Genomic DNA, 72089 nt, shown 5'->3' on the forward strand with positions numbered 1-72089 from the left:
TTGATCAATTTCCATCAATTTATAGAAAAGAAAACTTCACTGAAAAGTTAAGTAAGTTTGCTAAGTACCTAAACAGTACCTTAGAAAACTCAAATTCAAACACTACTTCTTAAACTTCCAATAAATATGCTAAATGAGAACATTGCCCATCAATTGTCAATTACAATTGTGTCTATTTCCATAACATCTCATTTTATCCCATTATCTCCACCCACGGGGCTTCCACCCTTGTTCAGGACTTCATCACTTCTCACCTAAATTATTGCATTAGCCTCTTAATTGAACTCCTTAACTCATTTCTTTCTTCTTTTCAACACATCCTCCACACAGCTGCCAAGATAATTTTCTTTTTTGAAATGCATTTTTTTCCAATTAGCAAGTATTTATTTTATTTGCTTTCCATTCTTCTTCCCCATGGAACATTAAAAAAAACCCACACAGCAAAAATGTATAATCAAATAAAACAAAATTCTTCTAGTTCTGCTCACTTTAATTCACATGCATTCATAGAGGTATTCCTATTTTCCCAGGAATTTCATAATTTCTTATGGCACAATCATATTCTATAACATTAATATGCTATAATGTTTTAGTCATTTTTTTATCATGAAAAGAATTGCCATAAATATCTTCATCCATATGAGTTTTTCTCCCCTCTTTATTTGATTTCTTTGAATACATACTTACTAGTGGTATCATCACATCCAAGACTATGCAGTCTAATGAATTTTGGGACTTAGGTCAATATTACTTTCTAGAATGGATAATTCACAGCTTTGCCAGTACTGCATTAGGATACCTCCAGCATTGTTATTTTCCTTTTTGTTGTTCTTTCGAATTTAATGGATGTGAAGTAAATTCTCAGAATTACTTTAATTATTAATTTAATTATTAGTGATTTGGAAAATTTTTTTCATAGCAGGTTGTGGATAACTTAGGTTTCTAGTTTTGAAAACTTCCTATTAACATTTTAAAAATTATTAATTGGAAGAAGGCTCTTACTCTTACACATTTTAAGAAATGAGATTTTTATCAATTAACTAACTTGCTGCAAATATTTCACACATTTGATTGTTTCTTTTATGATTTTAACTACATAGAATTTGTTTGTGCAGAACCTTTTAAACTTTATATAATGAAACTTCTCCATTATTTTTTTCTGAGATACTCTGTTCACTGTTTGGTTATGAATTCTTGCCCTATCCATAAGTCTGAAAGGTAATTTCTTCCTTTCTTTTCTAATTATGTAGTATATCACCATTTATGTCTAAGTTATACATACATATATATATATATACACACACACACACAAATGAGAGAGTACTTAGTATAGTATACTTAGTATTATGAGATATTGGTCTATATCTATACCTAATTTCTGTTGGGTTGATTCCAGTTTTCTCAGTAAGTCTTGATGAATTTCCCCCCAAGTAACTGGGGTTTGGGGTTTATCAGAGTATGCTATTGTGTTTGTTTTGTTTTTGTTTTGCTTCTGCATATTCTGTTCTACTGAATAACTTCTTTTTTTAGCCAGTATGAAATAATTTTGATGATTACTGCAGCATAATGTGGAGATCTGATATGACTAGACCTCTCCTTTCCCACTTTTTTTATGTCACTTTCTTTTTGTTTCTCAACCTTTTGTCCTTTCAGATGAATTTTATTATTATTTTTTCTAGTTTTTAAAAATATTTATTTAGTAGTTTGATTAGTATGGTATTGTTAATTTAAGTGGGATTCTAATATTTATCAAACTGGCAAACCCTACTCATGAGCAATGAATATTTCTCCACTTATTTAAGTCTGCCTTTTTATTATAAAGCATGTTTTGTGATTATATTAATATAGTTTCTCTGTGTTAATAGACTCACAAATATTTTTTATGTTCTGTAGTAATTCTGAATGGGATTTCTCTTTTTATGTCTTCCTCAGCTTTGGTTAATACACAAAAATACTGATAATCTACTTGCATTCATTTTATATTCTGAATCTATGGTAAATTCATTGTAATTGCTTTACTTGATTTCTTAAGGAATTCCAAGTAAATCATCATACCATCTGCAAAAAGAGGTGATTTTTACTTCCTCTTCATCTAGGCTTCTAAAGAAATTTTCCTAAATCAAAAATCTGGCCATATTATCAACCTTTCCCTGCTTTTGCTCAGTAAGCAATGGGGATTCCCATTACTTCTAGGACAGAATTAGAACACTTCTATTTTCATTTAAAGCCATTCACAATCAGATTCTTGCTTACATTTCTAAGATGATTATAGGTCCCTGCCCACCATCTACCATATTGTCCAATAAAATCAGTCGCCTTTCCATCCCTCACATACTTTCTTCTATTTTATACCTTTTCTAAAGTACAGATCCTTCATACCTGGAATGCTCTCCTTCTTCACCTTTACCTCTTAGAATTTCTAGTTTCCTTCTAGGGTTAACATTATAACCTAGAGAAGGTTATTCTTAAATCTCACCAGCTTGTGCCCCTCTCTCAACAATTATGCCATATATATTCTGTATTTATGTCTATGTTTCCCTCTCTGAGAGAATATGAGCTCCATGAAATTTAGAGCTATTTGAATTTTGTCTTTGTATTCTAAGTACTTAGCAGAGTGCTTTTATGCCAGTTTTCCCATGTGAGTCATTTTTAGTAATATACAACAACATATTATAGGATAGGACACAGAAACATTTCCTGGTAACAATCGAGTGGGGCAGACCTTCCTATATATGATGGCTGGAAGAAAATGCAAGAGACTATAAAGATAATTTCTCTTAGAGTCATAAGCCAAAGGTCCCTGAATAAAGGAGATAGAGAGAGGGCATTCAAAGAAGAGAAATCACAAGGAAGATGAGTGGAGTTTTCAGTGTGGGTATCAATAAAAACCTTGAACCTATAGTAGGAATTGGAATCAGTGGCTTCCAGGAAAATGGGTAAGATGTTCTTGAGTCAAGCCTGGAGTTGTATCAGCCAAGCTTATCCAGTGGTCTTGGAGAGAGAACTGAAGAGATATAGGACCAGAAGCTGAAGCAAAAGGCAGATTACTTGGATTGATGTTGAAGTGAGAGAGGAAGGGAGGCAAGACCCCATAGGGAAGCACATAAGCAGAGAAATTCCTCAAATGAGCCCCAAGATGCCTTCTTCATACTTCAATACTTCAACAAGATGCCCAGCACAGCTCATGAAACTAAAGACTTTACCTATTAATAGAAAGAATTTTTCAGAAATTGTGACTGATGTATTTAAAAACTTCTGATTAAGAGAGCGACATGAATAGTCCTAGATCCTAGCCCAGGTCCACTGACAAACATGCTAGTAAATATTGACAAGAACATCAGAGGACACAATGACTGATAAAAACAAACAGAAATATTAGGAAGCTATTCCATCCTATATAAGGATTATATAAGAAAACAACCAGACATCTGCTTGCATCACATAAGCAGATGGTCCAGCAGGATCTGACATCAATTAGATCTTCAGTAAATATGGTCAGACATCTAATAAACACAAGAGGGCTGCTAAATGGTATGGTGGGTAGAATGTTTGGTCTGGAATCTGAAAGACTCACTTTCATGAATTCAAATCTGGCTTCACATATTTACTAGCTCTGATTCTGGGCATGTAACTCTCAGTTCCTTATCTATAAAATGAACTAGAGAAGGAAGTGGAAAACCACATCCAGTATTTTTGCTAAGAAAACCCCAAATGAGGGCACAAAGAGTCAGACACAACTGAATAACTGGGTAGAAGATGAAAGGGTGTCTAACAGTATCAAATTCAGCAAAAATGTCAAAAAAGATAAGAAGAAAAAAGACTATTGGATTTGGCAGTTTGTCCAGGATGTTTGTCAAATGGGATTTCCAAATGGAATCAAGAAGAATTGGACAAAACTGAAAAATGACTCAACAACATCAACTAACAAGGCTTCCAGTGGAATCTGAGTCCTATAGTCTCAGAGCTACAATGAGTGGGGAAGGTAGGCTCTGGTAGATGGGAGAAGTGAAGGGGGAGTGAGCCTACTTTGAGTCCCTCCAAGAACCTAAAGCACTTGCTCCTCTTTGTAGTCACAGGAGGAGACAAATTCAGAGAATTACCCTAGAATAAGTAGAAGTAAAACCTCTGAAAAAAAGTTTAGTCCAGACTACAAAGGCAGATGAAAGAAATGAAACAAGAGAAAAATATACTTGGTGCTCTTGAGAACCAGGAAAACAAATATTTTAGAGTAACCTGTACCCAAGTTACATTTCTAAAAAGACTTCTATCCTAGAGAATAAATGGTGTCATTTGAAAGAGCATGTGGGTCAAAGAATAAAAAATAGAAACAATAAATGATTTAATGAAAAATAAAAACAATGAGACACACCACAACCTGTAGGATGTAGCCATAGCAGTCATTGGGGAAAAATGTGTACCTTTAAATACTTCCATTAACAAAAGAGAGATGCAGGTGATTGATTGGCCACGTGGCCAAATAATCTAGAAAGCAACAAAGAAAAGAAAAGAAAAAGAAAGAAGATGGGAAAATGGATTAAAGAAAAGAAACACAACAATTTGCTGCATGCAGTGCAACAAATCTTGACTAAGTACCTAACATGTGCCTGACATTGAAATTAATGTTGGGAGCACAAAGAAAGTAGAAGATTATGAAGAGATTTAAAACCCAAATATAATTTTTTATTAGATCTGAGAGTCACCAGAGTCTGACATGACAGAGGAGAATGAGAAGAAGGAGGGAGAGAAGCAGAAGAAGCACAAAAACCCAGAGAATAGACAATTTCAATCAATCAACAAAGTTTTATTAAGTGCTCAATATTTGTCAGACACCATGCTAAGTGCTGGGGATAAAATGAAGTCCAGAAATAATTCCTGCGGTCATGGAGTGTACATTCTACTGTGGGAGATATCATGTAAATAAGCAGGTATATATACAAGATACATGCAAAGGAGAAAGAAGGAACTTTAGATGGGGAAGGTTAGAAGCTAAGTTTCCTAGGAAAGGCTTCCTAAAAAAAATAACATTTGAGCTGAGACTTGAAGGAAGCCAAGAGTTCCTGAGATGGGAAGGATAAGCATTCCAAGCATGGAAAACATGGAGTGTTTTGTGTGAGAAAAAGGAACAGTAGTATGGCTGAATAGTCGAGAACATGGAGGAGAGTAGAATAGAAGACATCTGGGAAGGCAGAAAGGAGACAGGTTGTGAAGCATTTTAAATGGCAACCAAATATATTTATATTTTATGCTGATGGTAACAGCAATCACTGAATTTTACTTAGTAGAATTGACAGTGACATAGTTTGACAGACTTCAGAAAAATTACTTTAGTAACTGGGTGGATGGAAGGGACAATTAGGTGATGTCAGAAGGTAGGAAGACTTATCTTAACCATCATTTAACTTTGTTTGCCTCAATTTCCTCATTTGTAAAATGATCTGGAGAAGGAAATGGCAAACCATTCCAGTATCTTAGCCAAGAAAATCTCAAATGGGGTCACATAGAGTTAAACCCCACTGAAGTGACTGAAAAGCAATAGTAACTTGATGGAAGATGAAAGGTATCAAACAGCATCAAATACAACAAAAACATCCCCCCAAAATGAGAAAAGACCCTCAGATTTGGCAATAAGAGGTTACTGATACCTTTGGAGGATCCAGTTTTAGTTGTGTGATGAGAAAGGAAGCTAAATTGCCAAGACTTGAAGAGAGAAGAAAAAATTGAAAGCAATTAGTTCTAGTAGCTTTTCTTAGGCGTTTCACTGAGAAAGACAGAAGAGATGTAGAATCATAGTGTGAATGTATATTAGGGTCTGGTGAAAAGTTCTAAAGAAGAGTTGGATATGTTTAAAAGCAGCAGAGAAAGAATCAGTAGATGGCAGAAGCTAAAATCTAAAGAGGGAGAAAGGATGATTAAGGGGACAATCCTCTGGATACGTTAGATAGAGATGGGATCAAAAATCCATGTGGAGGACTTGATTTCAGCAAAGAAAAGGGTGACTTTATTATCAGATACTAGAGATTAAGAAGAAAAGAATGGGGTTAACATTTAGAGGTTTTGGATTAAAGAGAAAAGGAGGAAAGGGAACTCAATTGCTTAGATTTATACATATTTTTGTCTCGATTTGTACGTGAACTCCAAGATATGCATCTTTGTTATTTTGAATGTAATGTCTCCTTATTTCTTCCTGGTTTTTATTAGTATTATATAAAATAGTTTTGATTTTGTAGATTTATTTTGAATGATTTTATTTTCTGAAATTGTTAAGGGGCTTAATTAATTTTGTTGCTTATTCTCTGGAGTTTTATAATCATGCCATAATGTTGTCTGTATGAGAGAGAGGATTATCTTCTCTAGCTCAGATGATAGTCATGAAAGGCCCAAAATGTAATTAGAAAGTATTGATGTTAAACTAACTGTAAATAGCTCAGGGTTGGATGAATTTAAACAGTTCTAGTTCTAGATTTGAAGATATTGCTAGCCATAAATTGCTTATGTAAAATCTTGGGAGGGAAGATAGAGAAAATTCTCTTTTATTCACTTTCCTACCTCCATCAGTCATATAACTTTGAAGGGGAGCTACTGGACCAGTAGGAGATGCTCAATTCAACCAGGAGCAGAAAGATGCTCTCTCTTTCTTTTCTTTGTTGGCAAAAGAATTGGGATTAAGTGACTTGTCTAGGGTCACACAGCACAGTTAAATATCTGAGACTGGATTTAAATATCTGAGAGCTAGTGCTCTATCCATTATACCTGCTGCCCCAGAGAGATGCATTCTTAGGATGGACATGGATACAGAGAGTAAGTCACCTGAGGGAAGGAATGAGATCCCTAGTAATTGAGAATCAAGATGAGGAGAGATCTTGGAAATTCACTCTTTTAATGCTCTGTTGTATTAGGAATTATGAGTTGCTTTTGCCATAAGTTTATCCTATATATGTGTATCATTACAATTTTCTGCTAAATTTGAGCTCATTCTTCCCATGGATATTGTGACTACTCATAGGAGAATGTGCCCCAAGCTAATGGGAGAGGTATTTTGTAACTACTGTTCCTGATATGCCTTTTGAGTAAACACTTTTGATAAAAGCTAATTGTCTTGTTCTCCTTAGTAGGAACCCCACTAGTGGGGGCTTGTGAACTATGGTGCTAGGACTAGACACCCAAAAATCACCTTTCCCTTGAAATAAAGTAGTCATTCCCTTGGGCACATAATCTGACAATCCGTGAGTGAAAATTGGGAATGTGGCTATTATTCATACTGTTACTTTTGTTGTTTTGTTCTCTTATCACTATAGCAAACATTTATAGAATTATGTAAAATAATTGTAGGGAACTGAGTGTAGTTCTGTTATGATATAATCATAGAAATATGAATAGAAAAAGAAGACAGGTGCTCCTCTCAAGAAGTTCATATAACTAAGTGAGAACACAAGTAGGAGGATTAGTAGCCAATAGAAAATACCAAATAGTATTTAGGACATAACTTTGACCCTTCTGGTTTCCATTGTGATCTGAGAGTGAAAAGTCCCATATATAACTCAGACTGAGGGAAGGGATCTTTTCAGGGGAGCAGGGAAGTCTCCCCACTGACCTGATCAGTTCTGTGCCCTCTGAGAATCTGTAGAATTTGCCTAACCACTATACTACAGAACCTCATAAATCTGCTGTCATCCTTTCTCCTTTTCAAACTAAATAATGACTGTACCACCTACAGACTTCCTTCCTGCCCTCTTCCCAGCCCAACATGTTCCTTTGCTGCCCAGTCATTCTCAAACTCCAACCAGATGGCAATATTCTCTTGGAATTCTCACCTGCTTTTTCCTATCCTGGCCACAGCCTCCTGAGCCTCATCATGTTTATACAAGACACAACGGGCACATTGCCCGGTGCTGGGCCCTGCTGAAATCATTCAGGAGAAGGCTTAATGAGTACTTTTATAGGAGAGAAGTTTCCTTTGATCTCTATTTGTCTATGACTTCAAGGTGATAAACTCAGTGCCCTTTCCTTCAGCAAAGGCACACCTATCCTTGGCACGGTGAGGGCAATAAATGAGGAATTCCTCTCAAGTTCCATCAGTTGAAGGCATGTTGCCCACTTGAAGAATCTGTCAACATCTCAATGGGAATCATTGAAGATACATACATACTATACACACATATATATGTATATATACATTAATATATATGCACACACACACAAATACACACATACACACATGAGCTGTCAATGTGCCCAGAATTTAGGAAGCATGAATTACATAGTCAAGCCTGTAAAGAGACGGACTTTTTTGATGTTTAGGAATGTATTTCCTCCTGACATCAGTTCCCAGAATTTATGGAAATACCTTGAATTATGGGTCAGACTAGCAGTTGGGATGCTTGGGTGGATATTCCCAATGTCAGCAGCAGAGATGTTAAGGGAAGAAGCGTTCTTTGTTCCTTTCATGATTCACTCAGACCCGAGAAGGTGGAAAGACTGCTTGGGTGTTGAGTGTTTGCAGCCACAATACATCCTATGAGGAAGTGGTGGGTAGGGATGGGGAACAAGACCATAAGAATATCTTTGAATCTGTTTTTGTAATACCATAGTACTTTCGTTGAAGATGTAACTTCTTCTTCCTCCTCTTCCTTCTCCTCCTACTCCCCCTCCTCCTCCTTCTTCCTTTTCCACCTTTTCTTTCTCCTTTTCCTTTTCCTCCTTTTCTTCTTCTTCCTCCTCATCTTCATTATTTTGCCCAAAGTTAATGAGTTCAATGGCATTCATAAAACTTTAGAGTTTAAAGGGAATTTAGAGATAAAAGTTCTGCCCACTTTATTTTACAAATGGGGAAACTAAGGCCCAGTAGGTACAGTGATTTTCCTCAGAGCACAAAAAGTAATAAATGGTCCATCCAGGAGATATGAGAGAACACAGCAAGAGGACACAGAAAATGCCTCCAAAGATATATAAGTCTATCCTGGGTTTCATGTTTCTGAACTGACACATCATATACCAAGAAAATTACCTAGATATAAAAGATCTCATTATTAAAGGATTAAGGTAGTCTCATTTCCACCTGTCTCTTGGACATTTTAAATTATGAGTTTCATAGAAATATCAAACTCAATAGTGTCCAAAATTGAATTCATTATCTCCTTCCCCAGCACCCCAAACCCTTCCCTTTTCCTAACTTCTCTGTTTTTAAAATATAAACACCATCATCCCAGTCATTTAACCTTATAATTTAAGTGACATCCATGATTCTCATTCTCTTCCATCCCCTATCCTCCACATCTGCTGCCAACTGCTGTCCATTCTAACTCTAGAACATATCTTGTATATGTCCTTTATCTCCTTTGAAATGGTTATCAGTCTGGTGTAGATTTTTGTCACCTCATACCTGGGCTATTGCAATAGCTCTCTGATTAGGTTCTTTGCCTCGAGTCTCTTATTACTACAATCCATGCCTGACTGAAAGTAATCTTCCCAAAGTCCAAAACTGACCACGTCACCTCCCTCCTCAAAAGACTTAAGTAGTTCCCTATTCCTCCCACCCAGGTATCAAATATAAAATTCTCTGTTTTGCTTTCAAAAAATCATTATAATTAGCTTCATTTAACTTTATATACAGTAGCATGAGCCTCCTTGTTCCTCAGAAAAGAAATAATCCCTTGACTCTGGGTATTTTCTTTGTTCTGTTTTTCCCCCTTTGGCTGGAATTTTTCCCCTCTTTGTCTCTGTTTCTTTGCTTATATGGCTGTCTTCAGATCCTACTTAAAATACAACCTTCCACATGAAGTCTGATTCCTTCATGACACTTGTGTCTTCCCCATTTGATATTCTCTTCAATTTATCCTGTACACATCTTGTCTTCTACATAACTGTTTTCATGTCATCTTGACTTGAGTTTGTTAAGAATAGGGATTATATATATGTGTGTAAGTATGTGTGTGTGTTATGTATTTGTCTTCCTTTATATTCCCAGTGCCTAGTGAAAGTGTCATGAATATGGAAGTTGCTTAATAAATGCTTGTTGACTTGACTGTCAAGAATGGAAGCATTCATAACCAAACCAGGAATGGAGAGAAGCACAGAAGATAAAATGTAGAATTTGGATTCCATAAAATAGAAAGTTTTTGCAGGGGGTTCAGTTAAAATTAATAGGAAAACATAATTAAGAAAAAATTTCTTTGCAGCAAAAAAAGATAAAGATTTTATATCCAATATATAAAGAACGAGTTCAAATTTATAAGATAAATAACCATTTCCCAATAGGTAAATGGCCAAAGATATGAAGACAGTTTTTAAAGAAAGAAATCTAAGCTATCAACTGTCATATGGGAAAAAAAATCAGTACATTAAAGTCAATCTTGAAGTCCTACATCAAATTGTCAGAATATGATAAAAGACAAAATAAATGTGGGCAACAGGAAAAGAGGTACATTAATGAATTGGTCTAGTCATTTGTAAAAGCAATTTGTGATTGTACCCAAATTATCACTTAACTGGTTATTTATACCTTTTTAGGTCTAACCTCTAAAGAGATCAAAGAAAACTGAAAAGGACCAATGGTTATAAAAAATATTTATTGCAACTCTTTTTGTAATAGCCTCAAACTAGGAACTAAGAGGGTGTCCATCTGTTGAGGGATGCCTAAACAAATTTTGTATTAAATAGTAGTGTAATGTATTAAATATATTAAAATGTACTGAAATATGGTTGAATCATAAGAAATAACAAATGGATAGTTTCAGAGGAAACTGAGAGGACTTCTTATGTACTGATCCAAATTGAAGTGAATTGCTCTAAAAAAACAATTTACCTAATGATAACAATAGCAACCATATACCCACACACACACATAGATAGCTATAGATATATCTTGAACAATTTTATTTCTTGATTCAATTTTATTTCATTTTCAAATCCATATTCTCTAACACCTCTAATCCCTACTCCTACCTCATTTACAAAGCAAGAAAAACAAAACCTGTTGCAAAGCCATATAGTTAAGCAAAACAAATTCCCATATTGGTTATATGCAATATGTATGTGTGCATATACAAATATACATATACATATAATATGTATGTATATATATATATGTAATATATATATATATGCATATATACATATATGTCTCAATCTGAACTCTGAATCATTGACCTCTCCATCTTAAGGTGGGTACCATGTTAAACCAGGAATCCTCTGAAACTGCATTTGGTCACCGAATTCCTAAGTCTAACTTAGAGTTCTTTAGAACTAGCTGACTCTAGCACACTCTTTGTGGTGAAACAAAGTCTAATCTTCATACCTCACTCTTGACCTTGACCAAGGAACTTCCCTTCCTTGGGACTCAGATGCTTCATTTGTGATTTAAAGATCTGATAAGGGGAGGAGTTATAAATTAAATAGCCTATATTCTTTTTTTTTTAATTTAATTTTATTTAATAATAACTTTGTATTGACAGAATCCATGCCAGGATAATTTTTACACAGCATTATCCCTTGCAATCACTTATGTTTCGTTTTTTCCCCTCCCTCCCTCTCCCCCCCCCCAAGATGGCAAGCAGTCCCATATATGTTAAATATGTTGCAGTATATCCTAGATACAATACACATTTGCAGAACCGAACAGTTCTCCCGCTGCACAGGGAGAATTGGATTCAGAAGGTAAAAATAACTCGGGAAGAAAATCAAAAATCAAATAGTTCACATTCATTTCCCAGTATTCCTTCTTTGGGTGTAGCTGTTTCTGTCCATCATTTATCCAATGAAACTCAGTTAAGTCTCTTTGTCAGAGAAATCCACTTCCATCAGAATACATCCTCATACAATATCGTTGTCGAAGTGTATAATGATCTCCTGGTTCTGCTCCTCTCACTTAGCATCAGTCCATGTAGGTCTCTCCAAGCCTCTCTGTATTCATCCTGCTGGTCATTCCTTACAGAGCAATAATATTCCATAACATTCATATACCACAATTTACCCAGCCATTCTCCAATTGATGGGCATCCATTCATTTTCCAGTTTCTAGCCACTACAAACAGGGCTGAAATAGCCTATATTCTAATCCTTCCTTCTCTACTTTAGATAAATAGAGATTCACCTTCTTGTGGTAGTCTTCATCCTCAAGAAGCCTTGGAAAATACTGTCCTAAGTTATCAATGACCTTTGAGGTTCCAGCTACTTCAGTTTTTCTGTCTTATTTTTTGACCCCAAACTGATTTCATGATGTAAGGAATTCTAAGCAAAGAAACTTTCTCTTTCAATGTTTAGTACTTGGTCTATAATATAGAAGACTTCTTGGATACTAAAAGATTAAATCTGAGAAAAACAAAAACTGGAGATAGTGTCTGACCCAGAGTGAGCACTATGTAAAAGTTAATATTTTATTATTAAATAACGAGAGCAAGGTCACATAGATTATTTATACAAATCTTCCTGAATCCAAGGCCATACAATGTCACTCTCTGCTGCCTTTCTTCCCTAGATCAACCTATATTTGTTCTCAATGAAATATTAACCCAAACAGGAAGACATTCCATTTTAAATAAATAACATTTTATTTAATATATCAATATCACATTATTAGAGAATTTGTGTAGTGTTTTGGAGTTTGTAAAAATACTTAACAAATAACATTTCATTTGATTTTCAATCCTTCCCTTACTCAAATTCAAATCCTTCTTCCAATCCTGGGAAGTAGGAGCTATTATTATTCCAATTTTGTAGATGAGGAAACTGAGGCAAACAGAGGTCAAATGATTTGATCAGGATTACCACACTAGTTAAGAGTTTGAGGCTGGATTGGCTTTCCAGACTCTAGGACACATATTATATTTATTGGACCAACTAGCTATCTATATTTTCATTCCTATATTGGTACTCCTTTTACAACATTAAAAAGACCAAAGAAAAGCCTTCAGTGATAATTGTCTTCTGGGATTGTATTCATGGGAATCTTCCCTTTCCATGTGCCTACTTATGCTTGCATGAATCTGATCCAAGTTTTCCTGTAAGTCCTCCAAAAAGGAAATAAGTTAAGCATTTGCAATAAGCAAATTTGAAGGACTTCTCCAATTTCCAAGGAAAAGTCAAGGCTGAGAAACCTAACCCAGACCAGTTCTGCAAAACATCCATCTTATATGGTCTCCTATGTTTCACTTCTTGGACAGTTACTCCTGTAACAGAAACCCTGATTTGAGAACTCCATGTTAAATTATATCCTGAAGGCAGAGCATCCTAAGATTGGACCAGTGCTACCTGAAGATACCAAGAGTCTTCTCTGAGGTCTCTTGTTGCTCTAGGCAGAGACATCTATAGAAAAACTAAAGGGCAGGTCATCTTTTTCTTATGCTTCATTTAGGAAGTCAGTGATGGGGACAGGATGGTCAAGACTTAACCAAGTGAATGACTCAGAAAAAGATATTGTTTATCTGGAGAGTTTTATCTTTCTCATTTGAAAACAAGGCAATTGTATTGAGTGTTTTTTAAAATTGTAACAAGTTTATTTTTAAGACACATTGCTTTATGAATCACTTTTGGAGAGAAAAATCAGGACAAAAGGGAAAAACCATGGGAGAGATTAAAAAAAAAATTAAAAAGGAGTGAACATAGCATGTGTTGATTTACATTCAGTCTTCTTAGATCTTTTTCTGAATGCAGATGGCATTTTCTGTCCAAGGAATGTGTTTCTTGTTTCTTGTTCCTTGAATAAGAGAATAGAAGCTCTAGATTTGAATGAAGTGAGTTCATGATCCTCAGATGAGAGGAGATGGGGTTCCAAAAAACAAGACATTTTGGGGATTCTTAGAAAAGGATCTTAAGAATGTACTTGTTTTATTTTAAGAAAATCTTCATTCAATATAGTTTGATCCAGAACTGAGAAACTGGAGATAATTCATGATTTTAATCCCTTCAAGGAAGTTATCCCTTCCATATCACAACTGTCTCCTTCATGGTTTTGATATATCATGGGTCACCATAAGAAATTAAAGGGGAATTTTTAGGAAGTTTTGTGGAAGCCACAACAACATGAGAAGGCCAACAAAGGACACAGAAAAAAGTTTAGAAACTCAGAAATGCATAAAATATACATGTACTCTTGTAAATTATGAAGACTTTTTATCTTTTAATACCATAATAATTCAGTCTGCTTATCTAATATGAAAGGAAAGCTAAAAAATTTTGCACAGATTTTCCAGATCACAGAGAAGCCACAATCCTAACCTGATATGGAAAGGATAACTGTATTAAGGGCAGAGATAAAAGAGGAGATCAGTGGAAGACTCAAGATCATTAAATTTGGGAGATTCTGCTCTGGGAAACCTAGGAGACAAATAGTCAGAGACAAGACAAGTCTACTTTTAGAGCCCAGAAGACCCTGGATACTTGATGAGCCCTATGGCCATGAGAAGAATTGTTTAGACCAAAATCAGATGGTCTAAGCTGGTACCCCACATAGTAGAACTCTACTTTTTCAGGAATCCAAGAGGCTAAAAGATACTAGTCAGCCTAAGCCTGAGAAGTAAATTAAACAAGCAAGGGCATGTCCCCAGGGGGTTGGGGCTAGAGGAGGGGCCCACTGACTGGAAAGGGAGTGAAACAAGGAGTTGCCTGGAAAGAGAGTGTTTAATGCTTTAAAACCGTGCCAAACTAATTGAGTAACATGAGACTGTATGCTCAGAGCTTACTTGGACTCTGAAGATTTTACCACAAGATTCCAGCAGTCTTGATGGGACTCTGTATGTGGAGGGGACCGCAGAAGGCAGAAGGGACTGATTTATTTTGGGGGTGCTTTGTTTAGGAAGAACTGGGGATAATAACAAGTGCCAGGTGTTTGTGACAGCTCTGTGCCATGGGAAGGCAGAAAGTTCCCCTAATCTGACCTGCTTGGACTTCATATGTGTCATTATAAATGTAGGCTCGCCAGAGGTTTGAGAATATTTGCACCAATATATGAAGGATTAAGGCAAGAACATCACACCTTGGAAACTGAAAAGTACTTTTTCCGTTTCTGCTACACTGGCTACATTTCCAATACATCTATGTTTTCATACAATGTAAAATTCTCACTTTTATTTACAAAGAAAACACATCGCAAATCCCAACTCAAATATTAAATTTTCATTGCTCTTAGATTTCTTCTTCCCTAGGTTCAAAGGCCAATTCAAACAAAAATTCATCAAACAGATATTAAATACCTACTACATACAATATATCGCCAAATCTGAGTACACTTTCAGGCTGTTAAAGCTGAAAACTGGATACCCTAAATTGAGCATCTCTCAATAGTAGATAGAATATTTCATCCTCAGTTCTCTAGAATCATGAGGGATCATTATATTAATCATAATCTTTTTCTCCAAGGATGATTATATATAAACATATAACAGAAAACTTGCCTCAGGCTAATTATGCCAGCCTGACTACATACTGAATCTCAGAATTGAAAAGAACTTGAAGGGCCATTTTTTTCCAATTTAGGCCCCAATCTTTTTTTAGTCTTTTCAGTTATGTCTGCTTCTTCATGACCCCCATTTGTATTTTCTTGGGAAAGATAATGCAATGGTTTGCCATTTCCTTCTTCAGCTCATTTTACAGAAGAGGAAACCGAGTGATTTATTCAGGGTTACACAGCTAGTAATTGTTTGAAACTAGATTTAAACTCATGAAGATGAGTCTCCTTTTTTTCCAGACCTAGTGTTCTATCCGTTGCACCTAGCTGTCCCTTGAATATAGATGGATAGTTGAATAAATTAATTCACAAATGGTTTTTTTAGCCTTTCCTTAAAGACTTCAAGTGAAAAGCATCCCACAAAATCCTCAGATGGACATTGGCAATTTTTGAATAAACGCAATTGTTAGGAAGTTTCCTTATAGCAAATCTAATCTGCCTTTTTACAACTTGCACCCATTATTATTATTTCTGATTACAGAATAAATTTAATCCTTTTTCTGAAAGAAAGCCATTTATATATTTGAAGGCAATTATCAAGACAGTCTTAGGTCTTATCTCAATTAATATTTCTTGAGTATTCAACAAATTGAGTAGCGGATAGAATGCTGAACACTTACATATGTGTGACTATGATCAAGACACGTATACTCTGAGCCTGAGAATAATGATATTCATGATTTTTAATCTCACAGGATTATTGTGAGGATCAAATGGGATACAACAATGTACAGAAAGTGTTTCACAAATATATTAGTTGATATTAGTATTGCTATTATAAATTATTGTTCTGAAATGTTGCACCATTCTGGTTGTCCTCTGGAAACTTTAAAATACATGTGTATCTCTCTGTGTGTATATATGTGTACATATATGTATACATATATGCACATATCTATATGCCTTTTTTAATATACACATTATACATGTATATGTGTATATGTCGTTTCAGTCTTGTCCAACTCTCTGTGACCCCATTTGAGATTTTCTTGACAAAGATACTGGGATGCTTTCCCATTTCTTTCTCCAGCTCATTTTATAGATGAGGAAATGGAGATTTATCTTAGTTAAAAGATGTTCCAATTTTATTAATTAGTGATGAAATACACAAGTATATTGCTAGATAACTCAGTATGATAAGATTACATAAAGGAAGGAACTGAGACTTGAGTAGAAATGGTCACTTTACATTAAGAAGCAGTACTCCAAATGGTACAATCCTTAAGATATAATTTGACTGGTCAAAATAGATGAGGACTATCACCTCCTTAATCCCAGACACAGTCTCTCTTAGAGCAGCCTAAATTTTCATTAGCTCTCTAGTGCTGGTCTACCATCCCACCCTGGATTCATCTTGAACTTGTAGTCCACTAACCCTTCCCTCCTCAGAGATTTTTCATGTAAAGTGTTTCTGAATCATACCTTTCCCTATCCTTTACTTATGAAGCTAGTTTTTAAAATTCAAAGATAAGGCTTTACATTTATTTCGTTACATTTTGTCCATATATTCAATCCAATGTCTCTTTCTTCTTCTCCTTTTTTCTCTTTCTTTTCCTTCTTTCTCTTCTTCTCCTTCTTCTTCTTGTCCTTTCTCCTTCTTCTCTTTCTTTCACTTTCTTCTTCTCCTTCTTCTTATATTTTTTTTTCTCTTTCTATGTGTCTCTCTGTTTCCATCTCCATCTCCCTCCCCGTCTCTGTCTGTCTGTCTGTCTCAAAATCATGACATTTGCTCTTTTCCATAAAAATCCCACTAACAATTTTTCAGCAATCCTATATACCTCTTCTTCTTGTTCTCTAGCCCAGATATTCTCAAACCTTTTTGTCAAACCCTTTATACTCTTTTTTTTGGCGAGTGAGGCAATGGGGTTAAGTGATTTGCCCAGGGTCAGACAGATAGTAAGCTTAATTGTCTGAGGCTGAATTTAAAGGCAAGTCTTCCTGATTTCAGGGTCTATCTGCTGCAATATCTAGCTGTCTCCTTTTACACTCCTTAAAACTGTTGAGGGTCACCTCACTTCCAAAGAGATTGTGTTTATATAAATCTCATCAGTCTATATCTATCAATAGGTGCTGCACACTTATAGCGATTATAAGTGTCCTTAAGGGTCTGTTTAGATGTGGCTCACAAAGAGACAAGAATAGACATTTCTAAACTATTCTGCTCCCTTCCTTCTGTGATGAGGGAGGCAGGAGTTTGAGATCAGATGCTGGCCACTCTTCCCTACTCAAAGAGAGGGGATACCTAACTAGAATTGTAATCTTCTGCTCCCTTAAATAGTGCTAATCTAGAGGGATCATTATTCCTTAATAGTGAAACAGTGTCTCATGGTATATATTTAAGACTGCTTTCCCACCAAATGCCAATTCCACAATGAATATACACAAAGTACACAGTATGAAAGACAAATAAACTCATTTATTCAAAATGACAGAGAAAGTATACATGTGGGAATATACACCAGACAATATAGATGGGAGTGAGATAACTCAGCCCAAACAATAAAGAGAATCTCAAATCTGACCCTAAGAGAAATTCCTTGAAATATCTAGTGAGGGAAGTTGGGGAAAGGGATATAATAGAGGTTATTGGCTCTCTATATGTCTACTGTTTCTAAAATGTTTCTCTCCCTTATGAAGGAGAAGCTTGAATGGTCTCTCAAAGGTGGAAGAAGTCTCTTACCTACTGCTTTTACCAACTGTTTCTCACACAGGCAAGAAACATTGAGTAGCCAATCTCCACCAAGAAAGATAATGCCATGCAAATGGCTCTATGTGAGCCAAGGGTTACCAATATTTTCTGTATTTAGAATGAAAATATCTTAATATTATTATGGGTATAATTTTGATCTTATAGACCCTGTGAGAGTATCTTGGGACTTCATGATCTATCCTGGCTTTTATCTTTCATATGTATCTTTTAACAATCTAGGTTGGTTGGTGAATTTTCTATAGATATAGTCTATTTAGATAATAATCCCCTTCCCCAAATCAAATGGCATACACCCTTCTCTACCCATCAGGTACCTCTCTCACACTCCAGTTCCACTGCTAAGACAATTAAATCAATGTTAAAAATCACATTAGATTTTTGTTTTTATTAAGTGAATGGATTTATTAACCAACTCAAATGACAATTGGGTGTGCAGACACAGCCTTAGTGTAACTGTTGGAGAGAAGAATCATCCCAATTTCTCCACCGACTACTCTACCTTCACCCACTCCCAGGCCAAGCCCACTTCCGGAGACTTAAAGGATAATAAACAACCTCATTTCTGTTGTGAGTGAAAGAGAACATTGTTCCAGCTGGGCAGACACTAGGACTCTTGCTACAGGTACAAAAGCCACTGTGCTGGTTCTAGCCTCCATTTTCAGCTCTCCTCCAAATCCATCCTTTGTGACTCCAGACTTCAAACTGGCAAAGTTTTCAACATAATTAGTCTTGACCTTAGCTTTGGGATGTGCTCATAAAACAAGGAGCTTTCAGGAGGGAGGTGGGGGTAATACACACAATGTCCTTTTAAGTTTAACTTGCATAAATAACATTTTGTCTATCATTTTCTTGTCTAGCCAATCAAGACAATAAATCACACCCTGATTTGTAGTGTCTGCCAATTTCCAAGGTGTAAATGTTCACATTTAAAATTTAACAGTTGGCTCTTAGGAACCATTGTCAGCCAGTGGAAGGAAGTTCACCCTTTTCCTAGTGACATCAAGGTGCTGATCTCTGGTTATATTCATGCCATATGGCCATTACTGAATTTTTCCCACTCCTTCTACCTCTATCTCTGGGAGCAATAATCAAATCTATTCTTGAAAAGTAAACATTAGTAGGATTGTCCCATAACTCCACTCATTATCCCTATAATATTCCTGAATGTAACATTTCTCCAGAGCTACCCTTCTTTGTGTTGCCTTTTTCTATTAGACATTAAGATCCTTAAAGGAAGGAGTTGCCTTAAGGTTTGTATTGGTATCGCTAGAGTTTAGGGGGCTTGGTGGTGCAGTAGATCCAGAGTCAGGAAGACTCCTCCTCTCCCTAAGTTTAAATCTCACCTCAGACAATTAATTCCTAGTTATGTAACTCTGGGCAAATCATTTAAACCTATTTGCTTCAGCTCCTCATCTATAAAATGAACTGGAAAAAGAAATGACCAACTTTTGGCAAAAAAACCCCCAAAACAAAAACAAAGGGGTAACAAAAAGAATAAACAGAACCTCTCCAGAAGTTAGAATAGTGTCACATAGTAAATGCTTAATAAATATTTTTCATCCATTAAGTTATGGAACATATAATGTTAGAAATAATCTGATAGTTCATTTAGTCCAATCCCTTCATTTTTTGAATGAATAAATTGAGAATTAAAGAGGCTTGGTGGTTTGTCTACAGCATGTTACCAGCAAAGTTATTGAATAGAAAGGAGGCTCCTGATGGTGAGTTTAGTACTTTTTCTTCTATTCCTTGATCCTCAGTTGAAATATATATATATAATATATATATATGTTATATATAATATATATATAGAGGACCACATAGAATTTTGATGCTAATTGAAAAATCACTATTACTGAACTCTTGGTCCAAGTTGCGACCCAGGATGTGTCTTATTCATGTAGTTTTTTGGAGCCTCTTATAAACAAAGTCCTGTAAGAAACTGGAAGCATAGAGAGAAGCACTCTCTCCACACCCACAGCACACACTCAAATAAAAGTCCTTCAGTACAGTTGAGGTGTTCTAAGGCCTTAAGATAGTGTCTTCTCTCTGAGTGGGTGAACCAGTGGGAGTGGCAGAGCTGGTAAGGTGCCAAGAAAGTTTCAGGGATGAAGATTCTAAACCATGTCTGCTATTAACAGAAAAAGAGTAGAATAGAAAAGTCACCCTTAATCTTCAAGGGACATAATCACATCAATGGAAAGGTGAGTTATTAAGGAGAGCAAATTCCAAGCTTGGGCAATGAGTCAAAGGTGCTGCCAAGGAGCATACCAGGAGTATGACGGCATTTCACAGAAGACGAAACCTGAAAATAACAATTAAAAGAGAAGCAAAAGACTGAACTTCACACACCATCCAAAGGTGATAACTGAAAGGATAAGGCAAGTCCCTAGAATGGTTCCTCCTTTTCTGGGCTTGACACATTTTGGAAATCTTTTTAGAATGACTAAAGTGATCTCTTGCCAAAAAAAGGGGTAGCCTGTCATCACTTTAGAGATTTTTCATGTTCCTGAAGACTCAGAGGAAATGTAAAAGCTCCCATAGATTCAGGTCTTATCTTTATACTGATCATTTTCATGTTTATTTGTCCAAGCCTAACCTCTCTTCTGACCTCCAATCTCAAATTTCTAAGAATCTACTGTACATCTTGAACCAGTTTCCTGCAGATAACAAACTTAACATGTCCAAAATTGAACTCATTATCTTTCCCTCCAAACCTTCCCATTTTTCTATCTTCCCTATTATTTCATTATCTTCTCCTCCAAACTTCCCAGTTTTCTGTCTTCCCTATTATTTCATTATCTTCCCTTCCAAACCTTCCCAGTTTTCTATCTTCCTTAACCTTTCGTCTGACCTCCAATCTAAAATTTCCGAGAATCTACTGTACATCTTGAACTGGGTATCTTGCAGATAACTTAAATTTCACATGTCCAAAAGTGAACTCATTATCTTTCCCTCTAAACCTTCCCATTTTTATGTCTTTCCTTATTATTGGGAGTGTGGGAGTCCTACCACATTCCTAGTCACTCAGGCTCACAATTTATGTAACATCCTCCACTCTTATCCCCAGTATCCAATCAGTTGTCAAGTTCTATCATTTCTACCTTCATAATATCTCTCATATATGTTTATTTTCTCTCTGACTCTGTCCTGGTGCAGAGACCCATCAGCTCATGTCTGAACTATTGCAATAATCTCCTGGTTGATCTTATATTTCAGTTTACTATCCAGTCAACTATCATATTGAACCTGCTAAAACACAGGTCTGAAATTATATCACTCTCCTATTGAGTTAACTCAGCAACTCCATATTGTTTCAGTATAAAATTTAAAATATTATCTTTGACTTTTAAAGTTCTTTTTTATCCTTTCCTACCTTTCTAGTCTGCTTTTTATACTGTGCACTCTACCATGTTCTTTGATATTTAGTAGTGTTGATCTGCTTGCTATTCTTTGAACATAATACTCTATCTCCCAACTTTAGGCATTTTCTCTATTTGTCCTGTATCCCTGTGATTCTCTCCCTTCTTATTATGTCTCCTAGCTTTCTTATGAGATTTTTAGTGTAAAATATAGTATTTTGCATTTCATCATGGAAGTGATAGGGAGTCACTGAAGTTTCCTTAGTAAGGGAGATAACATGGTCAGATTTGTGCTTCAGAAAAATCACTTTGATATCTGAATGGAGGATGGAGTGAAATGGAGTGAAAAGTTGAAAAACTAGAGTCAGCCAAACCTCTCAGCAGGCTATTGCAGTAATCCATGTGGGATATGTTAAGGAACTGACACAGAGAAGTGTCAGTGTCCGAGGAGAAAAGAGGAAATATTTGAGAGATATTGTAAAAATGACACTGACAGACCTTGGAAAAAGATTGGATATGGGATGGGAGCAGGGTTGAGATAGTGAGAAGTCAAAAGTGACAGCTAGGTTATAAGTCTGAGAGACAGGGAGGATGCTGTTTCTGCCTTTAACAGCAATAGAGAAAGTAGTGCATAGGGAGAGTTTAAGTGATGAGTTCTGAGCATGTTGATTTTAAGATATCTACTGACATCCAGTTGGAGATGTCTGAAAGGCAGTTGGGGATGCAAGACTGGAGGTCAATGGAAAGGTAGATTTGAAAATTATCAACATAAAGATGGCAACTAATTAAAAAAAGAGTTTATGAGATCACTAAGTGAAGCAATATAAAGAAAGAAGAGAAAAGGGTTCAGGACAGAACCTTCTGAGATAGTTATGATTAGAATTCAGCATAAAGATGGTAACTAATTATATAAAAGAGCTGATGAGATCACTAAGTGAAGCAATATAGAGAGAGAAGAAAAAAAGGGTCCAGGACAGAACCTTCTGAGAGACATGATTAGAACTCAGCATAAAGATGGTAACTAATTCCATAAAAGAGCTGATGAGATCACTAAGTGAAGCAATATATAGAGAAAAGAAAAAAGGGTTCAGGACAGAACCTTCTGAGATACTTGTGATTAGAATTCAGCATAAAGATGGCAACTAATTCCATAAAAGAGCCGATGAGATCACTAAGTGAAGCAATATATAGAGAAAAGAGAAAAGGGTTCAGGACAGAACCTTCTGAGATACATATGATTAGAATTCAGCATAAAGATGGTAACAAATTCCATAAAAGAGCTAATGAGATCACTAAGTGAAGCAATATAGAGAGAGAAGAGAAAAGGATTCAGGACAGAACCTTATGAGACACATGATTAGAATTTATGATTTACATGAGGATCTAATAAAAGGAAGCTAAGATACAATTAGGTAAGTAGGGAGAGAACCAGAAAAGTGTAATTTCCTGAAAATCTAGAGGAAATAGAGTATAAAGCAGGAAAGGGTGATTAACAGTGTCAAAGGTTGCAGAGAAGTAGAGAATTAGAAAGGAGAAAAGGCCACTGGACCTGGCAATTAGTAACTTTAAAGAGAATAGTTTTAGTGAAATGAACTCATAAGCTGGATTGTAAGAGAGAAGAATTGAGCTACTTACATGTCCAAAGGAAAGCTAGAAGTTTATTGAATATTTTGGATTTTGGAGAATGCAGATTCCCCACCTGAGTATCCTTATGGCCCCCATATCCTGAGTCATCCACAAGCGTTCCCTTTTTTTAAGGGAGTAAATCCAGAATAAGTCAGTGTCTTGGAAGACGTATAATTCAATTCAATTCGGTCAACATTTATTAAGTACTCAGTACATTGCCAGCACTGGGCTAAGTGGGAAGAGATATAAGCAAGAAAAAGAAAGCCAGTCTCTGATGTCATGGAGTTTACAATCTAAAGTGAACCATCTACTTGGCTCTGCTTTTAGGGCCCCTGCTTTATGAGCTCTCTTTCCATAAAGACAAGACTTAGTTGAACCTTGCGTGGTAGTCAGGCCAGGAGATTGTTAGGTATCTGGAACCTCAATCTCCCCTTTACTGGACTACAGGGCTACTAAAGAGATGACACAAGGGATATAATTAGTCTTCATTCAGAATCGCCTATTATGGATAGAGATAGAGGCTTCTATTGCTAAATGAAAATGATATACTCCATGTCATGTTCACTTACAGAATTTGAATATTAGTGTTCTTCACAAAGGGGTTGTGCCTTGAGAGAGATTGCCTAAGCTCTGAAGATAATCAGTTTTTAATTTTTTAACTCATGTCTTCATATATATAGGTAACTATATTTCCCAAATTATAATCTATACATTGAAGCGTTAGAAATTATTTTGAAAATTATTCAACAATTTTATATCAGTAGTTGTAAGTAGCACCATTTCTCTTCGAGTTTAACTTTTGGCCCTTATTAATAATGACACTTGTGTAATAAATTTGTTAAATACCATATTAAATAATCACTCTGTTGCATCCAGCATCATTTAAAGTTTGTTCAGCTTCTTGGTCTTGCATTTGTTTGATTTATAATTTGTTTTCACTGAAATCATAGATGTGGTTATGATATCCAAGATATCCAATAATTTCAGCCATTACTTTGGATAGCCCATAATTTAGAGACTCTTATTACTATCCCAGTGTGGGGTCAAAGTCTGAATCAGAGGTCCATGGCTGTGGTGACATTGGTCAGGGATGCTGCACAGAGTGCTAAGCTGAGAATCGGAGGTCCATGGCTGTGGTGACATTGGTCAGGGATGCTGCACAGAGTCCTAAGCTGAGAATCGGAGGTCCATGGTCAGGGATGCTGCACAGAGTGCTAAGCTGAGAATCGGAGGTCCATGGCTGTGGTGACATTGGTCAGGGATGCTGCACAGAGTGCTAAGCTGAGAATCGGAGGTCCATGGCTGTGGTGACATGGGTCAGGGATGCTGCACAGAGTCCTAAGCTGAGAATCGGAGGTCCATGGTCAGGGATGCTGCACAGAGTGCTAAGCTGAGAATCGGAGGTCCATGGCTGTGGTGACATTGGTCAGGGATGCTGCACAGAGTACTAAGCTGAGAATGGGAAGTTCATGGCTGTGGTGACATGGGTCAGGGATGCTGCACAGAATGCTAAGCTGAGAATCGGAGGTCCATGGCTGTGGTGACATTGGTCAGGGATGCTGCACAGAGTGCTAAGCTGAGAATGGGAAGTTCATGGCTGTGGTGACATGGGTCAGGGATGCTGCACAGAGTCCTAAGCTGAGAATCGGAGGTCCATGGTCAGGGATGCTGCACAGAGTGCTAAGTTGAGAATCGGAGGTCCATGGCTGTGGTGACATTGTCAGGGATGCTGCACAGAGTACTAAGCTGAGAATGGGAAGTTCATGGCTGTGGTGACATGGGTCAGGGATGCTGCACAGAGTGCTAAGCTGAGAATCGGAGGTCCATGGCTGTGGTGACATTGGTCAGGGATGCTGCACAGAGTCCTAAACTGAGAATCGGAGGTCCATGGCTATGGTGACATTGATCAGGGATGCTGCACAGAGTGCTAAGCTGAGAATGGGAAGTTCATGGCTGTGGTGACATGGGTCAGGGATGCTGCACAGAGTCCTAAGCTGAGAATCGGAGGTCCATGGTCAGGGATGCTGCACAGAGTCCTAAGCTGAGAATCGGAGGTCCATGGTCAGGGATGCTGCACAGAGTGCTAAGCTGAGAATCGGAGGTCCATGGCTGTGGTGACATTGGTCAGGGATGCTGCACAGAGTACTAAGCTGAGAATGGGAAGTTCATGGCTGTGGTGACATGGGTCAGGGATGCTGCACAGAGTGCTAAGCTGAGAATCGGAGGTCCATGGCTGTGGTGACATTGGTCAGGGATGCTGCACAGAGTGCTAAGCTGAGAATCGGAGGTCCATGGCTGTGGTGACATTGGTCAGGGATGCTGCACAGAGTCCTAAGCTGAGAATCGGAAGTTCATGGCTGTGGTGACATGGGTCAGGGATGCTGCACAGAGTGCTAAGCTGAGAATGGGAAGTTCATGGCTGTGGTGACATTGGTCAGGGATGCTGCACAGAGTGCTAAGCTGAGAATCGGAGGTCCATGGCTATGGTGACATTGGTCAAGGATGCTGCACAGAGTGCTAAGCTGAGAATCGGAGGTCCATGGCTATGGTGACATTGGTCAAGGATGCTGCACAGAGTGCTAAGCTGAGAATCGGAGGTCCATGGCTGTGGTGACATTGGTCAGGGATGCTGCACAGAGTCCTAAACTGAGAATCGGAGGTCCATGGCTGTGGTGACATTGGTCAGGGATGCTGCACAGAGTACTAAGCTGAATATTTGGTCAGTGCCCACTTGACATTACTACCAGGGAGCCATTGCAATGGACATCCTCGTCATGGTTGTTCCAACCCCAGTCATGACGAAGTATTTTGCTCAATCCCTCCTTCAGGCTAAATAGCTAGGAACGATCAGTCCAAAAGGCAGACTCAGAAGTAAATATTAGAGAATAGAGCCTGATCCAAAACACTGGAGCAGTGCACCCCATATTTCAGCAGTTTCCCAAGGGATTTTGGGATCACATTATTTGGATTCAATTCTGGGAAACCTAACACCAGAAGAAACAGAATATGCTGTTTATTTTTATATTCTTCTTCTGAAATAAAGCTCAAAAGAAATCTTTTTAAAAATGTAGATGGGTCTCATATTTAATTTCCTTAGATGTTAGTGTGAAACCAGCTTTGGTAGAACTTTCTACAGCATATAGATATCATTATTGCATCTTAAGATGCAATGGAATTCTGCAATGAAAATTTGAGGAGAGTTTGACATTCTGGATAGACTATCATTTGCGACATTTGAAGAGAGGATAAAGAAAAAGGATTAAGAGAGCTTATGTTTCGAGGCAACTGAATCTGACACCTTTCTTATGAAAAAGTGTGAGAAGAGACTTTAATTGGTATCCCAAAGGAATTGAATGAGATTATTGCCAGAATTTAATAGCCAGAATTGCTATAGCAGTTTTGGCTATGATCTTTTTCAAAGGTGATTCATTGAAAATAATTTTTTTTCTATTATTTGTTGCACTATTGATAAGTAGTATTAGCTAGAAATCTTAATTATTTAATATACTGAGATTAGAGATTTGATAGAGAGATGAGCAAAAACATAGGAAAAGAGTTTTCTAAAGTTTATTAAATACTACTTAATAAAATTGAGCAGAAACATATATATAATCCATTAATTAATGAGAACAATGTTGTCATTTTAAAAATTAATGTGGAAATATAAGAAAATATTGAGTTAGTGAAACATGGGAAACAGAGAGGGAAGAAGAGAGAGACAGAGAGACAGAGAAGAACAATGTTGTAATTTTAAAAATTAATGTGGAAATGTAAAGAACATAACCCTTGAGTGAGCGAAAGATGGAGAGACAGGGAAGGAGAGAGAGGCAGAAAGAAAGGCAGAGATAGAGACAGAAAGATGATCCCTTATATTGGCTACACAATCCCTTCTTCACTGGTAATTTGTTCTCTCCTGATAAAGATACTTAATATATTATACAGGTCCCTAAAGGATTAAATAAGACACAAAGGTCAGAAGAATGAAGGAAAATAATTTTTTAAAGTGCATTCCACTTATTCACTTTTCAAAAGAGGGTGTCATAAAAGTCCCTCTTCCTATTGCTCATGCCATTCCTGCTACAGTACTTTTTCTGCCAAGATCTCCATCTCATGGAAAATAGATTAGGCAAGGACACATTAAGCAGAAAGTTTCAGCCATTGTTGTGATAACTACCTGTCCTCAGATATAACTGTTGATTGTGGAAGCACTGCCATAGGAGGCTCAGTTCCTGTTTGAGGTAGTCTTGATGGCTGGATACTATAAGGTTCAGGTTGGATATTGATATTAAATGACTTATTAAGTTATAGTTAATAAAGATTTATGTTGCTCTAATATAGTAAAGATATGAAGGGTGTACAGTGACACAGCTTCTAAAGCCGAATCCCCTTCATCTCCATTTGGAAATGTCAGCTCAGTAAGGCAGGGTGTAGTGACTTAAACCTGATCTTCAGACATCCACTTAGTTGGAAAAGCCACATTTTCAGAGGTGGGATCTTTTATACAACCTTCATGATCAGGAAGCCACATCAACACAATAAGAGGCCACCAGGATGGTGCATCAAGAGAGGCACAGCTTGGAACTTGCTTCATTCCTAGTCTGATTCAAGTCCTAGTTTTATCCTTTCCTAACTCATGTGGAGAGAGGGGGGACACTAGATATTGGATAGTTTGTTCAAAAATGGGAGATGGGAAAATATTGTTTTTGGGGAGGAACAAAAAGAATACCAGTTTGACTAGAAGATGGTATGTGTACTAAATCTAGAAAGATAGTTGTGAAGAAATTTAAATTTCTTGTGAAGAAATTTTCAAACTGAGTTGTTCATCTGCTATCCTAGAGGTAAGAGGCAGTCTTTTGTTGAGCAGGGGAAATAGTGTATATTGACCCATATTTTTGTATTTCTCAACATCCCTTCATATATCTTAGGCATTTAATAAACAGCTATTGAATAGTGTTTCCCATGTCAAAGTGAATTAAGGAAATAGGAAATTACTTATGAATAGGATCATTCACGTGAAATACATATTGGCATCCAAATAAAACTATATATCCTCTTAAAAAAGAAAAGTATCTCCTTTAGTGGGGAATCTTTTTGTAGCTCTGTTCATAATATTAAGAGGATTATCATTAATGAAGCAATTGCTAAGTGGTTGAACAATTCTTTTGAGACTCTAAAAACTTGCCATAATGGTAGAAACTCTGGGTAGAAACAAGGTGAAATGAGTGAATAATTTTCCATAAACCTTCATAGAAGAACTCATTTCACTGTTATCCCCCACCACTTCACTTACCTACTCTTCTCATTCTTCCTCCATGTTGTAACAAAGGATCTTCCTTCAAATATAATAGTTATGCATCTCTTTTCAAGGGTTCTATTCCTAGTTTCTGTGGGAACTCTGACCATCTTCAATGGATTTGCTCTCTTTCTATTCCCAACTTTTGGTGAAGAGTCCAAATATGTTAGGTATCAATCTATTCAGCATTAGTACAGAGCATGGGTTCAATGACCAGCTCTACCACTTACTAGGTGTGATTTGGGAAATGCTCTTCATTGCAAATTAAAGAGAGTGCCCATCAAATGGTAGTATGAGTATGTTGGAATCTTATTGTGCTATAAGAAGTGATGAGATGATTTCAGAGAATCTTGAGAAGCAAGATGTAAAGTGAAGAGTGTAATGTAGATGAAGTGAATTTTTGTAAACAACATATTGTAGAATTCTGGCTTTTAATCCAGTCTTCTGCTTCTGTTTTATGGGAGAGTTCATCCCATTCACACTCACAGTTAAAATGACCATCTTAATTCTCACCATCTTAATTTCTCCAAGTTATACTTTTCTTCTTCCTTTACCCCCAGTTATACTTTTCTTTTTCCTTTCCCCATATATTCTCCCCTTATATTGTTTTATATGCAATCTTCTTTCCTAGTTCTTTGTCTATGAAAATGATCTTTTTGGCTTAAGTTTGGAATTTTAAAAAATATTTCAAGAAAATAAAATTAATGTTAACTTAAGGAACAAGGTACCCTGAGGGAGAGTAGATGAAATGTGCCAGGTAACTCAAACTGCTGCCATTTTAACCAACACTTCCCTTCAAATTCCAGTGGAGACAGACTGGAAACTTTGAAGCTAGGAGCCCTGAAAATAGAAGACTCTCTATTTGCCTGTCTGTCTGTTTATCTCTTTCTCCTGCCTCAACCCATCTCCAGAACATTGACTCTGCTTCTGGCTTAGGTCCTACAGCTATCATTTAGGAAATTAGCCCTTGCAGAGATTGGACTAGAACAGTTGCCTCTTCAATAGTCACAATTCCTAAAGATGTAGAAAATAAATTTTTTATCAAAGCCTTTGATGTCAATTAATTCAACACCAGATGCATGGATTTGGTTTTCTTGGTGGAAATTACATTAAAAAAATACCATCTATGTGATTCATGGGGAGCTTTCCGTTTTCCAACTGACTTGCAGTTATGTTTCAGATGAAACTCACATTTCTCAACTCCATTCTGCATCAGTTGCCTTCCTAGTTTCATTTTCACAGAATGAGAACCCCTTACACCAAGAAAGCTCATAACTTCTAAAGCTTACCACTGTGCTGTTAATTCATGCCTCAAAGATGCCACCTTCCTGAGCTTTTCTTATTTGAAGGGCCAGGGGATCAGATTACCAAATTCTCCCATCACATTTCTTTTATAGCGGTCAGAAGCTGGACTCTCACATCTTCTCACTCTACTTGTGTATGCTGCTTTGCCTACTTTCAACTTCTCAGAACAAGATGTTCCCAAATCTTTAGTGCTCTGTTTCCCTCCCATTTTCTTGCCTTTTTCTGTATTTGTTTCCCTCTTTAGATTGTAAGATCCTTGAGGCTGACTGCCTTATTTTTTACTAATTGTATTCCCAGATTATATAGGTTTTCATGAAATGGATTTTTTTGTTTTATATTGAATCCTCTTTTCAAGTTCTCCTGTGTACATGGAAATTTTCTTCTTGTTTTGTATTTAAATTAAAATGAATAAAATATATCCCCAGAACTTAATGCCTGACTCATGATAGGCATTTACTACTAAATGTTCATTAGATTGGATTGGATATGTATTGTCTTCCCCACTAGAATGTGAGCTTCTTGAGAACATCTATGAGATTAGTACTAAGGAGACATCTGACAAAATTGGCTACTACATAAGTCTAATGCATTTCCATTTATATTTTACCAATTAGAGTGCCTTCTGACATGATAGAAACGAATAAAAGTAACATAGAAGGATGATAAGACTTTTGTTTTTGTTTTAATGGAGAAAATTTCTGGAATTCTTGAGATCCCAAGAATGATACTTGAAACTTTCAATTAAATTTTTTAAAAAGTTTAATGAACTATAAAATAAATATACTTCCATTAAATAATAAATAAACTATTTACAAATGGAAACATATTTTGTTTTCCCATTCTTCTGTATGTACAGAAATACTAAATCAGCATAAAAATTGACATTTGAAAATTAAAAAAAAAAACATCAGACAAATAATAAGGCCAGATGACACGCAAAAAAAAAGAGGTTCTGTAGTTGTGGCTGTGATTTGGCAGTCTGATGTGGCAGGTAACTGAATAGCCTGTTAAGAAACAAAATATATGCGTTAACCATGAGAAATCTATGAATTTCTTTCCCAATCAAGATCAAGAAAAAAAGTGGGAAAAAGATTAAAATGCAATTTCTGACTAAAGGAACATCCTGGTAGTGGCTTTTCCTGCCATTCTAATTTTCAGCCCTACTATCAGAGATATCTTTTATTTTATATGCCTTCTTCAATGAAAGAATTGCATGTGTTTATATGATCAATTGGAAGTATAGAGCATAGGTAATAAAATATTAATTTTCACTTTTCTCAAGGAAACATACCTAATTTAGTAGAATAGAATCAGGAGAAACACCCCGGAAATAGTCCTGAATGTTAGTAGCAAGTTTGTATAGAATTCCTCCCTACAAAACAGTGCTTGAAGCTAAAATGGCAGGCCTCTTTCCCATTAATTCTATGTCTTATTTATAGAAATTTATCTTGTATTCAATTCAATACCACATAATTAAGAATTCTCATTCAAAATTGTGGCTATCCACAATAATGCTCCTACTTCCAAGTAGATGAGAATCATTACATCTGTAAGAATTTGTCTCAAGTACAAATAACCAAAGCAACTGTGTTGCCTCTTGAAATTGTGAATGAGACCAGATGGAATCTTCACCCAACCCATCATGGGATGTTTTAGCATCGAAACTAGGTTTGACTAATGTAACCATAGTCAGCTTTGTCTATCTGTATACAAGAATATTTCTTTGTTTAAATGACCCCTCCCCCCCATTAGTTATTTCCCACCTTCAAACAAATGAATGTATTACAATTATTCCCATGTAAAAATACAGACCTGTAAGCTACATTCAGCTACACACCAATGATCCCATTTTTATTTTCTCTCTTGAGGTGTTTTCTTTCTTCAATTCCTTGGTCACGAATGCTGTAATGCGCTTTCCAAATCCTGTGGGAGAAAAATTCATTGTAATCAAAGGTTTATTCTTCTACAGAGTTATTTTAGGCAGCTTAGGTGACTCAATAGAGCACTGGGCTAGAAATCAGGAAAACTTATATTCACGAATTCAAGCCTGGTCTCAGATGTTTATTAGGTATGTGACCCACATAATCCCTTTTGCCTCAATTTCTTAGCTATAAAATAGGGATACCAATAGTATCAAATACACAAAAGCACTTTGAGTATAGTGTCTGCATATATCGTTTGAGAAATGCTTCTTTTTTCTACATATCAATCTTTAAGATCCAGATTTAAAAAATGCTTCCATAACGATTTTCCAAAGTAAATATTTTCTCCTCCTTCTGAATACCCCTATTTGCCTCAGCTTGAATTATAAATGTCTTTTGATAAACGATGAAGAGGAGAATAAGGGGGTAATAGTTGTTTTTAAGGAAAAGTAGATTAAATTTTTTCCCCTTTAGCTTTCTCATTCAAATAAAAGCTATTTGCTTGAATGAACGTTACCTCTCCATTTGGTTTGAAATATCAGTAGAAAAAAGATTATAGCTGTATATATAACAACCTAAAACTGAACCTCTGATTTGATGTGAATAATAAAACAACATTGGATGTCATATTTCATCATCTTTTGTAATCAAATCAAGATTTGCATAGGCAGTAATAATTAGTCATGACCACAAAAAAGGAGAGCTTCATTTCCTGAATTGCAGGACTGGTATATGTATGGGTACATATATACACAATTCCCTTTGTCAGAGTAATTTCTGAGACTTAAAATTTAGGCTCATGAATCCATAGTGTTTCCCAAGCTCCTTTAGTAAGGTCATGAATCCCATTGTTGAATATTTAGCACTTTACCTTCCTTGATAGTAACTTCCCCTTGGACAGAATAATAAAATGTGGTATCCTTAAAAGTATCTAGATTCTAAGAGTATGGGATTCCTGACTTTTGTTGTGCCTGATCATGATCCCATTTGGGGTTTTCTTGGCAAAGATTCTAAAGTAGTTTTACCATTTCCTTCTCCAGCCCATTGTACAGATGAGGAGATTGAGGCAAGCAGGGTTAAGTGCCTTTCTCAGGATCATACAGGTGATAAGTATCTGAAGCTAGGTTTGAAGTCAGGTATTCTCATCCAGCTGGGCTGCTGAGTATTCTAAGAGTATTAATCAATTGTGGAGAAAAGACCACTTCTTAAAGTAAATCTCTCATCTTGTTATTGTCAGGTTACTGCATTATATATCCACTTGCATGAGGGACACCTCAGAAGCTACATATAGTCCAACCTTATCATTTTTATCATTTTAAAAATGAAGAAACCAAAGTCATACAAGCAATAAGTACCATAAATGAGACTTGAATCCAGGTTTTGTTCTACTGTACTACAGTTGATTTAAAATCAGATAAGACTTTGAAAGCCAAGTTCAGTCTCCTAATTTTATTTACAGGTCAGGAAACAGATCTAGATAAGTTAAGGGACTTGTCCAGGACCACCTAAGTAAGTGTTATTTGAACTCAGATTTTCCTGACTGAGTCAAGCACTAGATATATAGCTAGATTAATGGGGACAGGGAAATCCAAGAAGACAGGTTATTTTCCATTGAATTTGTTCCTTACCTCCCCACTCCTCCCTCAGAGTGAAGGAGATTGATTCCCTTCTGAAATTATCAAATATATATATAAATAACAAGATATGGCATATTTCACAAGGAAATCAGAGGTGGCTCACTAAATTATTTTTGGACAATGACATTATAACAAAATTCTATTGTCAATAGAGTAGTTTGATACTTTGCACTAAAGCCAGTGTTCTCCTACCTCCAAACTCAGTGTCTCCTACCTCCTTCCCCTCATGTCCAAATTTAGATTATGTAAGCCTTTGTTATCAATTTCCAGATAAAATTTCATCTTCTACAAGAGGTCTTGATCTCTTCCTCTATGCAGTGCCTTCCCTCTGAGATTACTAATTATCTGCAAGATATTTTCTTTGTGGCAGCTAGGTGGTGAAGTGGATAAAGTGCCAGACCTGGAATTAGGAAGACATCTTCCTGAGTTCAAATGTGGTCTTAGACACTTACCAGCTGTGTGACCCTAGGCAAGTCACTTAACCCCATTTGCCTCAGTTTACTCATCTATAAAGGAAATGTCAAACTACTCCAGCATCTCTTCCAAGAAATCTCTCAATGGCATCCCAAAGAGTCAGATGTAAGTGGAAAATGATTCAACCACATAGTTGTTTTCATGTTGTCTCTTCTATCCCTTCCTCCACAAATAGATTGAGATTCTTGAGAGCAGGGATTCTTTTAGACTTTCTTTGTGGCTCAAGCCATTAATAAAATCCCTGTCCAATACTAAGTGCTTAATAAATGTTTGTTGATTTGATTCTACACAGGAAAAAAATTTCTTAAAGATTCATATGGAAGCAGGATTCTTTTTTTCCCCGTTACTGAAAACCTTTTTGATTTGGAGGTGAGGGGACAGGTGTGCACTAATAGCCAATCAAGTTTCTATAGTTTCTCCAAATAACATCATATATACTTAATTTTCATGGTGGTTCAAATTTCATTACAATTTATGCAGCTGCTATCAAATACATGCTTCACTTTTATATTCAAAGTCATAAAACAGTATTTAACCACTACAACTTACTCATAAGTACATTTCTGACACAATCAACAGTAAATCCTGGGAGTGGCCTTGGGAAAATTGCTTCCTATTCTAAAAGTTCTGAAACAGGGATTTGCATCTTGCTGTACTTACTGTTTGGTAATGAGGACAATTGCTGAAAAGCAAAGGACAGAAAGGATGGCAGCTACGATGGCCAGCACAGTGAAGGGATTACCTACATCCCCTAAACTGTGGGTCTTCATTGATTGTTCCCCACATCGTTCACCAAAGAAATCCTGATGACACCTACAAATAACCCACAAATAAACAATGTAATTCAAATTGAAAAGTCAGTTCTTATAATACATATTATCTACAAAGTATCTAAAAGTTTTGGAAATATGAATTCAACTATAGTGTAGAAGGGAAAACATGTTGCTACCCCCTACAATGCCATTTTGTATATTAGAATGTCTGTCAGTAATAAAACAAGTTGAGATTAGTTTGGGTGTGATATTTCAAGAAGGCACACCTTTTTATTCTTTATGTTCTATTTTATGACCCACTGATGAGTTCAATGATTTGTTATGCAGATTTAAAATCATACTATCATTTAATTTATGTGACAGATAATTTTTCAATTGACTTCAAATTGGGCTTTTGTAGCAGAGCTTGCCCATTAAAAAAAAAAAGTATGAAAAGGACTATTTTTTCATCTGAAAAGCATGAAAAAGAAGTTTTTTTTAAGGAAAAATAACACATATTAAAGTGATGGATTGCTCTGAAAAGCAATGTGCATAGTTAAGGATCTCTGACTTGGTTTATAGGAAATGAAAATATTAATATGGCATAGAACACTTACTTGCAAGTCACTGCTTCTAGGCTTTCTATGTATTTGCATTCACCATGAATACAATAATTTTTGTATTCTCCATCACATGGATTAATCTTTTTTTGTTTCCTTTTTCTGTTTTTAAATTTTTTCCTTCCAGTCTTGCTAGTGTTTTTTTCACTTTCTGTTCTATTTTTCTTGGGTTTAACCAAACGTTCAACTGGAGAAAAGAGAGAGTATTTTGTTAATGGAAATGTTTCCATTTTGATGGTTAAGAAGGAAAATATTGTAATATGGTTCTTTCAAATGAATGATTTCCATGCTTTGTGAAATTTACAAGCATCTATAGGTACCTGAAATACATAATTAACCTCCCCCAAAGAAAATAGGAACACAATACTTTAAAATCATATATTTACTGTTTTATAGTGAAGGAATTAATTTTTGATTGGATGTTTTCAATTTTCAGATTACTACTGGTAATAAAAATCCTGCTGGTTGACTAAGGAGAGACCCTTAATGATTCTGGTAATTAGCTAGAGGAATTCTCAGTCATCATCATGGAGTTCAATTCATTTTACATTTGAAAAGAGAGACAAGGAGGTAGTTTTCCCAAGCTCACATAGCTAAAATGTGGCAAAAAGTGGCAAAGATGAAGCTAATCTAAGTCTCTGGGTTCTTGTTCAGTGCTATTGCCCCTATATATTTGTTTCATGATAAAATGAAGAAAAATTAGGATTAAATGAACCAGGGAATAAAATTAGAACTTGTCCATTATGATTCAAGACTTAAATTGCTCTAGTTTAAGTGTTACTAGATTAAAGTCAGTTTTCTTACCAATACCTAAACCAACAAATGAAACCCAGAGTAATTAATTTTGTCACTTGCCCAAGAGTTAAGGTTTTTCAAAAATATGACAGAAGAGAAATTTCAACAATGACCAAAATTAAAACTTTCTGTTAAGGGAGATGGTGAGTCACTCTTCCTGTACATGGACTTATTCAATATTGGCCCTCTATAACTGTCAATGAATTTCATTTCTCTGTATATTTATGATACTAAATAGTTCAGCTTGATTTTTCCCCCTTTATCTTCCATTAATCAGCTTTGTGTATAAAAGTTTACTTTCCAAATACTTTTCCTAACCATTCCAACATAGAAAATTCTGCCATGGTGTATGATCCTCTGGACTTTGCCACCGCACCCCTCCCCCAATGTCTTCATGTAGGTGTCCCCTAAACTCCCCCCTACACTTTTCACCTCTATTTTATGATTTGTCTTCCCCCACTAGGATATAAGCTCCCTGGGCCGGGCAATTCCTGGCAAAGAGTAAGCATACCATAAGTGTGTGTTTCTTGCTTGTCAGCATGTTGCTTTACTTATGAGGGTATAAATAGAGGGTAGGATAATTGGGAGTGGGGTAGGAGGGGAAAATGAGGAAGCAATATAAATCCTATTTCTCTTAGTTCCAGGATGAACTTATTTGTAAAAGTTATTAGCAAATCATGTGGGAACAATGAAAAGAAAAAAAAATCCCCGCCCCTACAGTCAATAACTTTCACCAAGGCCCATGGCATACAAAGCATTAGATAAAGTATGTTGGGAATTATTCTCAGAAAACTGAAGCAAACCTATATTACAGGAGATGACAAATTGAAGTGTTGGTGATCTAACAGAAAAAATAAACAATAAAAAACCACAAGCTAAGAGTTTAACCCTAAAATCTCTGACTATAGGTAAGGAGAGAACCAAATACACAGATCAGGTCTTAGGACCCATATACAGAAATCAAAATCAGTGAACATTATTCTATTTATCTCATAGGTGAAAGGAAAGAGGTAGATTCACAAACAATATGTGAGTCACTGAAATGCAATGGATGGCTAACCTTGTGGAAATTCAACTTAATATAGCTTTTCAGAGGTGTTCAGAAAAATAAACAGATCATACTTTCTGTGATAAACATTTCCAATTCATAATGCACTTCAATATACTTTCTTCTCTGCCAATATTTAGCCTAGGCAGTTAAGATGGAAGCAAATTGTCATATATAAAGGCAGATTATTTTGTCATAGTTACTCTGATATCATTTCTTCTAAATTAAAATTTTATATAAATTAAAAACAAATTCTGCCCCCCTGTTACTCTTTTTAACTTAAATTCCTATTCTCTTCCTCTTATTTTTGCCCAATTTTCTACCCCTAGGATGAACTGTCTACTGTGACCAGGAGACATTCAAGAAAAGGTAGGATGATCTTGCCAGATATATCCATGTTTTAGGTAGACATCAATTAAAGCAATTACTAAGGTACTTTCTAACTTAAAAAAACAAGTCCTCATTTTTATATTGAAATTTAAGATGGAATTTCATGAATCCCCTTTTCTTAGGGAATGTAAAAGTGTTTTAGCTAGGATTTTATCTTTTTAACTTTGTTTCTTTGATTTAGAAAAAAAAGTCAAGGGTCAGCATTCTAGAGGTATAATGCAACTGTAGCAATTTGTGATGATCTATCTATCTCCTAGCATATCAATCTATCTGTCCATCCATGTATTCATTTACCTATATATCAAGATATGAATTCATATATGAAGATCTGCTTTTTATCTTTAAACTATTTACAAGACTGATTTTTAACTCATTAAAAGTTTAAAATCTTTTGTAGCGCTGACTATTGTAGCAATTATCTGTTTCTTTGACAGTTTCTAGATATTTTTTCTCCAGACCTATTCTCAACATCCCTTGGAGTCTGATCCCTTCATTGTTTAGGAATAACATAATTATTTTCAGAAAAAAAGTGCAAAAAAGTGAAAGAAAGAAAATAGTTCACATTTACCTAGGAACCTTTGAGTTTAAAAGTTCTTTGCTAACAAAGCTATGTTTGTATTTGCACTTAATACTGGACAACAAGACTGGGGGCGTATGAATAGGCTTGCCAAAGTCATACAACTAACTCCATACCAGACACAAGACATAAAGTCAAGTTTTCCCATTCCAAAACTATTTTTCTTTCTGAAAGACCCCATTGCTATTCATAATCTAGTGAATTAAGCCATGAGTCAGATTAAGGAATTCAAAGAAGGGAAGGGGTTTAAAGAAATCATTTTAGTTCCAAGTTTCTCGTTTTATACACGAAACATTTTGCCTATAGTAAAAAGGTGTAGTCAAGACATGAGTACCCTGACCATACCACTGTTTTTTTTTTTTGTTTTGTTTTTTTTTTTTTTTTTTTTGGGAGGGGGGTTCTGGATACTATACTACACTGAATACTAATTTCTTCTTTTTTTTAAATAGCTTTCTATCTTCAAAAGGGACAACATCCACCCCTGTAAAACCCTGTGGCTCCCCAAATTCTTCTCCTTCCCTTTCCCCCAATCCCCTCTCTCAGACAACAAGCAATCCAATATATGTCAAACATGTGCAATTCTACCTATTTCCACAATTATCATGATGCACAAGCAAAATCAGATCAAAAAAGGGAAAAATGAAAAAAAAAAGCAAACAATATCAGAAAAGGTGAATATGCTATGTTATGATCTACATTCAATCCCTTTCTCTCTGGGTGTAGACGGCTCTTTCCACCACAAGACCATTGGAACTGGTCTGAATCATCTCACTATTGAAAAGAGGCACTTCCATAAGAATTGATCTATTGCATAATCTTGTTATTGTTGTGTAAAATGATCTCCTGGTTCTGCACACTTCATTTAGCATCAGTTCATGTAAGTCTCGCGTGGCTTTTTTGAAATCATCCTGCTGATTGTTTAATAATTTGTTTTTATTAAGAAATGATCAGCAGGATGATTCTAGGAAGATTCCATCACATTCATATTTCTCATTAGCCATTTCACAAGTGATGGGCATCCACTCAATTTCCAGTTCCTTGCTATAAAAAGGGCCACTTTTGCACGTGTAGGTCGTCCTCTTCTCCTTTTAATGATCTCTTTGGAATGTAGACGCAATAGAAACACTGCTGGGTCAAAGGATACACTCAGCTTGATAACTATGGGCATAGTTTCAGATTGCTCTCCAGAATGGTTTTATGATTTCATAACTCCCCCAGCAATGCATTACTGTTCCAGTCTTCCCAGATTCCCTCCAACATTTATCATTATCTGGCTAAGATGACAATTTTAGCCACTCTGAAAAGTGTGTAGTAGTACACTGAGTACTAATTTCTAAGACACTCCTGATGCATTTTGCAAACTACCAAAGGAAAAAAGCTTCAGGATCAAACAGAAAATGCTCCACAACCTGGCCCCTTACTGGCTCTGTCTAGTTTTCTCACACTTTACCCCCACCCCCCACACCTCAATTTTGTCCTACTTCAAGGCCCAGCAACATCTGCTTTCTTAGGTTCTTTCCAAAGGGCACCCTCATCTCCGGATTGCTCTCACTGGCTTACCCCCCTGGAATGTTCTTCTTCCTCACTTTTGCTTACTGGCTGCCCTAACTTCCTTCAAGACTTAATTTAAATTTTATGATCTTTGGTTGGCTTTTGAAGATCTTCTGTACCCTCCCCCCTTCCCCCCCCCCCCCGCAACCCCCCCTCCCCCAGTCCCATCACTTCCTTGGAAACTGATGCAAACAGCTAACATGACTTATCTAAGATCACACAGCTAGCAAATGCTTAGCACATAGTCAATATTTAATGAATGCTTAATGACTGACTGACTCCTATACGAAGCATGAGAAATAGCTGTGTGTTTGCAGGAGATCCACTAGAAAACCTGGAAGGTAGTTTCCCTTAAGAGGATGTTTGGCAAATCCCTGTATTCCTGTGCCACCTTTCACTTGATTTTTTTTTTACTCACCTTTGATTGAGTCATCTAAGACATATCCTGACAACTGTGGGTCTTCCTCATACTCTTCATAGTAGTCATATTCAGTCCCTGAGGATATTTCACTTGTTGAGGATATTTCACTCACTGTAGATAACTCAAGTCCATCTGGGCTATGGTCCCCAGAAAACAAATCATTTTTCTCAGTATGAGTAGTATCTTTGGCGTCCGATGCAGCAACATGATGGCACACTATGGAACAGAACAAGAAAATGAAACAGGAATTTTTGGTGGATTGGCCACATAAGAGTAGAACACAGTGGTAAGCCCCAAGTCACAGCATGTACACTGACTGTAGACTAAGTCGTTTGTAAAAGCAGATTGACACTTTGCTCACAGGTAAATCTGGATGCTTCAATGCTAATTCTTTCATTAGTACTTTCCTTTTTGCCACATGGTATGGTAGAGAGAAAAGTAGTTTGAAAGTTACAATTCTTGGAATTTGGAAGTCACTTACAGGATATGTTCAAAAAAGCTATTCTTTAAGCCTACATTTCCTTAAAAATTTCAGTTGGAGACTCAGTTTCATATGAACCTGTGTCATATGAACTGGAGTCAAGAGTCTCCCTAGCCACTTCCTAGGGAAGAAAGGGTTCTATAAACTCTGAAGTACTATTCAAATATGAGTTATTATCATAGTACATTTCACTGGAAGACCCTTAGAGATCACATATAGTCCAACCTTTCCATTTTTATTCTAGATAAGGAAACTGAGAACGGCAATACAGTAATTTCTATTAAGTAGCACTGCTAGAAGCTTTCAGTTATACGATCATAATGATACACAGAAACTATCAGCTGACATAACATTATTTTCCCTCCCTTTATGGAAGGAAATGCTTCCACATATAAGAACACTGAATTGCTTGATTCCAAATGAAATTGCAACAGGGAATGACTATATCTGCTTTCCAATGGATCAGGTTCTGCTTTTTTGCTCTGAACTAGGATATGCTGAGTCCCCTTTAGGAACTGTAGTGGGCCCTGGCTCTTACATGATCCTCCTCCTAGTTTCACTGGGGAAATGTGAACTTCCAGGTAAAATTTGGGTAGTATAAAAAGCAACGGTAATGTAAGTTACAAGAGTTCATCAGACACACTTGTTCTTCCTGTGACTTTCAACATCTGTCACCCTCATAATAGACTCATATTGAATCTAAAATCATAAGTATAGGAGGAGTAAAAGGGATCTCTATTACTTTTATTTTATAGCATGACATTTTGTAATGTGATAATGAATTTGGATCCAGGAAGACAAATTCAAATCCTGTCTCAGAGATTTAGTAGCTGACCCTTAAGTCACTTCACCTCAGTTTCTTCATCTGTAAAATGGGGATAACAATAGCACCTACCTCATACAATCTGTGAGGATCATATGATAAAGCTGATAATATACATAAAGGCATTTTTCGAACATTAAAGTGCTCATTGCCATTTTAATAACAATAACAAGGAAACAGGCCCGGGACCTTAAGCAACTTCTTTCTCCCAGGTCACACAGGTAAGTCAGCATCCCGGCTACAGCACCAGTAGGACTTGTTTCACTGGACCAGGTCACCTCAATTTTCCACCTGTTCAATGGGGATGCAGTCAACCTTAAAGCTCTGTGTAGAAATGAGCTGTTTCAGAGTCAGTATCTGGGACTTTTTAAGGAAGTATTCAGATAGCGCTAGAAAGAAGCGGGCGCAGATTGGGCTAAGGCTACAGTTAAAGCCTCCTCCGAGCTGCTCAGCCAGCTGCCACCTGCTGCAGTAGGTGCGCTCGTCCCAGAGCCGCCTCTCCCTTCCGACCTGCGTTAGGGACTAGCCCGTGGGAAGAAGGCGGCGGCGGCCGCGCCCCGCACCCCAGCGGCTCACCTGCGCTCAGAACCAGGAGATACAGGAATAGAAGCGACGTCGTCCGTGGGGGCGGCGGCGGCTGAGCTCTCATTGGCCTCTCGGGGCGGCAGCTCAGTCTATGGGACAGCTTGGGTGAGGGGCTGCAGTTGGCTCGGTGACAGGGTTCCGTCTGAACTAGAGGAAGGAGCGGCGACCTTCCGTGCAGGTTCCCGTCCGAGGAGCAGAGGCTCCCCGGAGAGCCGGATCCCCGACAGCGGCAACGGCACCAAGAGAAGCGGCGACAGCGGCGGCAATAGCAGCGGCGGCGGCAGCGGGAGCAGCGGCAGCACTCAAGAGGTGCTCGCATAGCAGAGGTGCTACCGCATCCGCGCCTTTATAAGTCCCGGGCCGGGACAACCCAGGTCAGAAGAGAGGGGCTGGGCCCCTGACGTCACTAAGCTCCTGTGGATGGGTGGGGCCAGGAGGCTTGTCCCAGAAGAAAGGCTGCACCCCAAAAACCACACACACAGTCAAGCCTTGTATTGTAGAGAGCTAGAAACGCGGAGAGAAGCATAGATAGCAAACGTTTCTAAAGCGTTTTAAAGTGGGGAAGACGCTTTACATATGTTAATTCACTTGATTATTTTCTCAGAGTGGTCCCAAAGGGCTTATTTCTGGGGCGCTGGACTTGGAGGAAGGAAGATCGGTCTCAGCTCCTTCCTTAACTGTCCCTTAACCTCTTTGTACCTCAGTTTCCTTATCTGTATAATGAGTTGGCATTGGATTAGATGGCTTCTAAGGTCCCTTCTTCCAGCTTTTATCTATAAATATATAAATATTTATAATATGTAATATAGATGTAAATAAAATAATAAATCTAAAATTATAAATCTATCATGATTTTATCATTTATTCTATGACTTTTGAAACCTCTATCAAATTAATTTCCTGTAATTATTAGTAGGAAATACTCTACTAATCTTTTACTAAAAAAAATTCAAAGTACTTTAAAAATAAGTGACTCTTAACAATGAGGTGACTTTTGAAACCCCTATCAAATTATTTTCCTGTAATTATTAGTAGGAAGTGCTCCACTGATCTTTTACTAAAAAAATCAAAGTACTTTAAAAGTAAGTGAGTCTTAACAATGAGGTGAGTTTATTATGGGTTCACTAAATTAGAGATGCTCAAAGAAGAAATAGGGGACCATTTTTATGGGGAACATTAGATTGAGACTAATGGTTCTCCAAAAAAAAAGACTAATTAGTTCAATTTTTTTGTTTATGATCCCTTTTACAATCTTAAAAATTATTGAGAACCTCTACTTCCACACACAATGAATTTTCACTTATGTGAGATTAACTATATATAACATATTAGCGATCAAAATTGAAATATTGGTTATTTCAAAGGGTTATTATAAAAATAATTTAAGCCTTGTGGACACCCTGGAAGGGTTTTAGGGATTCTCAGAGATCTCCTACCACACTTAGAGGGCTGACCATTGAGGGGATTTTATTGTACATTCAAACTATAGTATAGCACTGAGGCATTATATTCTCATTGCATTACATCATAATGTAGCATCCCATGTTGTATTAAGGCATTTTAAAATATATTCATGAGTAGGAAACCTGCTTCAGACATATATGGAATTCTTTGCATTCTACTTGCTAAGTTTAGAGGAGGACAATTTCAAGAAATTCAAGAAGAATAACAACTCTTCATTTTAAGCAATTGATGATTCCTTTCCTAGTATATCAGGTTAAGGGATCCCAGGGGATAAACACTTCTTAATAAGATGTATTTGGGGTGAACAATGTAATTCTTTTTGACAATATTCTGTATATCGACAATTTTGAGGTAATTTTGACTATATTAGTATTCATTGACAAAGTTTCACAAATTTATTATTTGAGAAGATAAAGCCAGGATCCAGATTTGAGGAATGCATTATAATTTTTATTTGTCAGTGTTGTTGGTTGGTTGTTTTCCAGTTATGTCAGACTCTTTGTGACCCCATTTGTTATTTTCTTGGCAGAGACAATGGAGTGATTTGCTATTTCCTTCTCCATTTTCTTTATTTTCTCTTTTCCTTTCTCTTATTTTACAGATAAGTAAATTGAGGCAAACAGGGTTAATAACTTGCCCAAGATCTCCCAGCTGGTAAGTGTCTGATTCCAGATTTTAACTCAGGAAGATGAGCCTTCCTGATTTCAGGCATTGTGTTCTGTCCAGTGTCACCTCGCTGCCTTTTGCTTATCAATGTAGCACCTACCCCAGACCCTACACTTGTCTCTAAATGGCATTATGTATGAAATTATTCTTAGGGATCACTTGTTGTGTGATACTGTCAGATAAGTCCTTCAAGTTATGGGTTTTGGTAACCATTTTCAGAAAGGGGAGGAATAGAGATAGATAGTCCTTGTCTAGTCTTAAATATTTCTCTATAGTGTTTATAGGTTTTCCTGGCTAGCACATTCCATTGTTTAGATTCTATGGAGCTCTATAACTTTCCATTTCATTCTAGGAAATCTGGCCAAAAAGAATAGACAGATCAATTGATTGATCAACAAACGGATGGACAGATGGACAGACAAATAGGCAGGCAAAAGATAGATAAATAGACAGGCAGACAGACATCCTGGATATTAAAAACAAAAATAAGCAAATTTACAGGAACATATAAAATAATATTTTAATATTTGTTTTTAAAACATTGAGTTCCAGATTTTTTCTCTCCCTCCCTACCTCTTCCCCATTGAGAAAGCATATGTGAAGTTATGCAAAACATTTCCATAAAAGTCATGTTACAAAAGAAAGCATAGATTCCCCTTCCTCCCAAAAAACCCTTAAGAAAATAAAGTTTTAAAAAATATGTGTTAATCTATATTTAGACACAATCAGTTCTTTTTCTGGGTATGGATAGAATTTTTCATCATATGTCCTTCAGAATAGTCTTGTATCATTGTGTTGCTGAGAATAGCCAAGTCATTCACAGCTGATCAGCCCACAACATGCTATTAGTTTGCACACAGAACATTTCATTTTGCATGAGTTCATGTGGGACTTTCCAGGTTGTTCTGAGAGTATCCTGCTCATCAAGAAATAAGCAAATTTGCTTACAGTGTACCACTCAGAAGGATTCAGTATGTAGGGTGTAGGCAGTTAGTGACATCTTTAAGGTTGCTACAGAAATATTAAAATAGAAAACTTGGGACAGGAGTGATCCTTCTTCTGAGGTATTACAGGATTATTCATACTGGTGATTATTGGAGAAGATGAATTTTATAATTGTTTCGTCTTCCTGGAATGGTAACACATGTGATGGATGATCAATACAACACAGGACAGGACAGTTTCAAAGTTCTGACAAGTCTGAAGTCCCATGAGAAGGACACATTTCACATTTCATTTCATTTCAATTTTAGAGTTGGAAGACTCTTAGAACCTTAGACCTTAGGTTCTTAGAACCTTAGAACTCATTTTGTCCAAACCCATCATTTCACATATGAGGAAACTGAATCCCAGTAAATGACTTGTACTAAATCACTTGTACAAAATTACCTGGGTAGTAAAAGGAGTTTTGAAGTTTTAACTCCTGGGATCCCATGTCTCCCATCTATACTATGTGTGACTATTTCACTGTGAAGTATGTAGAATAGCTGTCAATAAAGTATTCTTCCCTAGGCACAAACGAGACTTGTTTTAAATAAAGTAGTCAGCCAGTAAACATTTATTAAATACTTACTATGTGTCTGCAACTGTGCTAAGGCCTGGGGGGGAAAAATAAGCAAAAAAAAAAATCTCTGCCCTCAAGGAGCTTACAATCTACAGATAATACTAAGAGTAATATATAGAAAACAAGTTACATAAAAGATAGATAGGAGATAATTAGCAGAGGGAAGACACAGGAGTTAGGGAAGGCTTCCTGTAGAAGATAGGATTTTAGTTGGAACTTAAAAAAAGCCAGAAAGATCACTTAAGTCAGAGATGGAGAGGGAGGGTATTTCAGGGACAGCTTACGAGAATGCAAGAAGCCAAGAGATGGAGAGTCTTGTTCATTGAACAACTAGGGAGACAAAGTCCTTGGATTTTATCATATTATTATTATTAGTGAAATAATTGGGGTTAAGGGACTTGCCCAGGGTCACATATTAAGAAGTGTAAAGTGTCTAAGGCCCTGTTTGAATTCAGATCTATCCACTGCACCATCTAGTTGTTCTTGGATTTTAAGGAATACATGTTGGAGAGTAAAGTGAAATAATCCTGGAAAGGCAAGAGTGGGGTAGGTTATGAAGAGCTTTGAATGCTAAGCAGAGCATTTTGTATTTGATTCTGGAGGTAAAAAGGAGCCATTAGAAGTTATATATTAGCTATTATCATCATGTATTCAAATTCAGACTATTTTAAATTATGTAAAATATGGTCATGGATTCATATTCAATAGAAATATCCAGTTCAAGTTCAAATAACATAACCACTTTTGTGGGGGTTCATTAATCCAGACTTAGTTGTCCAATTTGATTACAACACAGAGTTAAAGGATATTCCCTAAAGTAACATTATTAAGGTAAATTTGAGCCAGTTTATAAAGTGTGTGGTTATTTATTAAGCAATAGAGAACAAGTGAAGATTATATCTTAAGTTATCTTTCTTTTCCCCCTGTCCCTAGTAAGGTGTTCACCCATAACAGTACTTAATAAATGGTTAGAGAATAAATGGATAAGAAACTTTTAGTAAAACATGTAATCTGTAAAGTATACCTGCAATGTTTATGTGGTATTGCTAAAGCAATGGAAAATAGAGAAAAAAACCCACCAGGACTTAGAGTCAGGAAACTTGGAGATGCCAGTCTTGTCACTGATACCAAACAGTTATGTGATTATGGGTCAAATTGCTCAATTTTTCCAAACCTCAGTTTCCTCCTTTGCAGAATGGGGATAATGATATTTATCCAGGGTATCTCAAAATTTTAGTGCAGTTTTAAGCTTTAATAGCTTAAAATAGTGAATACTTTTAATGCCATAGAGATGCTGTGGGGATTAAATGAGAAATGCATGTGATAATAATAGCTAGTGTTTATATGGTGCATTAAGGTTTGCAAAATAATCAAATATTATCTCATTTGACCCTCACAACAATTTAGAGAGGTAAGTGCTGCTATTATCCTTGTTATACACACAAGGGAACTAAAGAAAATGAACATTATGTAATTTGCTTGGGGTTACACAGCTGGTATCTGAGGTGGGAATATAAATTTGGGTCTTCTTCAAAGTCCTTTATTCTATTCACTGAGCCCTCCCAGCTGCCCAGACATACAGTGTGTTGTGAAGAGTATGGGTTCTGGAAAAATCTGGTAAAATCAATCCTGAATCTTAGACATTGTTGAGAAACTATTAATCCTTTAACTAGGTTAACTTTTGTCATAGTTAACTCTTTGTTATTGTTTAGTTGTGTCCAACTCTTTGTGACACTTTTTGGGGTTTTCTTGGGAAAGATACTGGAACATTTTGCCATTCCCTTCTCCAGCTCATATTACAGATGAGGAACTAAGACAAACAGGATTAAATCAACCAGATTTTTATTTATTTATTTTAAGCATTCGTTTAAACACTTGAACATTCATATTTAAACATTTATTTTTTTAAAATTTAGAGTTCCAAATTCTTTCCCTCTTTCCTATCCATCCCCCTCCCCACTGAGAAGGCAAAAATTATTTATTATTATTTTTTCATGTATTATTATTAATACTAATTTTATTTTGTTACTAATAGAATTTGGTTATTAATTATACACTAAAACCATGAAAAACATATTTCCATATTAGCCATATCACAAAAAAAGCATAAAAAGAAGGCATGAAAATTAAATTTATGTTTGTACTTTTTTTCTGGAAGCTGTTAGTATTTTTTTTTTTTATCAAGAGCCCTTTGGAATTGTCTTATATCATTGAATTGATCATACTAGCTACATCTTTCACAGTTGATGCCTATAATATTGTGTGCACAGTGGTCTAATGGTTCTTTTTCACTTTTTATCACATCATATAAGTCTTGCTATATTTTTTCTGAAGCCACATCTCACATCATTTCTTACTGCACAATAGTACTTCATCATAAACATATGACACAGCTTGTTTAGCCATTTCCCACTGATGGGCATCCTTTCAATGTTCAATTGAACAGTAAAAGCTACTAAAAATAGTTTTGTACATGTAAGTCCTTTCCCTTTTCCATTGATCTCTTATAATGGACTTAATGGTGGTATTGTTAAATAAAATGGTATATGCGGTTTTATACCTTTGGACATAGTTCCAAATTGTTCTCCAGAATGATTGGATGGCCCAGTTCACAACTCTACCAACAATTTATCAATATGTCTATTTTCCCTTATCCTCATGAGCATTTTCATTCCTGATAGGTATGAGGTTGTTTTAATTTATATTTCTCTAACCAATAATGGTTTAAAGGATTTTTTTCCCATATGGCTATAGATATTTTGATTCTTCTGAAAACTGTCAGTTCATATCCTTTGATCATTTTATTAATTGGAGAAAAGACTTTTATTTTTATAAATTTAACTAGTCCCCTATGTATTTGAGAAATTAGGCCTTTATCAGAGAAACTTGCTGTAATATTTTTTGATATTTCTTCATAGTTTATATTCCTTTTAGCAAAATGTAATTTCTCTGACTCTTTTAAATAGATCTTTTTGCTTTTCTTTTGTCTGAGATCATGATTGCTATCTGTCCTATTTCTACTTTGCTTCAGCCCTTTATTCAAACTGTCTCTCTGTTTCAAGTGTGCCTCTTGTTAACAATGTATTGTCAGATTCTGGTTTCTAATCCATTCTACTATCTGCTTCATTTTATGGATGAGCTCATCCCACTCATATTCACAATTAGGACCACTAATTAAGCTGTCTATAATAGTATAATTGTAGAAGATAAAGGGAGTTTTAATTTTTTTTTAATGGAATAAAACAAGCATTTTCATTACACAGTAAAATAAAAAAGATGATTGTACTTGAAGCTACAAATTATTGCACATACTTTCTATGTATAGTACAATATACATTGTTTTATACAAATATACAAAAAATGCAAATATAAAATTTAAAAAGATACAATAAAGATATGCAAATTTTTTCTTTTTTCTTTTCTTCTTCTTCCCATGCTAAAGATGGCTACCATTAGATATGAATGGGGTGGGTGTGTATGTGTATATATATCCATGCATACATATACATGAGAATTGATAAATAGGAGTATGTATAGAATAATTATATACATATAAAATTATTCTATATAGGTATATAATTATTCTATACATACTACTATTTATCAGTTCTTTTTCTGTATGTGGCTAACATCTTTCTTCATATATCCATTATAGTTAATTTGAGTATTTATAATAGACAAAATAACTTATTTACTTAAAGTTGTTCTTTTTTAAAATTTTATTATTATTTTTAAAAATTTAATAATAACTTTATAGTGACAGAATCCATGCCAGGGTAATTTTTTTTTTTTTTTTACAACATTATCCCTTGCACTCGCTTCCTCTATAGGCTACAACAGGTTCATGTTGCCCTGGGATGGTGCTCCTGACTTCCTTCCCATGCTGGGTGTGAATGGCTAAGTCCCACAGTGTTCTAGGATTCAGGGGCTCACTTTTTGCCTTTTGTAGTTGCGTTGGAGGTCTTATAGCTAGTCTGCTGATCCACTGGCTTCTGAACCAGGACCGAGTCATCAATACTGCTGTATTTTGGCTAAAAGCCTCCTGGTAGAATCCCCTAGCCTGCAAACACCAGACCAGCCTGGTCCCTGCTCTGCTTTTGCCCTCAGCTATCTTCTATGCCCTCTCTCCCCCAATGCCCAATGAAACCGATCTTTTCTAAAGTTCTTCCAGAATATCTGCTGCTGAAATTTGTTAGACTCCAAATATTTGTGTGTTATGTCACTCCAAAACCAGTTCAGAGACTTGATCTGAAGTTGATTTCATGGAAGCCAGGAAGAGCTCAAAGACCTGTCTGCTCTCCATTATCTACAAGTTATACTCTAGTAAAGAAATTACTTATGATGTGTTATTCTACAAAAGAATACAGATGTGCTCAATGGCACATTGCCAAATCAGGAGGAGGCCTCCACTTGTTTGGAGTAATAGCAACAGAGATGCACAAAATTAGAGAATGTACCCCAAATGTGGGACTATTTGTATCTGACTTGTGGCAGAGCCTTCTGAGCTGGTATTGGTCTGATCAGCCACAGTGGCTGATCACAGCTGCTATAACTCAACTCTAACATAGTGATATCATTTTGGACATCAACCAATTAAATAACTAAGATAGAGGAATTGAAAGTATGGAGATGGACTTTAAACTATCCTCAAGTCTCAATTTTATTAAACTTCAAATCTCAATTTTATTGCTGAAAAACTCACTTTTGACTATTTTATTCATTTATGTAGCCAAAAGTAGTCGTAACATTATGTATAGTACAGAATGCTACCATGAATTCAAACCTAGCCTCAGAAACTGTTCAATACCAGGCAAGTCCTTTACCCTCTGTCTCAATTTCCCCAAATTTAAAATGGGAAGCATTATAGTAACTAACTTCCAGTATTATTGTGAGGATTAAATGAGGTAATATTTATAAACAGCACAATGAATAAAGTAGATAGGTAAACATCACAATAGATAGATATTATAATAAAGGAAGATATATATATATATATTCATGGCCAGGGAAAAGTATTTTAACTTTAAAAGTCAATCATCATTTCATTTGATCCTCACAACAGTCCTGGGAGATAGGGGCTAGTATTATGCCTATTGGCAGATAAGAAAACTAAAGAAAATAAAATGAACTTATCCAGGGTCACGTGGCTAGGACCATTTAAGGGCAGATTTGAACTTAGATCTCCCTCTATTGTAATGTAAATTCCTTCAGGTTAGAGACTGTCTCATTTTAATATTCATATAATCAGCACTTCAAAAAGTGGCAGGCACATAATTAACTTTTTTTTTCTATTCACTTTTTAATAAAGATAAGATTTTTAGCCAAATATTTAATATATATTAAGTGGAAAAGGTACAAATCAGAAACTCAGTTGGCCTGATAAAAGTGATTATTTGGGGATGTATCTCACAATAATTCTGGAAGTTAGTTACTATAATGCTTCCCATTTTAGCAAACACATCCACACCCATACCCCACATACATACACACATACACACTTAAGTAGGAAAGGGATCAACAGAAACATATTTTTTATATATAATATACAAAAACCAAAATCTTAGTTAGAAAATATGGTTTCCAAAATATGTGGGACAAATTTTGCCTTTGCATGAATGTTTGTTTTTTTTGAGGGGGAGACAAAGCATTGTTTTTCCTTTAGGTTCTTATTCATTAGTCAAAGTGAAAAGCAAAGCATGGAGAAATTTGTTTTGTTTTGAGTATTTGAGCAATATATTTCAAATAGAAATCATTTTTCTTTTTTTCCTCTGTTCTATTGAGTCTTGGTATTTTCACTTTGAGTCTCAGAACTTTCAAACTCTTCACTGTTTTGGTAACTCCTTTTTCTTTGTTACATATACCAATGAAAAAAGGGAATCAGAGAGGAAATTAAAAAGAAATTTCCTTAAAAATTTTTTTTTTTTGTGGAATGAGATAGCAGATAAATATGGTTATACTTTATTTCATTATATTGACTGCCTCAGTTTGCTCTGGATAATAAGATTCTGAGAATTCATATCCTGTTTAGAATGTTAGTAGCAGAAAGTTGGGCCCTGCCATTATGAGCCTATTTCAAATAGTGTACATTGCTGAATCTATTTTCTACAGTTATTCTTGATAAAAACAAAACAAGATAAAGACCCGAAGCTTTCTACAATGTAATTATGTTTCTACTTTAATCAATCCATCAATAAATACTTGTTAGACATTCAGTGACTATGTGCCAGACTCTGTTGGAGATTTTGGAGACACAAAGACAAAAGTGGCCCCTGCTTTTAAGATGCTTGCATTCTGTATGGTGATACATGTTTACAGAGAAGCAGATATGGATTTCATAAAAAATAAATACACAGTGAATAGAAAGAGGAGCAGGGCACAATTAACTGAGGGAATCAGGAAAGCTGTCTGAATTATTTGGTGAACAACCTGCTTTCTTGCTTGGTGATTTAGCCGCTATTCAGTATCTCCAAAACTGCAGGTAGATGGCTCAGTGGATAGAGCACCTGGAATTAGGAGGATTTCTCTTTCAGAGTTCAAATCTGATCTTAGACACTTACTAGCAGTGTGACCCTGGACATTTTCATTTAACTCTGCTTTCCTCAGTTTCCTTTTCTATAAAATGAGCTGGAGAAGGAGATGACAAACTAGATGGAGTTATCAAGAGTCAGATATCACAACAATATTTTTCAGAACAATCCATTGCAAACTTGGCTTCTTCTTCTTTTTTTTTTTAATCACAAATTGCTTCAGCTCATGACACAGTGAGAGTCACCCTCTCCAATCAATCTTTGAAGCAAAAATGGATTTATTTGGCGAGCAGGTCTCCAATTATCTAATTACCCATCACCTTTCACATTGCCAAAGAACACAGTGGATGGAGGCTACCTGATGTCAAGTTGAAAACCCCAGGCAAAGAATGGCTCAGCCCTCTATTGGTTATATGATTTGGAGATAATCATTCAAACAATGACCATTCCTTTTTTTTTTTTTTTTTTAGGAAAATGACATTACTGTTAGAATCAAATTAATGTGAACAACTGGGGCTGATGAGAACAGCACAAGCTCAGAACGCTCTGCCACCGGTTGCACACATATTCCCCATGAACATTAGGGGGATTCTCTAATTTTTTGCATCTCATGTTTCTTCTGAGCTAATTTAATTCCCCTTTGCTCATAGAATACAGCACCTTCTCTGATGGGAGCACGCCAGTATCTCCCATGATATGTAATCAATTCTAAAGTTCTTAAGAGAGACCCTGAGAGTGTCCTTGTATTACTTTTTTTGGCTACCTTGTGAGTGCTTGCCCTGTGAGAATTCTCCATAAAATGGTCTTTTTGGCAAGCATGCACATGGCATTTATACATTGGACCAACCCAAAGGAGCTGTGCTCTCTTCAGTAGAGTTGGAATTCTTGACAGTTTAGTTTGAGAAAGGACCTCAGTGTCTGGTACTTCATCTTGCCAGAGAGAGATAGATGGTTTTGCCCAGCTCTGCCATACTGAACTCCAATTCAATTGGAAGTCAAGATATCACCCTCCTGAGATGCTTGGTCTTCTCTGACAATGAAGGCAGAGCAACAAGAGAGAAAGTAATTTTTAAGGAAAATAAGAATTCTTTTCCCCCCCCTTAGGCAATTGGGGTTAAGTGACTTGCCCAGGGTCACACAGCCAGGAAGTGTCAAATGTCTGAGACTGGATTTGAACTCAGGTCCTCCTGAATTCAGGCTGGTGCTGTATCCACTGCACTACCTGGCTGCTCCCTGAAAATAGGAATTCTTAAAGTAAGAGGTGAAAATTCTTTTTGTGTTCCAAGCATGGAGAAAATGTATTTACATGGAGACAGGAGATGGACTGTGGTATATGAAGAACAGCAAGAAAAAAACTATTTGGCCGGATCACTGAGTGCATTGAAAGTGCCTAAAATCAGAAAAGTGATTTGAACCAGATTGTGAGGGGGTTTTAAGATGCAAAATGCCTACTTTGTTCCAGACAGAGACCCAGTCAACTTTTGATTAGTATTCTGGGAGCACTCAAATCCAGGGTGTGAAAAACACAGGTTCTCAAATGGTCTCATAATGGAATGGGGAAGCACATGGAACAAAATTGAATATATCAAAGGACTAGGATACCTCGGAAAAGTGTAGAGTGCCCCCAGAGTACTAACCAAAAGCTGACTGAGTCTCTTATTGGTCTTCCCATTGAGCAAAGGGAAATAGATCTGTTTCTAAAGGCATGATTGGAGTCTCAGCCTTTGAATAACAAAGATTTCTCTTCCTCGATTTCTTTCCCATAAACCACAGAAACAGGTCGACAGCCAAAGGACAAGCAGTTTCGGTGGTTCTTCTGGACATAGGGCTTCATGACATCATTTTGCTTTGTTTTTTTTATGTTTTGAGAAAGACCTACCAAGAGAACAAAGTTAGGTGGTTCTGACAATTCGGCTAAATGTGAGTCATTCCATAGCATGTACTTAAATAACAACCTTTCATTTTGCGTTTTCAAAGGTTTCACTGTCTGTGAATTGGACTCATTGTGGAAAAGACATTCTGTAAAAGGTGTCGATTGGCTTGCCCAAAGAAGAAAGCTTTTAGAGAGATTCTTTGAGGTTTGATGGTGGTCAATAAGATGGTATTGACAAAATCTTTATATAACACTATGCATACTGGAAAATTCACTTATTTGCACCATCACTTAAAGGATGAATCTAGGTTGTGATGTTATTACCCTAGAAAACAGAAAGATTAGCCATGTAGCATTGCCTACTATTTGTCATCTCTTGAAAGAATTTTTCAGACTTCTTGGATGTTTTCCATTTGGATTCTGTTATACTCAAAACTGCCCACTGGGATTAAAGCCCAAAATAACATAACTGCAAACCCAAATGTAATAATCTCTTTCATATCCTGGAAAAAGCTACATGGGGACACGCCTTTGTTTTAAGGACCAGATTATTGTTTCCTAACAACCAAAAATACTATCATTGAAATGATAATAAATGATAACCTTTTAATTTAAATATAAAATTTAATAGTTTGGAATGCAAGGTTTTCCAAGGGTGAATGTTGAAAATTATCTATGTATATGTTTTGAAAATAAAAAGCTTTAATACAAAAGAAACATATTGCAGAATCCAGGTGAACAAACAGAGATGCAGAGTCAAATGTCTAATGACCCGAGCTAAGGTTCTTTTAGGACAGTAGTTCTCAAAGTATGGTCTAGAGAATCCTGGGGATCTCGGAAATCCTTTTAGAGGGTCTACAAATTCAAAAATAGTTTTTATTTCCAATATGGTAAATGTCTATAAATATAATCCAGATAAACAAAAACTCTTTGGAGAGATCCTCAATAATTTTTAATTGGATAAAGAGACTGAAAACAAAAGTTTGAGAACCACTGTTTTAGGGAAATGGCAGGTCCCATAGCTAAGACTCCTCAGTGATCCAGAATATTATTCCAGCTCTTTTCTTAAATGTCCTCTTTAATTGATTCGTTATCTTACTAAAGCAGCTTTTGTAAACCTTTACATGGCTTCTCAAATCTCTTATGGCTATCTCTCTCCCTATCTACTCAGCTGAAGATATGGCTTTATATTTCACTGAAAAAATGGAGGCCATTTGATGAAAGCTTTTTTTTCTCCCTTCCTTCTAATCTCATGTCATTAAGATACCTTTACCCACTAACTTCTCCTTCACCTCTTTCTCACAGGAAGAGATGATCCTTCTTGCTCCAGCAAACATATATGTATGAGTGTCCCATTTCATCTCATCTCATTCACCAGATTGCCCCATCCTTCCCACTTTCTTACTTATCTTAATATTTTCTCTATTTGTTGGTTGTTTCCTTTTTACTTGTAGACATGCTGTATCATTACATCTTTGAAAACAAAAACAAACCCTCACCTCATCTTATCCTAATCCTATATCATCTCCTTCCCATGGTTAAACTCTTTGAGAAAGTCATTGGTTCCCTCACTTCCTCTCCTGTCATACTGAAGCATTTTAGTCATGGTTCATAATCAGATTGAAAGAATTCAAAGAGAGTCTCCTGTAGTCACAAAACTTTATTAAACCAAAAATGATGGACTAGTCTCTAAGGGAGTCTGGAAATTAGAAGACATTTGTGAGGACTTTATAAATTGTAAGTTTGGGGCTTAACTAACAAGCTAATAGCCTACAAGAATGTAAATTAAAAAAAAAGAAGATTGTAATTTAGGGAAGGGAACAAGTAAGAGCTTTTATAAAAAAAAAAGACAAATTTAAAAAATCGGGATGGGGGTAAATAAGGAGTAATAGGAGACAAATAAGGAATAACAGATAAGTTTTAATTACTCCACATTCCTTAGCTAGGCATGTAGTTTAGAATAAACTCTGGACTGTGACTCATCAATACGATCTTCTTAACTTTCTCATCATCCAATTGAAAATATTCCCTCCAAAATCACCAATGGTCATTTCAAATCTAAAGCTTTTCTTAGTCCTTCTCTTTTTCATCTCTCTAATACCCCACAGGTCATTCTTTCCTCCTTGATACATTTTTCTCTCTAAGTTTTCATGATGCTACTTTCTCCTGCTTCTTCTTTTATCTATTTGCTCATTCTCAGTCTCCTTTGCTAGATCTTCATCTAGATCAGGGCTTCTTAAAACTCTTTCAACATGACCCCTTTCTCCTGAGAAATTTTTACATGTGAGTGTATAAGTATATAAAATAGATATACAAATCAAACATTTACTGATATTATATACACACACACACATAATAAATCATGATTTCATGACATTCACTTATGCTACTCCATATGAAGTTGTAACCTAGAGTTAAGAAATTTTGATCTAGACCATACCCCTTTATTATTAGTATCCTCCAAGGTTCTATTTGATGCTCTCATCTTTGCTTCCTCTGTACTTGGTGATTTCAACAGGCACTCTGTATTGAATGTTCATTTCTATGAGATGATTCTCAAATCTTCTCTGTTGACCTCTAAGTCTCACATCACCAATTCCCTATTGGACATTTCAAACTGAATGAACTTATTTTAAACTCAGTATATATAAAGCAGCACTCTCTTTCCCCCCAAACCATCTTCTCTTCCTATTAATAACTATTCCTGTTGAAAATACTACTATCTTCCTAAACTATTAATGCTGACAAATTTAAGGTCATTTCAATTCTTGTCTTTATATGTATACATACACACACACACATACATACTTTACACATATCTATCCTTCTCTCTTCTGAAACTGCCATCATCCTAATGCATGAAACGATAAATACTTTTTATAAATATTATCTCAATTAACCTTTACTTATCTACTCTTCCCTCTAATTATTTATATGTCATATGAATTGAAGATAAATGTTCATTTGCATTGATAAAGTTTCCATAACTAAGATTTCTCTATGCCAATGAAATCACAGTTCTAGTTTAAAAAAAATTTTGTTGTTGCTTCTCTTTGTGAGCCCATTTGGATTTTTCTTGGCAAAGATAGAACTTTGATGAATAGGGTTAAGTGACTTGTTCAGGGTCACACAGCTAATGTCAAAGGCTAGATTTGCCTAGAATTCAGAAAATGAACCTTCCTGACTTTAGGTCCAGTGCTTTCTCTACTGCATCGCCTACCAGCCCTCTCCCCAAATTATTCATACATAAATCAGAAGAATGATATGTTTTAATTCTAATAATTTATTTTCTTAATACATAAAATTTTCATTTTTAGAAAGGACCAATGACATCACAAGTGATGTCTTGACTTGCCTGTGAATTGAATTTAAGTGAGGCATAAAGTCAGCTACACTCTTCAAGAATATCAAAGTTCTGTACAGGAGGTGATATCCAGGATGCAGTGAATGACCTTGGCAGTTTTGATATCTAATCAAACTCTAAGCACTCCACATAGTACCTGCTACAGCCTTCATAGCTTTTGGAACCAAATCATCCTTATCCACCCATTTTCCCAGTACATTCTTCACCTGCTTGGGATAGACATTTCCCTAATAATTCATCAAAAGATGTGAGACCTGTTGGTTACTCTCAACCTGGTTCAGCCCGTCTTGGCGGACGGTTTATCAAGGTGTGGCTGCTGAGCATGCTACAGCTTCTTAGAGCCAAAGGTGAGAGTTAGGTGATTCAGGTGGACACCAAAGGTGGATGAGAAATCTTGAAAAGGGAGTAAGCCTTCACATCAGAGGTTTTAGTTCTCTCATATGGTAAATTTCAATATAAAAGTACTTTTACATTTCTTATAAACATGTATTTATTATTCTTAAACCAGCATGCTTATAAAACTGTAAAATTCCTAAACATAAATATAAGTAAAATTTCAATTAAATGAATGTAAACCATTTAAATTCTCCTTTGGTTATGATAGTAAAATTATGTAACTATGTAAATGGCTGAATACTTGTAAACAGAATCTAGAAGTCCATGCATAATGAGGATGATCATTCATTTAATCATTCAATTTTCTCTATACTTATATTGACATAGTGCTGAAAATAAAAGAAAATTGTGTATAATAGGTTCTCAGTCACATTTTAGTAATATCACAAATTTTTTTCAGATAATTGACATTATTTCACTGTCAGCAGCAAATTCTCATCTCCCTCAATATTCCTCTCCTAATATTCATACTCACAAAGCTCTCAATAATTTCCAAAGAAACTCTCTAATAAGGAAATCTCAGCTAGGCTTTCATATTTGTAATAATTGATCACTCTGAGCCTAAGGACTAAGATAGACAATTTCTTTAAGAAAAGAATTAATAAACACCAGGTAAAAAATATTCCACAACATGGTAAAAACAGATCATAGAAAAATAAAATCAAATGAGCAGTCTGTAAAAAAATTAAGTAGTCTGTGAAGAAGTTCTTTATGGTGTTAGAGACCCTCCTCAAGAGACTTAAAGCTGTTTTTATATCTTCTTTTCCTCAAAAATCCCACAGATGAATCTCAACTTAATTTCCCTGGGGTAAAAATTAACTTGAATTTCCCCAAGTCTGATTCACAGTATTATAGCTCACAATAGTTCTAGTTGGTATTATGTAAGGGCAGAATTTATAAGTTACCCAATTCTCTTATTGCCTTGGCCCACAACAACTAGAAATAGAGACTTAAAGGGATAGTTGACCTTGGACTTTTCAGAACAAAATTATGAGTTAAGTTTGAGTCATAGCTTTTGTTGGACTGTCATATTTTTGTCAGCATAGCAACAATAACATGACACTGGGTAATTACTTGTGATTTTACTATCCATTATTCTAATTCATAGTAATCAATTCTTGATCATTCAAGGATATATTTTTTTAATTTGTAGACTATCCAGGCTGTGAAGCAGCAGAAAAGTAAGAAAAGCCAAGTTTTGGCCATGAGGCAAACTATCATGCCCTCCACTAGCAGAAATTGTATATCATTACCTAAGTGTGAATAAGGAAAAAGGAAGAAGGTGAATAAATAAATTTAATGCAATAATATTTATCAAATGGATACTATATATCATGGTACCATGATAGGCATTAAAAATGTAGAGAAAAAAGCATGATAAAAAAAGAATATATAACACCCAATTTAGGGAAATACCACGTCCAAGATCAGAAAGGTCAAAAGCAGAGACATTCAATTATAAAGAGTAAACCCTTTTAGATATAAAAGAACTATTCCATATTTGGAAATGGTTTGAGATTTAAATAGATCAATTAGGGTTAAAAAAAACTTTGTGCCTTTCGTGGCCTTTTTATTGGCAAGTACTTTTATATCTTGCCCTCATTCATTCACCTACATAATGTCCAATGGGAATCTGAGAGATGCAAGTAGCTAATTCTGACTAAAAAAAAAAAAAAGTTGTCAAAGAACTGAGTCTACAACTGGAGATGATTGAGTTCAGAGTCAAGGGACTGGAAGAGTCCCAAAGGGGAGACTTCTAGGCTTCTACAATAAGGACCACTCGCTGCCTTTACTGAAAGAGTATCATTTCAACAGGAAAAAAAAAAACACAAAATTACCCAGTTGAGCCAGAGGCTGGAGATGAGGGGAAGTACAGCTATTTATCAAAGACTAAGCAAAGACTAAGGATTCTAGTGCATTTACTCATTTAGTAAAAGTGCTATATATCCTATAAGGGCCCAGGATCTAAGTAACCTGTTTGAATCAGTCTAGCAGCAGCAGCCCAATGGCAGAATGACCTTGAAGAATGTCCAAGAAGTGAAGGTTATGCTGCTATCTTGGAAAAGGGGAAGGAGCAAGGACTTTAGCCAGAGTAAACAGGAGGTCAGTAATAACATCAATAAGAACTCAATGAGTTTTTAGGGGGGATAGGTGAGGTAAGGATGGAATTTAAGTGGAACAATTAGTTGGACAATAGTTTCACTTTGCAGAAATCGAAATGCCAAACCTTGGTTTGGGAACTTTACTAATTGTAATTCTAGAGTAGAGTGTAATTTTTCATATTATTTATGACTTTCTGTGGTAGAAGGAAACTGTAATGGGGATTGTGGGGACCATATCATTGAGAACAGAACAGTCTAGAAACTACTTCTGAGAGCAGCTGAGACTTTTAAAGATACTGCTTGTTTAGAATAGAAGCTCATATTGGATTTGTAAAATTTTGTAAAGAAAGATGTCCAATTAGAAGCAGCACACGTCATAAAACATTTAATCCAGTCACATTTGGCAGACTACTTTGACAGTCTAATGAAGTCTACAGGTCCCCTCTCATAATGATGTTTTTAATGTATAAAATAAAATACATAGATATACAAAAAAAAAAACCAATTATATTGAAATAGTCATAAAAATATTTTTTAAAAGCCAATACTTTATAGACCTCAAGTTAAAAACAACAGCAAGAACAACATATCTTGATCTAGAAGAAATGGAAAAAAAAATTAACATTATAGGAAGTCCAGCATAGGATCCTACAAAGCCAAATCAAGGAATACAACAAGTAGACCTTCTTTCTTCCCTCCCACTGCTTTCTTCCCTTTATCACCCCTTCCCCAGCCTGCCATTATGAATGAAATCTGTGAAGCTTTATTTGACAAACTTATTTCTCTATCAGTCACAATAGAACCTTCTCATTTGGATGATCACATTACAGTCCCAGGTAAGCTACATAATTCCTCCCCCCAATTTCCAACTCCTGACTGGTTTGTGTCCTGAGGGTCAATCTGGTTTAGCTCTTCTGTGGAGATGGTTTACCATAGCTATGTCTGCTGCACATGTCATTGCTTTTTTGAGCCATCTATGAGAACTGGGTGAATCAGGAGCAAAGATGGATAAACAGTCTTGAAAAAGGGGCAAGCTCGCATACCAGGGGTGGTTCCAGTCCTCTGAGCATCCTATACACCTTTATATGTATACATGCACATATGTGAAATATATACATCTCTCTGTCTCTCTTTCCCTCTCCCTTTCTCTTTTCCTCCCTTATTTTCTCCTTTCTTCTCTTCCTCCTTCCTCTTTCCCTCCACCTTCCTCCCTCTTACTCGCTGTCTCCCTCTGTCTTTCTCCTTTCCTCCCTCCCTCATCCCTTCCTCTTTCCCTCCTTTTGTTTCTGTCTTTGTCACTTTCTCTGTCTGTCTGTCTGTCTTTGTCTCTGTCTCTCTCCCCTTCTCTCTTTCACTCCCTTTCTTCCTCTCTTTTTCACTCCCTCTCTGTTTCTGTCCCCCCCCCCGACTCTATATTCTCTGTCTCTGTCTCTTTCACTCCCTTTCTCCCTCTCTCTCTGTTTCTCTCCCCCCTCTGACTCTATGCTCTCTGTCTCTGTCTTCCCCCCTGTACATATATATATATATGTATGTGTGTATCTGTGTATTAGATTTTAGTGGATAAGTTCAATATAAATCAACACTGTGGTATAGCAGCCCCTAAACAACAACCCTCAACATAGATTTCATTCATTATTAATGGGTATTTTTGTGAGGCAGTTGGGATTAACTGATTTGTCCAGAGTCACATAGCTAATAAGTATCAAATGTCTGAGGCTGGATTTGAAGTCATCCTGACTTCAGGGCCAATGCTCTAACTGCTGTACCTCTAGCTGCTCCATGTTGATGGCTTCCTGAGATTATAGGAACATGGACTATATTTGAGACAAGAAAGAATAGATAGCTTGTGCTTTAAACTAATAGAAGAAATAACTACAGTGATGACACCACAAATCCTGCAAAGTATTTGAAGTATGTCCATTATTAGTAATTTGGAGCGTTTTTCATGTGACTATCAATTTCAATTTCTTTCTTTGAAAGCTATCTAATCATATCATTTACCCATTTATCTATTGGCCTTTTCCCCCTATAAATTTAGATCAATTACACACACACACACACACACACACACACACACACACACACACACATTTTATAGAGGAGATCTTTATGCAAAAAATTTACAGCAAAGATTTATCTCACTCACCTCTTCTCCTTTTTTTATTTAGATGCTTTTGTTAAAAAACACTTTTAATTTAATATAATTAAATTACTCATTTACTTTTTGTGATCCTCTTTGTCCCTTGCTTCATCATGAACTCTTCTTCTACCCATAGATCTGAAAGGTAATTTTTTCTTCACAGCTTTAATTTAGTTATGATGTCACTTTTTATGTCATATCATGTATCCACTTTGAATTCAGTTTGATGTATAATGTAAGAAATTAATCTATTCTAAATTCCTGCCAAATTAGTTTCAAATTTTCCTAGAAATTTTTGTCAAAGAGAGAGAATTTTTTGTTTTGGTTTAATGAAATAACATGATAATGGTGTGTTTTCTCCCTTCTCTGTATTCTGTTCCTAATTTGTCCCACTGGTTTGGTCTTTATTTTTTTAAAGTAATACTAAATCATTTTAATGATTACTGCTTTTTGGGTATCATTTGAGATCTTATACTGATAGAATCTATTTCTTCCTACTCTTTTTCATTATTTCCTTTGAAATTCTTGACCTCTCTCTTTTTACAGGAAGCCTTTTCTGGTCCTTCTACATAGCTTGTTTGTACATAGTTGTTTACATGTTGTCTCTCCTTTAGACTGTGAGCTCCTTGATAGCAAGAAATGTAATTTGCCTTTCTTCATATCTCTATGCTATAGGTAGCATTTCTAGGATCAAGTCAAATAGTAGTGCTAATGGATATCCTTGTTTTATGTCTGATCTTATTGGAAAATCTCTAACTTTTTCCTTCTTATGTATACTGGTTCTTCTTAATGTTTGCTATTATTTACTATAATGTGTTCACCCCTATACTTTCTAATATACTTTTGTAGGATACTTGTTAATATTTTACATAATTTTTGCATTAATAATCATTAAGGGTATTGGTTTATAATTTTCCTTCTCTTCTTTGTCTTGCTTAGTTTTTAGTATCAAGAGTATAGTTGATAGACTTCAGAAGAATGTAGCTTCTTTTACTATTAGTTTAAATAGTTTGTGTAATGTTAGAATTAGGTATTCTTTGTGTTCAGATATCATGAACTAATAAATTCATCTGGTCTTGAAGTTATTTATTTTTCTTTGGTAATTCTTGGAATTTAGGAAGTAACTTCTTTGATTTTTTTTCTTGCATTAGACTTTTGAAGTAATTAGTTTTTCTTTTATTAATATGAGTATTTTATATTTTCAATTATTCGTTATTTCATACAAATCTTTAATTTCATTAGCAAATAATGGCAAGAGAATTTCTGATAATTTCCCTTTATTTCTTCTTCAATTATGAATTCTCTTTTTTCATTTTATAAGAATGGTTTGTTTTTGCTTTTTAAAAATTATAATTGTTTACTGTTTAGTTTGTTTAAAAATAGTTCCTATATGTAACAATCCAATTTCAATCTTATGTATCTTTTTTCTTTAATTTTCAGTATTTCAGTTTTACTCAAGGTACCTTGTACACCTGATATGTGTAAATTTCTCTCTATTCCTATTTATTAATCATCTCTATTTATTCTAACATGGGGTCAGGTCCTTAATTTCTCAATTTTTTATCTTTTGGTGCTTTGAGATTCTTCACTATTTTATTTTCATGTTCTTTTTCTTTCCAGTTTAACTAACCCTTCTTTTAAGTATTGATACTGTGGTATGTGGTGTATATATTACATATATGTATATGTGTGTACACAGATATATGTACATATATATACATACTGTGATATATATATATATATCACATCTACATACATATATGAAAGTGGAGGTAGAGAAAGAAGCGACAGAAAGAGAAAGAAGAATTATTATTTTTCCATTTTTTTCTGATTATACATGTAAATTCATTAAAAAGACACACTTCCTTATGAATCATTAGTCATTTTTGGAGGAAAAAATCAGAACAAAAGAGAAAAACAACAAGAGAAAAGACAGAAGAAAAAGGAAAAAATAAATGTAGCATGTCTTGATTTATATTCAGTCTTTATAGTTCTCTCTCTGAATGCAGATGGCATTTTCAAATCCAAAATTTCTTGGAATTACCTTGAAGACTGAACCTCTAAGAAGAATCAAGTCTTTCATAACTGATCATCATACAATTTTGCTGTTACTATATATAATGTATTCCTGGTTCTTCTTCTTTCACTCAGCATCAATTCATATAAATCTTTCCAGACTTTTCTAAAATCAGCTTGTTCATCATTTTTTATAGAACAATAATATTCCATTACTTTTATATACCACAACTTAGTCAGTCATTCCTCTATTGATGAGCATCTATTCATTTTCCAATTCTTTGCTACCACAAAAAGGGCTGCCACAAACATTTTTGTACATGTGGGTCCTTTTCCTTTCTTTATGATTTCCTTAGGATACTGCCCTAGTAATGGCACTTCTGGGTCAAAGGGTATGCACAGTTTTGTAGCCTTTTGAGCATAATTCCAAATAACTCTCCAGAATGGTTGTATTATTTCACAACTTCACCAACAATGCATTAGTGTTCAAGTTTTCCCACATCTCCTCCAACATTCATCATTATCTTTTCTTGTCATCTTAGCCAATCTGAGAGATGTGAAGTGGTACTTCAAAGTTGTTTTAATTTGCATTTCTCTAATCAATAGTGATTTAGAGCATTTTTTAATATGATTATAGATGGTTTTAATTTCATCATCTGAAAATTGTCTGTTCATATCCTTTGAAAATTTGGAATTATTTTTATTTATGATGTCTTTTAAAACCATGATTTAATTTCCTTGCTTATCTCTTGTCATGTCTACTTTTAGTGTAATCTTACTAAAATTATGATTGCTGTCTTCTCTGATTTTTTTAAAGTTCAGCTGAGGCCTAATAGATTTTGCTCCAGTCCCCATTTTAACACTGTTTTAACCTTTGGGTTTCAAGTATGTTTCTTCTAAATACTGTATCGTTGTGTTTTGCCTGGCTTTTGTGATAAAAAAAATGAAATAGTTAATTTTCTCTCTTTGTTTTAGTTCTTCTCTTCTCATCTCATTCCTGACCCCAGATTTTTACTTTTTCTTCAATTCCTTTGGACCCCTTCTTCATGTTCTCTACAACAATGTTCCCTTACCTAAACGGACCTCTCTTAAACTCCTCTCTCCTCCCTTATCCTTTTCCCTTTTGAGTTTCTATACTGAGATTGTTAGGAGTGTATGTAATTATGTTTGATCTTCCTTTTTCAATACAAATAAAAATGAGATTTTTGAGATGCTTACTCTCCCCACCCCTTAATAGTTAAACATTTTTCATCTCATGCACTTCTACTATAAGAATGATTTTTGTTTCCACTCTTATTTTCTTCCTCAGTATAGTTTTCTGTTTCTCCATTTTTTTTGTCTTTTCCCGAGACCATCAAAACAGATAAAAACTGCCCATAGGCCCTCTGTCTCTGTCTTCCCCCCTGTACATATATATGTATATGTATGTGTGTATCTGTGTATTAGATTTTAGTGGATAAGTTCAATATAAATCAACACTGTGGTATAGCAGCCCCTAAACAACAACCCTCAACATAGATTTCATTCATTATTAATGGGTATTTTTGTGAGGCAGTTGGGATTAACTGATTTGTCCAGAGTCACATAGCTAATAAGTATCAAATGTCTGAGGCTGGATTTGAAGTCATCCTGACTTCAGGGCCAATGCTCTAACCGCTGTACCTCTAGCTGCTCCATGTTGATGGCTTCCTGAGATTATAGGAACATGGACTATATTTGAGACAAGAAAGAATAGATAGCTTGTTCTTTAAACTAATAGAAGAAATAACTACAGTGATGACACCACAAATCCTGCAAAGTATTTGAAGTATGTCCATTATTAGTAATTTGGAGCGTTTTTCATGTGACTATCAATTTCAATTTCTTTCTTTAAAAGCTATCTAATCATATCATTTACCCATTTATCTATTGGCCTTTTCCCTCTATAAATTTAGATCAATTACACACACACACACACACACACACACACACACACACACACACACATTTTATAGAGGAGATCTTTATGCAAAAAATCTTCTCTTCTCATCTCATTCCTGACCCCAGATTTTTACTTTTTCTTCAATTCCTTTGGACCCCTTCTTCATGTTCTCTACAACAATGTTCCCTTACCTAAACGGACCTCTCTTAAACTCCTCTCTCCTCCCTTATCCTTTTCCCTTTTGAGTTTCTATACTGAGATTGTTAGGAGTGTATGTAATTATGTTTGATCTTCCTTTTTCAATACAAATAAAAATGAGATTTTTGAGATGCTTACTCTCCCCACCCCTTAATAGTTAAACATTTTTCATCTCATGCACTTCTACTATAAGAATGATTTTTGTTTCCACTCTTATTTTCTTCCTCAGTATAGTTTTCTGTTTCTCCATTTTTTTTGTCTTTTCCCGAGACCATCAAAACAGATAAAAACTGCCCATAGGCCCTCTGTCATATTTGTCATTCTCTATAGCCCTTAAACTTATTAGTTTTAAGAAGACATATATTTCTAATACTACTATTAACATGCAAATAAATATTTCCATATGTTGCCTTTCAATTAAATAACTGTGTAGAACTTTCTCTTGGATTTTGCATTTCTACTTCACATTGTCTACTCGGTGCTGACTTTCTCATTAGGAATGCCAGGAATTCTGTATTTTATTAAAAATTAATTTTCCCTTAGAGAATTTTTGACAGAAAGATTATATTAAACATTTGAAATCGTTTATAAGCTGGCTTCTCTTTTGTAGTGGCAACTGCCAAATCTTATGTGCTCTTTATTATGATTCCTTGATATGTTAACTGTTTTTATTTGCCAGTATTTTTCTTTTAATTTGGAAGCTATGGATCTTACCTAAGTATTTTCCCTTGGATTCATTTTGGGGTTTCTTTTGAAAAAGTGGAAATGTTCTATTTTCATGTTGCTTTGCCTTCTGATTCTAAAAGTTCTGCATAGTTTTCCTTTATAATTTCTTAATTTATTATCCACCTTTTTTTGTTATGATTTTCAGAGCATGATGATTCTTAATAATTTATAGTATAGTAATTCTATAATAATTCTCTCCTTGACTTATTCTTAGGGCATTGTTTTTGATATTGTATTTCTTACATTTTCTTGATTCTCCTACCTCCTTTCCCCAATTTTTTGATTTTTTTAAAAATATTTTTTATTGTCTCATTAAGTTGTTTTCTTTTTAGCTCAATTGATTTTCTTTTCATTCACTTCTTGGGTGAGCTTTTCCATAATCTGTTCTAAAGTGTTCATTCTCCTCTTCTTTCTTTCCTCCTTGGTTATTTCTTTTAGTTCTTTCCTTTTCCCTCTCTATCTCTCTCTGTCTCTGTCTCTTTGTCTCTCTCTGTCTGTCTCTGTCTCTCTCTCTTTCACACACACACACACACACACACACACACACACACACACACACACACTCACACACAAAATCTCTTTTCTTCATTCCCTGCCCTTTATTTTTTTCTTTCTTTATCTTTGTATCTTTTTTTTTTTTCAGTTTCTGACTTTCTTCATTTCTTCCAGGTACTCTTAGAGTCCTTGTAGCATTTTTTTTTCCTCTGAGACTTTAATTGGATTTTTTTTTGATGAGGTCATTCTCTTTCTTGGTTGTACTCCTTGATGTTTCTCAGTCATTCCAATATAACTTTCTCATAGTGTGTCATGATTGACCCTGCCACCACTTTCTCAGGACCAGGTCTGTTTACACTTTGTTTCTACAAGGTTTTCTAGTATTCTGAAGGATTTAAGGGCTTCTCTTCTCTGATATTGGTTTGAATAATAACAGATTTCATTTCTCCAATTTTAGTGGCCTATTGACCAGAACTTTAGTTCTATTTAACTAATCAGCATCAGATAGCTTTTTAAATTAAAGCTTTTTATTTTCAAAATATAAACGTGGATAATTTTTGACATCCACCCCTACAAAACCCTGTGTTCTAATTTTCCCTCCCTTCTCTTTATCCCCTCCCCCAGTCAGCAAGTGATCCAATAAATGTTAAACATGTACAATTCCTCTGAATATATTTTCACAAATATCATGCCGCACAAGAAAAATCGGATGAAAAAGGAAAAACAGAAAAAAAACAAACAAAATGCAAGCAAAAAACAACAAAAAAGTGAAAATACTATATTTTGATCCATACTCAGTTCCCACAATCCTTTCTCTGGATGCAGATGGCTCTCTTCATCACAAGACCATTGGAACAAGTCCGAATCACCGCATTGTTGATGAGAACCATGTCCATCAGAATTGATCATTGTATACCAATAGTGTGGTGGTAATTTAACAGAAGAAAGCACAAAACTGGTGGGGGAAGTGCTATAAATGGTTTCTCAGATAAAGGTTTCATGTATCAAATATATGAAGAATGATGTCAAATTTGTAAGAACATGAGTCATTTCCCTATTAATAATGTTAGAAGGATATAGGCAGTTAGTCTTCCAATGTTGAAATTAGAACAATTTATATTAATATGAAAAACATTTCTAATTCATTTTTGATCATGGAAGTGCTAATTAAAATGACCTTGAAATATCATTTTATACCTAACAGATTGACTAAAATATTTGAAGAAGAAAGCAATGAATGTTGAAGAGGATGTGGGAAAATTGGGACATTGATTCATTATTGGTGGAATTGTGAGTTGATCCTGCCATTTTGGAAAGCAATCTCAAATTATGTTCAAAGAGTTATTATATACTCTTTGACCCCATACCACCAACATTAGGTTTATTTCCAAAAATGCTTAGGGGGAAAGGAAAAGAACCTATATATTCTAAAATGGTTATAGCAACTCTCTTTGTGGTGGCCAAAACTGGAAATTGCAGAGTTTCAAATATTGAATGGCTGGTCAAGTTGGGAGATATGATTATGATGGAATACTACTTATTGTGCTATAAGAAAGGTTGAGCTCAATGATCTTAGGAAGAAAAGGAAAGAGTTGCACAAACTAATGAAGAGCAGAATGAACAGAACAAAGAGAATGTTGATATACTAACAGCAATATTGTTTTAAGAACATTTTTGAGCCACTAAGTAATTTTAACTAATAAATATCCAAATTAATTGTAAAGGATTCATGAAGAAAGGTGCTATCTGAATCCAGAGAAAGAACTGATAAACAGAAATATGAGAAGTATTTATGGAATAATTTTCCACATACACACACACACATATATACATACTTATTTGTGTCTTATGGTGGCCATCTCTAGGGTGAAGAGTGCAGGATGGAAGAGAAAAAGGGGGTATAAGAAACTTATATGATAACTTGATTATATAATTAAAAGGAATAGCAAGTTGTGCATGGTAGATTTGTGATTTCATAAGCAATTATTTGTTGTTGTTATTGTTGTGTCATATTGTGGAAATGCCTGTTTTGTTCCATGAATTAAGAAAAAATAAAATTTTAAAAATGATATTCACTGTTTTCCATGGTTCTGATTTTCTACACAACTCCAATATCAAATTTTAGAGTGGTTAGTGATAGAGTGAAGCTGGCTATTTGAAACTCTTGCCACCCCTGCATGTTTTGGAGATTGCCTGGTCCAGAGTGAGTTGACCAACACTTAGCCACTTATTTCACTGACTCCATGGCTGTTCTGTTTACTGGATTCTTCCTGTGACTTTCCTCTTGACATATTGCTCCTGGATCACTCCATGTTAAATTTCCCTAGTTTCTTTTCCTACTATAGCAGCTTTTAGAAGGTACTGAGGCTGTTCTCATTCCTGAATTTGAAAAGTACCTATCATCTTCTATTTTCTCTTTTTATAAATTATATGTCTTTTTATAGTTTGTTCACTAATTTGAATTTTTAAAGTCACCTAAATTATCCCTTATATCCTTTCTTCCCTCCTAAAGTTATTTGTAACAATTTTTGAAAGTAAAAGAAAACAGAAGTAGAAAATAAAAAATCAGCAAGATTAACAAAGACATTAAAAAAAAAACTGACAATATGGTTATGTTACACACCTTTGTGTCCTTTATCTCCATAAAGAAATTAGGGGATGGGGACTTCCGGCCAAGATGGCGGAGAGGAAATACACTTCTGTGTAATCTCCGTGTTTTTCTCTCACTATTCATTTCATTTCATGCCTCTGAATTAATGCTCGACTGAAAAAAAAAAACCATACAATTACTTACCAAGAGAAACCATCCTTGAGACTCGTCAAGAAAGGTCTGTTTTTGCGCGAGGGCGGGGACGGTATTTGGAAGCAGTCTGCGGGTAGCAGCAGCTGCAACCAGAGCACAGATAGCAGCTCAGAACCGGGTGGAGCGGAGAGGGGGTAGGACCGCAGCCGTCTCTGCGGTGAGAGCTTTGCTATAGGAGCAAGTCAGCAGCCCAGCAGAGAAGCTAAAAACACCGGGGGTGAAGAATACAATCCCAAACAGCTGGAGTTTCTAGGGACCTGGCCACCCCTCCCCCACAGTGTCTTAGCCCGCTCGGATCTCAGAGCGCTCGGATCTCAGTGCGCAGGCGCCATAGCACAGTAGGACCTGTGCCTCACGAATACCCTGCCCCTCCCCCAAAGAAAGCAGCCTCCATTCAAGGGGTTTTTTTTCCTTCTGTTTCTTTGATAGTTTGTCTTTGATAAATAGACAGAATGAGCAAGAAACTGAAAAAGAATTTAACCCTGGACAGCTTTTATACAGATAAAGAGCAGACTCCAAACCCTGAGGAGACTAAAAACAAACAGTCCCCAGGTGAATCCCCGAAGGAGGAGACCTTATATCCCTCAGCACAGATGAATCTCATGGAGGAAATTAAAAAGGCTCTCACAAGGGAGCTAGAAGAAAAATGGGAAAAGGAGAGGGAGGCTCTGCAAAAGGAGAGGGAGGCTTGGCAAAAGAGCCTGGAGAAGTCAGTTAAAGAGAGAGTGGATAAAGAAACCAAATCCTTGAAAAATAGGATTAGTGAACTGGAAACAGAAAACAGCTCTCTAAAAAACAAAATTGGCGAAATGGAAAAAAATTCCACAGAACAAAAGAACTCAATTGGACAATTAGAAAAAGATCTTAAAAAAGTGAGTGAAGAAAATACCTCACTGAAAATCAGGGTCGAACAATTGGAATTGAATGACTCGAGGAGACAAGAAGAATCAGTCAAGCAAATCCAAAAAAATCAAACAATGGAAAAGGATGTGAAATACCTTCTGGGGAAGACAACAGACCTGGAAAACAGATCCAGGAGAGACAACCTGAGAATCATCGGACTTCCAGAAAAGTATGATGAAAAAAAAAGCCTGAACACTATCTTCCAGGAAATTATCAAAGAGAACTGCCCAGAAGTCATAGAAACAGAAGGTAAAATAGACATTGAAAGAATTCATCGATCCCCTACTGAAAGGGATCCTAAAATCAAAACACCAAGGAATATAGTGGCCAAATGCCAGAACCCTCAGGCAAAGGAAAAAATACTGCAAGCGGCTAGAAAAACCCAATTCAAGTATCAAGGAGCCACAATAAGGATCACCCAGGATCTGGCAGCATCCACATTAAAGGATCGAAGGGCCTGGAATATGATATTCCGAAAGGCTAAGGAACTTGGTATGCAACCAAAAATAACTTACCCAGCGAGATTGAGCATCTTTTTCCAGGGAAGAAGATGGTCATTCAACGAAATAAGCGAATTTCATCTATTTCTGATGAAAAAGCCAGAACTTAACAAAAAATTTGATCTACAAGCACAGAACTCAAGAGAAATCTAAAAAGGTAAAGATTAATCTTGGGAACTATATTTCGGCTGTAAAGATGTATAAAAAATACATGTATACCTTGTTCTAGAAACTAGTTGAGGAAAGGACATTGTACTAGAAAAAAGGGAAAGTGGGGGTACTACATTTCATGAAGAGGCAAAGAAAACCTAGTATATCTGAGAGAAAGAATGGAGAGGAATGAAAATAGTGAGTATTTTACTGCTTTCAGAATTGGCAGTAAGAGAAGAATTTTAGACATATTCAATCTATGGTGAAACTTCTCCCACCTCATTGAAAAGTGAGAAGGGAAAAGTGAAAAAGGAAGGAATAAGCTAAGTGGAAGGGAATACGGGAACTGGGAGGGAAAGGGGTAAGTTGGGGGGGGGGAACTCTAAGGGGAGGGGAGGGATACTGAAAAAGGGAGGGCTGTGAGAAGCAAGGGGAGCTCACAAGCTTAATACTGGGAAGGGGGGTAAGGG

At 35.8% G+C, this 72089-nt stretch overlaps 1 protein-coding gene across 1 annotated transcript; it reads right to left on the minus strand.

Annotated features, from left to right (window-relative positions):
* Positions 1-30476: 30476 nt before the first annotated feature.
* On the minus strand, positions 30477-42156 carry AREG (amphiregulin). Its single transcript, XM_051965259.1, has 6 exons — positions 41803-42156; positions 39920-40138; positions 35138-35327; positions 34429-34581; positions 31548-31658; positions 30477-30739 (listed from the first exon to the last, which is right to left on the minus strand). Exons 1-5 carry the CDS (start codon positions 42128-42130, stop codon positions 31565-31567), a joined length of 984 nt encoding a protein of 327 aa, XP_051821219.1. The 5' UTR covers positions 42131-42156; the 3' UTR covers positions 30477-30739; positions 31548-31564.
* Between the last annotated feature and the right edge of the window lie 29933 nt (positions 42157-72089).

This window comes from Antechinus flavipes, chromosome 6 (assembly GCF_016432865.1).
Source record: "Antechinus flavipes isolate AdamAnt ecotype Samford, QLD, Australia chromosome 6, AdamAnt_v2, whole genome shotgun sequence".
Lineage (NCBI taxonomy): Eukaryota > Metazoa > Chordata > Mammalia > Dasyuromorphia > Dasyuridae > Antechinus > Antechinus flavipes.

Bases quoted from the DNA above. Each gene is read 5' to 3' on its own strand.
- AREG (XM_051965259.1), bottom strand. From the start codon at position 42,130: ATGCGAGCACCTCTTGAGTGCTGCCGCTGCTCCCGCTGCCGCCGCCGC. The intron at 34,582-35,137 runs GTAAGTGTTCTA...GGTTATTTGTAG, and splicing joins CTAGAAGCAGTGACTTGCAA to GTGTCATCAGGATTTCTTTG. The intron at 31,659-34,428 runs GTAAGTACAGCA...TTTCTCCCACAG, and splicing joins ATTGTCCTCATTACCAAACA to GATTTGGAAAGCGCATTACA.